The sequence below is a fragment of the Aplidium turbinatum genome, chromosome 10 (assembly GCF_918807975.1).
Source record: "Aplidium turbinatum chromosome 10, kaAplTurb1.1, whole genome shotgun sequence".
In the NCBI taxonomy this organism is placed as follows: Eukaryota; Metazoa; Chordata; class Ascidiacea; order Aplousobranchia; family Polyclinidae; genus Aplidium; species Aplidium turbinatum.
In genome coordinates, this window is record NC_137481.1 from 16100458 (window position 1) to 16172546 (window position 72089).

The following is a 72089-nucleotide window of genomic DNA, read 5'->3' on the forward strand; positions in this document are numbered from 1 at the left end:
AACAGAATTTTCCACAAGTTTTTCAGGTGCTTTTGTGTTTCCATCATAATATGCTGTAATTTTATCATCCAGATCCCGATAAAACTGATTGAGATGATACAGGCATTCGAGGACAAGTACATCACGACCATACTTTTCATTGATATACTGGGTCATTCTTGCACATATACGTTTTACCCGCCCAGTGTTGACAGCTGTTGTAATGTTGTATCAATCATTATGCTGATGACATTTTTCAATAAATCTGAATGTATGGGCTGCTTCAGTGCATTGAAGCAGTTCTCCCCCACTCTCCAGTAATACTAGTGTCTTTTCGAAATGTTTGCAGCGCTACAAAAAATTAGTTTCACAAAAATGAGAAAAGACAGCAAGCCTTTCTCTTTGAAAAATCTTTTTCCCATCCTAGCATAATTGATGAAACACTGCATTGTGCAATTTTGCCTCTTTACCTTCAAACAGAGTCTTAGTAAGTTTAATGGATCTCTTATAGAATGTTGTATGGTATCGTTTGGCATCTGGAGCTTTCAGCTGCTCTTCACAATCCTATAACCTCTGAGATAGTTTATACAATGAGAGCTTTTAGTGCTCAAAACACAAGCCTTGTTGGAAATAATATCTGGCCTTAACGATGATCTTTGATATTCCTCCTCAGAGGTGCTATCTGTCGTATCCAACATTTCACTGCTGTCAGTGCTGTAGTCTACTGTAAAAATACTCGAGTCATAATTCCAGACTGGATCAGGTCTACTTTCATAAGGAGTCAAAGGCACTCCCTCTGAAGCTTTATCACGTGGATGCTTTTTTGCACACATTACATTATGCTTTGTAGTGGCTGCATCTACACTCCCAATCACCATCCTCCGTTGTCTTCGCTAATCGAAAATAAATGATAACTCGCTTTCAGGTACACACTTGTTGAATAGATGAAGGCAGATAATCTTTCCATGCTGCTCTGGAGCACTGAGATCAAAAGCACACTTACATGAGGTGATGTTAAACAAACCGGTTACATCGTGCTTGAATTCTCCCAGTCTTTTCAGATATGCTGGTGACTGCAGTCTAGCTTTGTGTTGCGATTGTATAGTCTTCAGCTTATTTAGTTACTCTGTGATCATCTGGACCACTCTTTCGTTGTGTGTGGCAGTGAAGCTTTCACCCACAGATTTATGATGGCTGGAACAAGCTTTGCATTGGTTTCATTCCATGAAGGAATAGAATGCTTATTAGCTGTTCTTTAGACTTTGGCGAGTATCGTAAAATGCCCTGATGACATCACTATTAGTTGGCAGCACATTTTGTGACAATTCTGAAGGCAATCCAACAGTATCATGAATTTTATTGCTGTTTCGAGCACTTGCAGCCATTACAACTGTCAATATATATTATATGCCTCTTACTTTAAACAGTATATAACCTGTAAAAAGTGTAATACAGTATATACATTTGATGTTGTTCAGCAACTGTAATGAGTGCAAATAGAGCTAATATGCTAATAGCTAATAGCTAATAACCTGTAAAATGAAACTGCAGTTTTGGAAGCAAAAAACATTTCACAAAACATAGTTTTTGCTTAATCCAGCTCATTCTTCATCGAATGCGAATTAAATGATATATAATTATATATGCAACATGACATTGACATGTTTACCATGTAAAATGTAGATTTCACAAACGTTTACAAGTTTTACCATTCATGGCAAACTGAAAAATTTTCCGAGTGAGCGTGAGACCTCTAAAAGTACCCTTCAAATGGTTGTGGATTATAAAAAGAATGTCACTGAATTGAAGTTATTCTGAGTGTCGGATTCATTCATCCATATCTACCCTTCAAATAGTTATCTACTTTAAAAAGGATGTCACTGAATTGAAGTTATTCTGAGTGTCGAATTCATTCATCCGTATCTACCCTTCAAATGGTTATCTACTTTAAAAAGAATATATACAGTATCACTGAATTGAAATTATTCTGAGTGTCGGATGGTTTCATCCTTATCTACCCTTCAAATGGTTATCTACTTTAAAAACAATATATATCACTGAATTGAAGTTATTCTGAGTGTCGGAGGGTTTTATCCATATCTACCCTTCAAATGATTGTCTACTTAAAAAGAATATCACTGAATTGAAGTTATTCTGAGTGTCGGAGGGTTTCATCCGTATCTACCCTTGAAATGGTTATCTACTTTAAAAAGAATATCACTTATCACTGAATTGAAGTTATTCTGAGTGTCGGAGGGTTTCATCCGTATCTACCCTTCAAATGGTTATCTACTTTAAAAAGAATATATACAGTATCACTGAATTGAAATTATTCTGAGTGTCGGATGGTTTCATCCTTATCTACCCTTCAAATGGTTATCTACTTTAAAAACAATATATATCACTGAATTGAAGTTATTCTGAGTGTCGGAGGGTTTTATCCATATCTACCCTTCAAATGGTTGTCTACTTAAAAAGAATATCACTGAATTGAAGTTATTCTGAGTGTCGGAGGGTTTCATCCGTATCTATCCTTCAAATGGTTATCTACTTTAAAAAGAATATCACTGAATTGAAGTTATTCTGAGTGTCGGAGGGTTTCATCCGTATCTACCCTTGAAATGGTTATCTACTTTAAAAAGAATATCACTTATCACTGAATTGAAGTTATTCTGAGTGTCGGATTCATTCATCCGTATCTACTCTTCAAATAGTTATCTACTTTAAAAAGAATATCACTGAATTGAAGTTATTCTGAGTGTCGGAGGGTTTCATCCGTATCTACCCTTCAAATGGTTATCTACTTTAAAAAGAATATCACTTATCACTGAATTGAAGTTTTTCTGAGAGTCGGTTTCATTCATCCGTATCTACCCTTCAAATGGTTATCTACTTTAAAAAGAATATCACTGAATTGAAGTTATTCTGAGAGTCGGATTCATTCATCCATATCTACCCTTCAAATGGTTACTTTGAAAAGGATGTCACTGAATTGATGTTATTCTGAGTGTCGGAGTGTTTCATCCATATCTACCAGGGTTGTTGGTATTTTACCCGACCCAAAAAACCCGGGTGGGTTTTTTTGATAAAACCCACTTAAAAAAACCCAAAAAAAACCAGAGCATCATATTTGTCCAGTTTTTATTAGAAAATTAAAAAAATGAACAAAAACACTACAAGGCACTTAAAACAAACTTTACATTAGGACTTAAGGATGTGAATTTAGGGGTGTTCAATTTCGATTATTTGAATATTCGGAATTCGAAATTCAATTTATTTTCGATTTCCGAATTTCGATTTCGAATATCACAACTATTCACCACACTGCAAAATGTGATTTTATTAAAAGAAACGCTATGAAAATTTGCTAGAAAACACGAAAAAACGCCATGAAAATTTGCGAAAAAAGAACACAAAATAACGTCTACAGCTCCAGGCCCATGTTGGTGTTTAAGAACACAAGCTGATCGACATGGTCACCCGTCAGTCGGGATCTCAGCTTCGTGACGGTCAGGCCAGCTTTTGAAAACGTCGCTCCGCTGGAGCCGAGGTCGCTGGGGTCATAAACACCTTCTCGGCTAGCTTTTTCAGCAGCGGTAGCTCGCCTTCGTTTGCTTTCCACCAGAAAAGCGGATCAGCTTGCCTAAAAGCAAGCTTCTGCTTCATAAAATAGGAAATCTCGTTTGAGATTGAGCTGATTTCATTATCATCACTGTTGTTAGAGTCTTCCATCTGGACCTTGCCCATGGAGAAGAGTTCCGTCAGAGTGGTCTGGCGTCTTCGCTCATCGCCTGTGTTGGCTCAACGTCGGGGCTATCGGAATCGGAAGAACTGACACCTCCTGTTGGCTGCACGCGCGTGGAAGACAACGACGTTGCGCACGACTTTTCTCAATGCACATGTGCAGGACTGGCCGTTGGACCCGCGAGAGCGTGTGATAGTCACGTGATCGACGATGCGCATGCGTCGAAGTCTTTTTTCGCTTGCAAAATGCGACAAGACAGATTTCGCGCCACTCGCGTTACTTTCAAACGCGTTCAGCCGAAAGGACAGCTATAATTTCGAATATGCCTGATACGAAAACGAATTTCGAATATCACCTTAATCGAAATCAAATCGAAATTGAACACCCCTAGATGTGATTGTGAAGTAAATTTCCAAGAATAAACTGAAAACGCAGTGGATATTGTACACTGTACAGTACACAAAAATCAAGTAATGTCACTTTATGTACACTGCACTAAAACCCATTTATGCAAAAAGGCCTTATAGTTAAACTGGTGAAAGTACTACTCTACTGTAGTCTGTATATGATGTGAAATGCACTTTAGGAGGCTATTTACCAATTACAATTCTGGAATCTAACGCATGGCTGTTTCAGAGCATTTGCCTAAATGGCCATAGGCCACGTTATCGTTCAATTGCTCATCCATCACTATATATAATATATATATATATAAATGATAAAAAATAAATATGATAAAAATAATAATAAATAAAAATAAATATTAAATATGATGGCATAAACGCTCCTTGCCTTCAAATCTAAAGCAAATGATGCAATAATGTGATTTCTACCACGGTAGCATCAACTTGGTATAGAAATCAGTGGATGATGCAACATCCAACTTGATCTTGAAATTAATAGATGATGCAACATTCAAGCAACTACAGGCCCTAGTGCAATATTTTATTGAGTTATGCAAGCATGTACTGTGAGTGAAAGGCACTTCATTCGTAAAAAGTAGTTTTGAGGTGAAATAAGCATGAATCTACCTTTTTTTTGCATCTTTTTTAAAAAATCCAATAAAACCCAAAAAAACCCGGGTTTTTTTAAAAAAACCCGGGCGGGTTGGGCTTTTTAAAAAAAACCCGGGTTTTTCTCAACCCTGATATCTACCCTTCAAATGGTTAACTACTTTAAAAAGAATATCACTGAATTGATGTTTTTCTGAGTGTCGGATGGTTTCATCCACATCTACCCTTCAAATGGTTGTCTACTTTAAAAAGAATGTCACTGAATTGAAGTTATTCTGAGTGTCGGAGGGTTTCATCCGTATCTACCCTTGAAATGGTTATCTACTTTGAAAAGGATGTCACTGAATTGATGTTATTCTGAGTGTCGGAGGGTTTCATCCATATCTACCCTTCAAATGGTTAACTACTTTAAAAAGAATATCACTGAATTGAAGTTATTCTGAGTGTCGGATTCATTCATCCATATCTACCCTTCAAATGGCTTTCTACTATAAAAGGATGTTGCTGAATTGAAACTATTCTGAGTGTCGGATTGTTTCATCCACATTCCACATCTACCCTGCAAGATTGAAACTTCATGCTGCCTTGATCACTTCTTTATTGTTGCTTTATTGTCTACTTGGAACACGGTCGTTGAAATAATGATTCCATTCGGATTGACTTTTAAATTACCTTAAGCAAACTGTAAATGTTTTCAGAGTGGACAGTGGAAACAGGTCCACTACTTCTTTAGACTCAAAGCCTTTTTTGCAGGTGCATTGCACGTATGTGTTTGTGCACGTTTTTTGAATTGTAAAATAAAGTTTAAAATTTTGAAAGTCTTTGAAACAGATTTTGCCTGCAGCTCAACCAAGGTCACCACTCTCATGGGATGTGAATTTCAACCTTTCCTTGCATCTTGATTTTACCAATTTTTTCTGTAAGAATTTAAGGTGACACATTTTCATATTTTTCAATGCATTGTGATCTGAAGCCTTGTTTGGTTTCTTGCAAATTCTACCATTGAGAACGGATGTAATTATTGTTATGTAAGCAGCTTGTTGATATCACTTGCATAAGTTTTTTTTTTTTGGTTTCTCTTCACTGAAGTAGTTGCAAGATTTAAGAACCTTTGGTTATAATGAATGCTGATGCAGAACATCGTGATAAGAGTTTACTAATTTACTGATGCATTTTTACCAACGTTTTGCTATTTCGTTATAGACCTACGACGAATTTTGTTTCCCATGTCAAGTTTAAGATGACTAAGATGTCCTTTCTCATCTGCCGCCATTTTTGCTTAAAGCAGATAGCGCAGTTGCGATTCTATTAATTGATATTTGATTCCATGTGATTTCTCAAGCCGTACTGCTTCTATGCTGACTCAAGGTACATTGGAAGAGAGTGATTGATTTTGTGTTTTGAGCAACACTCTAAGAAGAAAAAGTTAAAGCTTAATGTGGGAATATGTGTCATTTTTTACTGCATTGGTGTAAGTTTTGTATTCAATCTTGTTACATTATTTTATTGTGTAGGATTTTTAGTGTTATTAAGCCAGTAGTATAACTTCATAATGGGTGAGGTCGAAGACGACCAGATTAGTGTCTGCTCTGCTGGTGTGTTCAGTGATGTTGCCTCCATACATAGCCTAGATTCTGCTCCTAATCCTCCACACAATGATCCTGGTGATGAAGATGAGCCAAAGTCCACATGGAACATTTCGCAGATCAAAAACAAGCAAAGACGAGCTAATGCTTACATCAAAATAAAACGAGAAAAGAAAAAGGTATTGTACTTCCATTATCAACTGTCTTTTATATCATTCCGTTTCTTCATACACCAGATCATGAGAGAGTTGTCACATGTGTGGCACACGGCCTTGTAGCGCTACTGAGCCCTGTCTCTAAGTGCGAGGGTCTCCACTGCCGATGAAAGGTGCTACCGAAATACGTGGAGATTTTTGTGGTATACATCTTTCCACGTTCAAATCTTTTTCAGCTTAATTAAGTGAAAACATGTCTCTGAAAATGAAGATTTTTTTACTTGTTAATTGAACCGAGTCATATCATGCTTGTATCGCTTGTTTCTATGACTTTCGCTCTTGCACGTAGGAGCGAATCAAATTGCGGAAACAGCGACAGAAACTACGGGAACAACTAGGATCCGATGCTCCTCCTGTTGCTCCTGCAAAGACAATCGAGAATCAACGTGAAAAGGAAGATACCATGGTTCATCCTGAGGACCAGGAAGTCCTTTTAGACGAGGAAACCGATGAGATGGCTGATTACTTTAAACAAAAACGAACTCCAAAAGTATTGATCACAACTTCTGATCGACCTAAAAAGGTTGGATAATTCTCTTGTTTTATCCTCATAGTTAGCACAATAATACTAAGCATAAATTTTGATAAGTTCACAGTTTCTAAAGATCCTTTCATGTATTTTTTGAATGTTGCACTGCACTTATGTTGGCTACCGTATATGTCGTAACATTGCATGTGTTCTTTTTTATAGAAAACTATGAGGTTTTTGCTTCAGTTCAGCGAAACTTTGCCAAATTCTGAAATATACTACAGAAGAGCACTGCCGCTGAAGAAAGTCATTCCTCAGTGCATAGCTCGTGACTTCACTGACATCATCATTGTCAACGAAGATCGCCGCATTCCAAGTACACCGTAGCATTTGTTTGTTTTGTGTAAAAAAAATTTAAAATTAGGCCGTTTTCCAAAATCATCAACAATTTTGACGCTGAATATAAATGATTGAAACTTCTTTTACACGCAGTGTTTTAATCTCATGGGAACAGTGCAGTTGTTTGTTGCTGGTTGAAATAACTAACCTGCTTCGTTACGGACAACAAATGGTTTTCCGGATACTGAAAAATTTGGATGTTTATCGGGATTATTATCTTTGCTAGAAGAAAGAACTAGGTATTGCTAAAAAAAAGTTGGTTTTTATTGCTCGTTTTACTACGTTGTGTTCCACAGACGGGTTGCTCCTTTGTCACCTTCCAGACGGGCCCACCGCTCATTTTAAGCTGTCTAACATGAAGCTGCGTAGCGAAATCAGGCGAAGTTCTGACCCAACTCAACACAAACCTGAAGTAAGTATTTCCGTATTTGAACCAGAAACCCCGCTGACAGCGATGTAGTAAAAGCAACATTTAATGTCCACTTGGGATAAGTGATAGATAAAGTTCATTTCAATAAAAACTTTACTGTCACATGATAGCTCAGGTCTTTGATTACATTCGTCATCATCATCCGTTTGCCCCTTCAGTAGATGAGACCTGACGTTTGTCCCCGCTAGCAAGGGTCCGCCAATTTTTCTAACTATTTTGTCATGCTTCCCTGTAATTACATTCTGCTTGCTTATTTCGTTTCTATAGATATTGTTGTTTTTGCAGATCATATTAAACAATTTTGGCACACGACTTGGCCATACGGTCGGCCGCATGTTAGCTGCATTGTATCCGCATCAGCCGGAGTTCAAAGGAAGACAGGTGGCCACTTATCACAATCAACGTGATTTCATTTTCTTTAGGCATCACAGGTACGATTAGCTACTTTTGGCACGTCGTCATTGTTTGTATCATTCGACTTAGAATACCAGTGGAACTGTGAAGCAGTCTGCAGTATGCACATGCGTTGATAGACTCAAGCGCCTATTCAATCCAAACTAATTTATGTTATAAATATTCAACTTCAGGTATATATTTCGTAATGCAAAACGAGTTGGGCTGCAAGAGATTGGGCCTCGCTTTACGCTCAAGTTGCGATCTTTACAAAAAGGAACTTTTGATTCAAAGTATGGCGAATACGAATGGATACACAAGGTTAGCTCATTCTTTACAATGCTTCAGCTCGTAATTCTGTGTCTCGGTCACATGATAAGCCGTAATTGTACTGGCGAAGTAGCTGTGGGAGTTTGAAATAGCAAATATAAAATAGTCAATACATTGTTACATTGTGTCATGTTACAATTAGGTTAATATACAGTAATATATTTGCATTGCATTTTTCCTTTTTTTCTATGTGTTTAAACTCCAACAAGTTATACATTGTTGTGACATTCAGCTTGTGAAACAGCTTCGAATAAAAATCACTAACACAAACACTTAACTTTGGCCGAGGCTGCATGTGTAGTTCAATACTAGAGCAGTTTTGCATGCAAAGTAGCCTAAACGCAAGCCTCAAAAAAATAATTTTTTCAGTTCAAATATTCCACACACAACCAATTTGCGTCGCATGTCTTGATTCTTTAATTATATTGAACGTTTTACTACAGCTAAACAAGTGCTTTGTTTTTCCAGCGCCACGAAATGGATACAAGTCGAAGAAAGTTTCACTTGTAAAATTGTCGGAAATCGACCGATTTTGTCCGTAACTAGAAATAAATTTCCTCCGAAAAGAACTATTTTTGAAGTGCTTGAAATGCAATCAAGGCCAAGACAGCCTGCAGTAGCCTATGTTAGATTACGCTGAGAATTCTTCTGCTTTGTGCTTTTCTTAATTTATCTAAAGACGTTTGATAGAATTTACGCAATAGCAAAAAAACGTCCTGTGCTTGGCGCTAAAAGAGGGACGAGGCTCATTTGACAAAATAATTCAAATTTAACTTTAGTCCTAATTCGAGGGTGCAACAAGATATCCTAAGACCTGTGGTACTGCATAACAGTTTTGAATTTTCCATCTATCTAATCCAGTAATACCGTATTTACTTGATTGTAAGCCGCGCTTGATTGTAAGCCGCCCTTGATTGTAAGCCGCATGTGATAGTGTTAAAAATTTAATATAAGCCGCCCTTGAATGTAAGCCGCAAATACTGCTTATACGCCAAGCTGAAACTGCAGTACTCTCCAAATTTACCGGTATGTTCATTAAGTAGCCTACCATAAATAAAACTGACAACTCAATTTTTCTTTCGAATGAATCGGCCACCCCCACTAGTGGGGAACAAACCGACGATGGATTATGATGATGATGATGTCATAAATGCATGTGACAATTTAAAATGCACGTCACAACTTCACAATTGTCGGCATCAGACAACGCAGTACGGCAAAACATCTATGGCAAACTCGACAAGGAAAAAGGCAAAAAGAAAAAATGTAAGCCGCCCTTGAATTTAAGCCGCAAACATGATGGAAAAAAAACTTTATAAGCCGCGGCTTACATTCAAGTAAATACGGTACTCAAAAGCTACTTTAATCTCTTCGAAAAATAACAAATGTCATGAACGAGTGTTGAATGCCAGTCAGCCCTGTTTGCTCCATCGTTACGCGCCCGATTAAAGATCAAGCGGCGCTGGTTTGATTCTCGGATAGTAACGCAATTCACGACTGCTCTCCTTTCATCGGCACCTAGTGGATGAAATAATTCCTCCGGCAATAACTATCGGAAATTCCACTTGGTCAAGTTCAGTGACCGGGCCTGCGTCGGTGGTTCAAAGCCTCTACATTCTACAAGTATGCGAAACTGGCAGGATTAAGCTCTGCAAGAAGCTTTTCCAGTCTGAGGATAAAAATCAAATCAATCAATGGATTTGTGCTGGTCGTGACCGTTGTCAGTGCAATGCTGTGACCGTTTCAAGGACATAAGAGAATTAACATCAAATGTAGCCTACCGTAGGTCGTTAGTTTATGAAAACATGGGTCACTGCGCCTAACTCCACATTCATTTTACTTCAACATTTTAATCGATAAAAGTACTTCACAAAGTCATTGAGAAAGTTTGGTAACAATCATCACAGCCTCGTATCGATTGTTATAATATTGCTGCTTTCGTAATTTATTGTAACTAGTAATCTGATGGTGAAGCCTATCAATTGTTAACCTTGATCGGCTAAGATGATGATAAACTGCAACTCTAGCCTACGATCTCAGTTTTGTAGCTAACTTCACAGTCAAAATTTCAGTCATGTCAACCTGCACTACCGAAAAGTCAGCACAGTGAGCAATTAGCCAACTGTAGGCAATAAAGTTAAGTTTTTGTAATATTTTTTTCCATATATTTGTTAGGATGGGGCGAGTTATTGGAGGTTACGGCTTTTTGCGTAATGTAATACTAAGGAATCGAAAAGTCTTTTCAGTTGCTTGCATCCTTCTTTTCGGTGCCTTTCTGTTTTATTCCTATTTGCATGAAGGACGCCTTGGCAAGGTCCATTCAATGCACGTAGATTATGAAGGACCAGATTTATTCGATTCATTTTCTTTCGAGTCCATTTTTCCGCACAACTATGATGTGGAATCGCTAAAGAAACTGGCAATTGGGGAGGCTGGACTTGCGCCATTGGATACTGACAGGGTTGTCGAAAATTTAATCCAATTGGAGGAGGAAGCTTTGGTACAAGCTCGTGCTGCTGCAAACGAAAGTCTTTTTGATAGAAAACCGGGTAGGTTATCGGATGTGTATTGTAGCCTAACGTTGGATCTATTAGCTTAGTACAAAATTTATGAATGAGGACTTTGATCACGTAGGCAACTCCTCAAGGACTAAAAAAAAAAACTTATCTGTGTAAAAAACTCTTCACCCAACTACAATAATCTAGCAATTAAATTGATCTATTTCTAAGCTAAGTAGGGTCGGCTACAGTAGAGGAAAGAAACGGCCTTAAGGGCGTAAGAGGCCTATATCAATGATTGGAAACCAATGATCGAAATAGTTTATTTTGTCTTTAAAAGGCAGTTGTTGAGTTAAACCAATCTTTAGGGGAAAAAATGTTACTGATTTAACAATAGGCTATAGCAGAAGTCTATTCCGCATAAGTTTTAGATCATGATATGAAGTTATGGATGGTAGAAGCCTAGGTTTAGCCCAAAAATTTTCCCATAAAAAACGTGCGTGGTGCCAAAATTGTAAAACGCTGTGATAAGCTACTTGGCAATTGCATATGCACAGTTCTTGTCAAGCGATTAACGAATCGTTCTTTTTCAGTTTATGATGCCGAAGGAAACGAAATAGGCCTTCGGTTTCTTGTTATTGGTGACTGGGGAGGTAAACCAACTGCTCCGTTTACCACAAACACACAAATGAAAGTAGGAAAAGGAATGGCCGATCTTTCATCAAAGTACGATTGCTCGTTTGTGCTTTCTTTGGGAGATAATTTCTACGACAAAGGAGTCAAAAACGTTGATGATATGAGGTTTGAGGTGAGTGACGATTTGCATGCAGAAAGCCTAGTCAACAATTAGGCCTATGGATGTTTTTATCCGGACCCAGCATTGCTTTCATAATGCATTTTTGAAAATTTCAACTGGCCTTCGTTTCCTCATGTCGAGCAGTGTAGTCGTCACAAACGGTACTTGAGAAGTTTGCGTCCGAATTAGGGGAAGGCGAGGCAAAACGGACCCTTGAGCAAAACTGACCTCTCAGTTTTATCGAAAACGGAAAATGCTAGCACCACCATTTTTTTGCTAAATTGTCACAAACGTCAAGAAAATGTTTCTGTAAAAGCACGAGGCCGATTCCGTTTTAAACAAAGCCATGCGGAAACATAATATTTTTTAGAGGATGTTGAATGTTGATGTAGGAAAGCCTAAGTTAGTGAAAGTGGGTGTTAGCTGCAAAATGAGAAGTGAAGATGAAGCTGCTTGTTTGCTGAATCAATTGTAGGGAAATACTTCTTTATTAATCATAAACAGTTGAAATCTTTTAGTGAAGCAACTTTTTTTCAAAATTGTTTTATACGAAGCATAGGGTTGGGGCAAAACGGACCTTTCAAAAACCAGAAGAAAACTGAACTATAAAGTTGATTGATTTGGTAAAAGTTCTCACCTCGTCAAAGGACCCAAGGAGGATTTCGATAGCAGACATATTTACACTGCCTTCTGCTAAGTTCACTACCAGGAAAACGAAGACTCGACTATAAGAAGTTTTAAAAAGCTTTTAGGTAAAGTCTGTTGTTGAAAGACTAACAACAGGGTCAAAACTCAGGAAATTTTGGAAGAAGGAAAAATTTTCCAAGCAGTCTAAAGCAGTTATTAGCCTATCGGTAGTTCTCCTACTAAACGTGTTGATTGCTTTGTGGAGATCTCTGCCCAGATTACATTGAAGAAGATTGGATCAGTGCAGCAAACGTAAAAACTGGTTTCACTAGAAAAATATTCTGACTACGTCAGGCTTTTGCAATACGACTTAACTGTAAAAAACAAGTTTGAACGACACTTTGCAGTACCGTAATGACTTAGGCTACTGTATTTTCGTATGTGTTTGTCTTCATATGAAAGCGGGAAAAAATCGACCCCTGAGTCCTGCTTGTAGTCTTTTTTCCCCGTGCAAAAATCGATAAGAAATTATCATTTTTGCGAAAAAGGTATTACTTTTAGCTGTAGCCTACTTTTTAGCATAAGCATAACCTGTCAGCATACCTTTAAAATGTCAATTAGCCGATCTGCCAATTAAACGATGTTTTGCTACAGTCAAGAGAAACGATTTCTTCCTTAGAGGGTCCATTTTTCCCACCTTCCCCTTCTTATCAAACCAATCCATTTTCCTCGAATTGAAGTAAGCTTATGTTAAACGAAGAGTCTCAACTCACAACAACTCAACTGACAGTTTTGACAGCTTGTTTCTCAGATAACCCACTTGCATCTGGTTTGATTTGGTTTTGAATCTTTATCCTCAGACTGACAAAGCCTTGATGGGTTATTTTAACTTATTTCTGACAGTTTCGCACTTGTAGAGGCTCTTTACGCAGTGCCATCAGTTACAGAGATTGGCAGTGAAGTTTTCCGATTGTTGAAGTCTTGTTGCCGGGGAATTATTTCCTACACTAGGTGCAGCTGAATGGAGAGCAGTCCTGAAATGCGTTGCTCAAGTGCACACCCCGAGAGCCGAACCAGCGCCGCCTGATCTTGACTCACGCGCGTAACTACTGAGCTAATGGGCGGGTAACTAATAAATAAAATAACTCCCTGCAAAAAAACACTTCAACAATCGGAAACTTCACTCTGTCAATCTCAGTAACCGCCCCTGCGTCAAGAGACTCTACAAGTATGCGAAACTACCAAGAATAACCTATCAAGGCGTTTGTTACTCCGAGGATAAAGATTTAAAACCAACCAAGTAATTAAATTGCTGTGGACAATTTACTTGCAATAATGGCCTGCCGCTAGTTGGCAGCAAGCCGACGAAACCAAAATTTAGTTCTGCGCATACATTGCATTGCGAAGCAACTGATTCAATGTGACCAACTGGCTGTGTCGAGAGTAGTCCAAAGCATCCAAAGCTTTGTAAAACGCTACATTTATTTTCTTTGCTTATGAAAATCTACCAACTGGTCTTAATGAAGGTTGGTAGCCATGTAATAGGAACAATGGTATAAACACGCATGTGCCAGGAAATAAACGTAGGTACCGTAACTTGTTAAAAGAGTCCCTGAGCAAATCATACATACTAAGCTACCCCCATTGTTGCCGAAATATTCCAGCAATAATGAGGCTTATTTTTTACATTGTTTTTACCAAGACTAGAAGATTTGCCTGAAAGTAGGAGCATCGGACCGGGAAGCAGAGGCAATTGAATGCTTCTGAAAAGAGAAATAAAATATAGGCCTACTGAACATCACTTTTGAAAATGTTTTGTTTTGAAAATATGTTTTCGTATTTTCGTCGCATTTTCGATCAGAAAAAAAAACATTTCAGTAACAGTCTGTCTGCGTGTTTGTAACTTATCATAAAATCAAAATTACGTTATTACGAATGATTAGAAATACAGTACCGGTAAACAAAATGTGATTGAAACAAATTGTTTACCTAATCAACTGACAGCCTCATTCAATTTTGAAGTACTAACTGTCATCTTTTCAGGACACATTTGAAGATGTTTTTACTCAAAAGTCGTTACAGCGACCTTGGTATGTTATTGCTGGCGATGTAGATTACAGGGGAAATGTATCCGCTCAAATACAGTATTCGAAGAAGTCCAGGTAGGCTATAATTATTAGGCTGCGCCAAGTTGTAGGCTAGAACTAAATCATAAAAAAACTGGGCGTTTGCTAAATCATGGCCTGCAGCCCTACACCGTTAAAATTGTATCAAGGTTTTTTTTTGTGTTTTTAAAGCGCTAATTTGGAGGCCCGGGCTCTCATTGGTGCTGGCACAATTTTTTATTTTGTTGATTTTGATTGCTGCTCACCTGTGTAGCTTAAAGTTCATTTTTGTTGTTCAAGTTTCGTAATAAAATATAAGATCATTCAATCAAAGGACTACCTCTCAAAATATTTTTAACGTTAAAATGTTTGCATTCTTGAAAAGATTATTGAAAAGAATGTTTGCATAATCATTTTACGTACCGGTAGGCTGTCTTAGCATATGTCCTACTTTAAAAAATGCGCCCAAATTAAACATACTGCAAGGTTTTAATTTTTAAAGTAGGCTATGCCTTGAATTGCACCCTGTCAGTCTACTAGTCTACATGTATCGCATAATTTTTAATTAAAATTTCACATTGCGTAACTTTTCTATAAATTAGTCAATATATATTTGCCTAGGCCATGCCAAATGTTTGGAAGATTTGATTTATCACGCTTTGCTCTCAGCGTCTGTTGACAACTTGCCATTTAGGCCTAAGGCCTATATAGTGTGTTTTCGAGTTCAATCAAGTAGGCCTTACTGGACTTTGAACCCAGCAAGATTTTGTTCAAATAATAATGTTAATTGGATTTCAGGTTATTCAAACACTTATTCAATTGATTTGCTTTTCGGCAATTTGACTTTGACATTGCTTCTGGTGCGTTGATTGCACGTAGGTTATGTAGCCTAATAGGCCTTCAATTAAAGTGTTTACCAGACATTAATCTTTTTAGTTGCTTAACGAAGATGCAACTGCTCTGAAGACTTTCTGCATTCCACACGTCGTCTTTGTCTCTTTTCATTTACACATTCTCTTTTCGCCTATTGTAGTTCCATCACCTTTTTATTGTCTAAAAGTTTTGTATTTCTCATTTAAAAAAAATAAAGTAAGGATGACAGTTTATTAAAAGTTCACTTGACTGTGAATAGCAGTGGGCCTACAGTAATCCAGCAAAAAACAGTGTAGGCTATAGTCTTGGAAACATACAAAACTAAATTGGGCTGGCATGTTTATCGAAGTCACTTCAATGTTAGAAAAACAAATACTTGCACAGTTGATTGACGTATGATATAGAGATGACTGCTGAAAATATTACCATCAAATATTTTAAGATTTGCCCTGTTTCTGTCTGGAACATCATATTCAGGATTTTAGAAAGATCTATCATCTAGTATTCGAACTCATTTATCACAGCCTATCGTTCCTATTTATCAAAAATTACCGACTATGCGGTTATTGCTTTTGATAAAAATCATACTATAAAAAAAACTTTTCATGTGGTAAATGTTTGTTTTCACATTACATTTTAGCCGTTGGAAGTACAAAAGTAACTATTACAAAATGTCTGCCGATTTGTCGACATTTAAAAACGTTTCTGTTGACTTCCTGCTTATCGACACCGTACAGCTATGTGGTAGACTGCCAGCTAGCGGATTAATGCAGCCAATGGGTCCTGACAACGTTACTGCAGCTGAAGAACAATGGTCCTGGCTTAACAATAAACTCAAAAGTTCAAAGTGCGTATGAAGACAGTTCCTGTTTTATGTGTTTTATATTTTATTGTTTATTTATTTTAGTTAAAGTATCATAGTTGAAAAATGTAGGATATGACAGAATGATCCAAATTGTAAAAAAAAATCTACCGGACGTTACCAATTCGTTGACTGTGCATTATTTGCGCCTACATACGTTCATTATACTTGCTTTTGTTTTAATTAGCCTACAAAAGCCAGAATAGGCTATTGGGAAAAATTAATTTCTACAAAAACTGTAGGCTACAGTTTTCAAATTTAATTGCTGATTATTATACATTCTTCCTCCACATAACATTGCCCCCCCATTATATTATTATTTGTGTCCCTCCTACCTTCTGACTGAGAGTCCATTGTTTTGTTTTCGGAGTTGCAGCAAATTAATCTTATTGGTTTTGTTACTTTCAGTGCCGAATATCTGATAGTTGCTGGTCACTATCCAGTTTATTCCGGTGGCAGGCATGGTTCAACAAAATGTTTGGTCGATCGACTTCAGCCAATGTTGAAAGAATATCATGTCTCGATCTACTTCAGCGGTCACGATCACAGCATGCAAGTACGACTAACTTTTTTGAAGTTTTGACATTTAAAATTGAAAAAAGCGTAGCAGCAACACTTTTTTAGTAACAATGGAGGGGTTTTACTTGATTTAAGGGCTTGGGTTATTTCTTCAATTAAACATTTTTTCATTTAAATGCAGTGGATTATTTCAATCTCGCTTTTTTCTTCTTCAAATTGAGTAGAAGAGAGAAAACTAGATATCTTGAACTGTATCGCAAAATAAACAGTCTAACAATCACAAATATATCGCTGGCTTTTCAAAAAAAGTGTGTAAATGTGGAGTGATTGTAAATTTACATGTAAGCATTCGCTAATGCCATGCTGCCTAACAGCAAAGCACTTCCTTTCCCATAATTTCGAGTCTTGTTTAAAAAATAGTGTACGCATAAACCTACCAGAATTTTATAGCAGAATTTTCAATACTTTTTTGTTGACTGGCGGCATATAAAAACAGTTCAGTTATTGTTAAAGCTAAGCCGTTAACGTTTTATAAAACGCTTTATGCTGTACGATTCACAAACAAATAAACATCACTCTACACACAGCACAGATGCCAAATGAACACAGAACAAAACATAACAACACGGGTTTTAAAAAAAAAAGACTGATTTGTGAAGGCGCCCTGTTGAGTTCATTTATTGTTTAGTTGGTATGGCAAAGGCCATTTTGTAATAAATGTGTACGTAATATACCTCAATCTATATGACGGTGAGCAAATAGTCGTAAAAGATAAACGAGGTCGTCAAGTTAAATTGACAACCGCTTTTAGTAGGCTACGTATTATTGATTTGAACACGAAAATAAATAGATAGAATATAAAACACAATTATTTATTTTAATTTTTTTGGTAAAACAAGCCATGGTTGAACTAGCCGTTTCAAACCCGATCTGTTTTCAAAACAAAAATGTGCTTGAGTTTCTATTCATATTATTTAAAAATCCTTTCAAAACATGAAAAGTCCGAAGTAGATTATCATTATTTTTCACAGCACATAAAAGCAAACGGTGAAGGCGGAGTTCATTACTTTGTCTCTGGCGCCGCTAGTGACATTGACGATCGCCCAGATCACCTCGACGGCATCTACAAGTCAACTCGGTACTTTTGGACCAATCATCTTGATAAAACTACCGGTGCTTTTACGTATTGCGATGTTCGAAAGGATCAGATTTCAGTGGCTTTTGTGCACAACGACCAAACGATATTGTACATGGGAAAAGTTCTCCCAAGAAGTCATCCTTCGAATAAAGTTCCTCAGGCAGACATCACAGCGGACACTGTCAAGATACCAGTCATAAAAAAGCACAAGCCACCCATCCCGGTACGGCAAAGGCATCCTATGCCAGTTCCAAAGAAACTCAAACCCAAGTCAAGGCAACAGCTCTTATACGAGGATCGCAGAAGACAACAACAAAGGCAGTTGCAGCAACAAAATGCCATACGGAATGCTAATCGAGCTATGCGCCGGTACAGAGGACCTTAAAGTATAGAATATAGATTATGTTGTGTCACTTGTCATTAATTACACAGGCTACAACAGACAAAATAACTTGATTTTGCCATTACTTTGATTTTTTTGTATTTCCTGATCAGAAATTCCTGTATCTTTGAACTGTTTATAATCATACACTTCGTTACTAATTATAGTACATTGGGCTACCCTTGTGAAGGCTTGCACAATCCATTCATCCAGCTAGCAAAATCTGTTCTTTGTTGACACGTTACATTCATTCTATGTTTTCAGACGTTAAATCAATGTAAAAAGATTTTGCTAGTTGAGATAATAAATTTTGGTAGCCCACAAAAATTCCATCTGAGTGCACTTTTGAAAGGAGAAATATGGTGTTGAAAATGATTTTGTCATAGCCAGCCCAGTATGTAGTCGCGTGGACAAAAGCTATTCTTTAAATATGAATTGTGTAAACAGCGATAACAATGCATAAAACTCAAATAAACTAGCAATGTTTTAAAACCAACTGCTTCCATCAAAGATTAGACAAATTAACTGGTAAACCAAGCATTTTCAGCTAGCTAAATTATAAATATTTTAGGAAGTATTTTTGCCTTTACACATTTTCTGTCTTTTAACCCCAAAAAGTGGATTTGTGATGTCTGATTGCTATCAAGACTACAGTATCTATATATCTTTCAATGTATTTTATTCGGAGTTTCTTTACACCTTAGATTCTCTGTTCTTCAGGAAAGGTTAACCCAAAGGTAAAGAAAGTTGCTTTACTTTGGCAGGGCTTAGTTGCTTTGGTTACTACTTCCACGGTTCACCGTCGTAGTGTGATCTATGAAATTTAAGGCATTGTAAATGACGATTGCGCGATGCATGGAAGTTTGTGGCATTGAGTCATGACTACTGTTTCAAAATAACTATTTTTCCCATTGATCAATCAACGCTAATTGAAATTATCTCATCTGTCGTTTTCAACAACGTTATATTGCTTACGCAATTTTCAGGTATTGGCACGATAGAGAGATCAATAAAAAAACAACCAGTGGCTTTCGACAATCATAATGAAGTTGACAAATGCTTTACGGAAACGTTAGACTTTTAAATTGACGAATGAAGTGACGTTAACGGTGTATTGCAACTAATTGTGACACCAGCCTTTTAAAGTTTAAAACGACCAACCAAGCACTTTTGCGCCATCGTTCGTTTGACCATAAAAAACAATGCGGTACAAAGTCGAATTGCTTCGAGGTCTCTGAAGTTTAACTGCTCAGCTGGAAAGACAAACATGGTCACATGATACGTCATAAAGATAAACAATCAAGTCCAAAGAGACACATTAGCAAATTCAATTTCTTCGCATGGCAATCGGTCGGAATTTTAACCCTGTTTTAACCTTTGAAAACGGTTCAAAGATGTTGAAATTTATAAAATTTGTTAATATTTAAACTTTGACGTCACTTCACAGATGTTTGCATTCTTGTTTTATTAGTTTATCAAATGAGTTTTTCATTACATTATAGCTTAATGCTAACACAACCTGACACCGTTTTTCAGGGCCGTCCTCACAACATTAACGGCTATGTTCCATGCAATGTATTCACTAAGTTCCCATCTTCAAAGTATCTATAACAGTTTTATAATTGCTATTTCGAAAAACTTTGATTTCTGCGAAAGTTGAACAGCTTCTTTTTTGTGAGGAGTTGTTTTTTTCTGAGGACCACGTTTTATCGGAGTTAGATGTCCGGCCATTCCTCGAGCAGCCACTTGATGGTAGTGTCGTCCAGTGGGCTATTGATAGACCAACTGCCCTCGGTGGAGTAAAAGTCGGGAAGCTGTAGAGTATTTGGTCTGCGGTTTGTTCTTTCATGAGAGTGTAGTAACTGTTCAACGCCTATACGTAAGTGCAATGAGAGTTGAGACTCGTCTGAACTTTCTTCTTTTCTGTGTCCTTCCGTGTCATGTGACACGCGGGGGAACAGAAACAGCGCCAAGGCATCAAATTTAAATGAGTAGCCTAAGCTGCGTTCGTTCGCGTTTAAAATCTATGCTTTGGTAGGATATTACGCAACAGTTTCACAAATTTCGATTTCCATTGGAATTTTTACTTTTTTTTGCAACTATCACTGCACATAGCCTACTCTCACTAAAAGTGGCGTGTGCATCGTGTAGGTTCCGTATCCACAACGTTCTAAACCAGCAACCTTACTTTTTCGTTTGCTTTTTAAACTTTACAAAAAACAATCATCCGAATCATGTTTTTGTTTGGAATGTGAGATACGATCTCAAGCCTAACGACATAGGCTACACTTAATACTGAAAAGCTTGGGTGTTCATCAAAACAATTATCGTTTCTAGCACTATTCTTCTGATGAAATTGAAAGTAAAAGCAACAACAAATAGATTGATTTATTGCTTCACTGACGTTTTGGGTTTTAAATATCAAACCTGTCCCAAACATTGAGATAAACACGATTTATTGACGATTAAGGCTTAGCCTCGTAGACAAGTCCTTTGAAAATAATTCCGATGAGACTCAAAAGATTAAGAGGAAAAGGTTTAGCACTCTTGCTCTAGAAACATAATCTTTGCTGTCTTCCTCTTTTGCTCTGGTGTGTGCATGCCAACAATACTACATATCGTTTCAATACGAGAGGAGGATTCCACTCTTCGAAAAATGATCGTCTCAAACAAAAAGTTGTTTGTGTCCAAAGTCATATTTTTTGTGTGATCAGGGAGTAAAAACATTAGTTTGTAGATGGAAAAAGCTGAAGTGATAAACATGGTCATTTTTAGCATTCTAGTTATTAACGCATCAGCAGACAAAGATTCAGACAAACATCAAAGCACCATCCAAATGCAAAAAACGATTAATTTGCTGTCTGGGAACCGGCATCGGTAACTGAGCGAGGAGGAAACTCCTTTTTAGCTTAATTTGTTATGCTATGTCTACGGTCTATTCACTCTATTGCTTTACCACACTGGAGCAAAGGTGCTAATTAGAACTATTTTTGTCGAAACGTTACTAGAGCAAAGCCATCTTGGATTTGACTGTCGTGCACACGCTTTTATTTCCTTTCTATAGAATTATGATTTTTGTTTTCAATTAAAAAAAAATAAAGCTTAGACCAATATACAAACATACCCTGAAGAAGATGGTAGCCTACGCATAGCAGTTTAGCTAACTCCCTCCAGCCATGGACTTCTAAATAGTAGAACCTGGACTGGACACGCAGTGGACAACATTAGGCCAAACAGTTGGTACAACAGTTGGCCAACAGTGGGCCAACAGCCAAGTAACTAACCCTGTTGGCCCACTGTTGGCCAACTGTTGTACCAACTGTTTGGCCTCATGTTGTCCACTGCGTGTCCAGTCCAGGTTCTACTATTTAGAAGTCCATGCTCCAGCCATACCAGAGATCGTTACAACCATAAACCAAAACGCCTGGTCTAAATAAATTAACGTAGAGTTGTGAAAGGGCAATTTGTCTATTTTATGAAAACAACAAATTGGCGCAATGTGAATTGTTAAGTTAAAACATTTATATGTAGATCATAATTTGAGATCGGAAAGAATAAATTTTTTTCGAATGATAAATGTGGAAGGAAAATCCCAGCTCATTTATGCCTGAACCACAAATTGATGCTTCTTGTAAACATACTTAGGCCTAAGCTGTGCGTTTTTGTGTAGCGCTTTAGCTGCAAAAATAGCAACTTCAGGACAGCCCTACAGAAGCCTAGCCGAGTATGCCATGTTTCCTAGTTTAGAAAACTGCATCTTTAAACACAGATTCAACGTCGCAGACTTTAAATCAATGCAATAAAGACTAGTTGTGCTAGCTGTGCTGATTATATGTGATATTACTGATCAACAGTAACATCGATTTTTCAAACTGGCAGTCGCCTTCACAATACTGCTCAAAATGTTTTTATCAAAGAGCCATAAAAATTTGCAACTACTTTGGCATAAGTTCTTTGAGGAAAAACTGAGAGCCCACACAATGATCCAGATTGAAACAACAAATAATTTTTTTAATCAGTGTACAATGCAAAATATGCTTTTAATACGATTCCAACAAAATAAATATTTTTTCTACTAAAATTGTGTAAACATCAGGTTAACCTATTTGTGAAGCGATTAAAAGCAATACAAATTTATCTAACTTACACAACTTATCATTGCGCCTCTGGGCGCATTGCAAGTAAAATATTATCCTTTGTTTACACTTTACAACTTTCAACCCAGATGACCCGATGAGATACTTCGACAGGTGACACGGCTGAATGAAAATTGAAACAGTGGTGAAATTGAGTAAAAAAAAATTTGAGAAAGACGTTGTGTGTTTTTTTGTTGTATAACGTTTTGTTGATGTCAAACCAGACAGCCCTTAAAATTGATAAATCGTTTATTTCCACATCGACGGAACGTTTGCGATTCAAAAATAGACGTCGTTATCATTTAACGCGGTTTGATCTGTTTGACCAACGGGGAAAATGTCCACAGAAGGAAAACAGAAAAAAATCGCTTGTGTCCGTGCTCAGCTGGCCGGCTCCACTTAGACTTTGGACCCTTGGCCAATCTGATGAATAACGAAGTCACGAGTTGGCATAAGTTCTTTGTTTCCTTTTAAAATGTCTCGGGCCCAAACTCAGGTTAGGGTTGTTGACAAGTTAACGTGATTTACCAGTCTAAATGTTGTGCATCGATTTAACGTTTCATTTCGTTGCGCATACCCAACAGGCAGACTTTTTGCCACAACAGAATTGCTGCAAGATTTCGAAACCTTGCGCAAACTCGGAAATTCCTGAATATTGTTTGTCATTTTGCCTCCTGTCAGGGATGACTCTGTGAACTATTTGTCATTTTGGCACATTTCTTTGGTTGAAACAACGACTACTTGATATTGAAAAATAAATACAGTGACTCGTAAACAATAAGAAAATTGAATTTAGCCTACTTATTTCTCCATTACCGCTCAACCGCTCAAATTTTGGCAAAAACGCGAAGCAGTTTTATTTTAATTCATATCGTGGCATTCTGCCATTGTACGGCCAGACACAAAGCCGCTGATCATCATAAAAGTTTTGAACATTTTATGCTGCAAAGGCTTTTCAACTTATGACCTTGTTTTGGTTTATGGCTTTTGCTTCCCCGAACGGCGAGTTTCTTACATTTGGTAAATACATGCTAAAAAGTTCACAACAAAAAGTTCGCTTGTGATTAGAGGGGCGTTCTTCCCGGCTATCAGCACAAGGCTGAGCACTCGCTAGTACAGCGAGTAGCTGCGATTCGCTAACCATAACGGTGTAGCTTCCACGCAAGCCATTCAGACTTTCCAATCAACGATATGTTTCTCGGCAGCCGATTTGTAAGTTCGCTTGATAATACTGTTTAGACTGGTTTAGAGAACAAGAACAATTTTATTGTTGCCCATTTCTTGTGTTGAATGTTGTTATGCTGTTCAGTTTAATTTACCAAACCCAGAAAAACAATTCGTTGGTGTCACCCAGCAACGATTAACACAAATTGATGAACATGACATGTTGTGCATTGTGCGCACATTGTGCGCTAACCGTTTGCGCTACATGATCCACAAGGTTTGTTTAGCCTTTTACAAAAGTTCATGTTTACTGGAAGACTGAGTAACGAAAACTTTTGCTCAAAAGACATGGATTTGATGTTTCTCGGCAGCCGATTTGTGAGTGCTCAGCCTTGTGCTGATAGCCGGGAAGAACGCCCCTTTCTTCACCATGGATTTGACGTTACTGTGTCTTGACGAGGCAGTCAATAACACAGTTGAATGTGGACATAAAGTTTGGGTAACTTGCTTGCCTTCTTGTTCATTTCATGCAAACCTTCGACCACTACGCGAAAGCTTGAAAACAAAAACAAATTTCGTTTTATTCATTGAACACAGACAAAACATTGAAAACAACCTGCAGTTTAGGTAGATGTATGACAACAAGCTGAGGTTCAAATCTAAAGGTTTAAATCCAAAGTTTGGCAACCGAGTCTCCGGTAACACAATTACAACAAACTGAAGAAAAAAACGTAGAACAAGGGTTTAGAAAATTTTGTGAAACACAAAACATCAAATTTTATTTTTTTTTTATTATGGCTTCGATTTTGTCGTCTTAGCCGCACTTTCAAAAGTATTTCATCTTAATTTGGAGACAAGTGTCAAGCCTTGAACCAATTTGGTAGAATTTGTTGTCTAAATTAAATACGCTTTAGTAGTTTAGTGCTTCAATGCAAATCATCACTTCTGCCGAAAAATTACAAAAATGCTGAGCCACATTTTATTAGTTTTACTTTTGCCTGCTGTATCTATTGCTGAAGGATTTTAAATTGTAACTACGTACGATACTTGATTAAGTATTGGTGGCCATGCTAAGATTGCGGCAGCAAACATGACATTACTGTTGTTAAATTAACTCTTTTAACAAAACGTGGAGACAGATTTACACCAACTGTTAGTGATTAGTTAGTTGTTCACCATGCATAATTACAACCACATGGTTGTTGCGAAAATCGCTGCTTAAGTATTAATGTAGTTTTCCACTAAGCAACTAGGTTCATATTGTAGGCCTCTACTACTAGTACTACATATAAAATGATGTAAACCTCCACCAACAAATGGGCGTGGTAACATGGAATTTGACATGTAGCTAATGTAGCTTGCCATATCATCTTTGCCGTTCTTTACGTGTTTTCTGAATCGTCTTAGGTTGATGGTACTTTCACCATTGCAAATGTCTATTACTTAATTTGCTTTCATACCACATGAAATGGATATCACATTTAAATCTTCATCGTTTACTATCACCTTAATTATTGTTATGCCCGGTTACACAATTTTCTCCCATTAGAAATACTTTGTAGGCAATGAAACGTTGATTTAAAGTTTGAACCAAAACTGCTTCAAAACTGTAAGAGTAGGTTGGCAGCATCATAAAGTAAACTGCTAGATTATATTTTGATTGCTTACAAGTAGAAGCAGCTTTTCATGTCCGAGTTTGTTCGATTTCTTTATAATATTTACGAGAAACCTTTGAAAGGAACATGGTTTATGTGAAAGGCATTATTAATTTACGTGGCAGTTGCATGCTAATAATGCCATCACTTGACAATAATTACGAGGCAAGTATCAAAACGCGAAAAGCGACATGACTGTCATCTCTCTTCGAAAGTTAGCCCGGCATTTTGTCGTTTTAAGTTCCTAGAAAAACGTTCTTCAATCGATGATATAATTTCTTGAATAAGGCTTATTTAATGCCAAACCACAAATTAGTCTTTTTACGTTGGTTTAATGTCTGAAGATGTTGAATTTATGCAAAAAGGATTGATTTGCTGGTTTTAAAGCGCTTGCTGTTTAATTCACGTATTTTGGCATTGATGAGCGTAATCCTCCCGTTATACCGTAGCTTATCGAGGCAACTGTGTTTACATTTTCCGATATGATATATAATTGAGCCAAACTCAAATAAGAATAAACAATAGACATGCTTGTGGGAGTCAAAGGTACTTTCCGAGTCTCGTGATAAACGTAAGACTAATTTTGAAGAAGTGTCGAGTTGGTTGTTTTCACTAAGTTATAAGTTGCCAGCTGAATAGATGCACACACTGCCCTACAACCAAGGGCAAGGCAAATTGAAGTCACCACCAAGCTGGCAAAAGATGTCATCGTTAGTGGGTGAATGGCTGGGTTTGTCTCAGCCTAATTCTTGACCTGAGATCGAGTGTGGTTAAGCAGTGGACGTTGGCAACAAATCTTTCCACCAACGTTAATCCAGCCAGTAGCAACAACCGTTCGATTCCACACAGTCATGTTCCTGCATTTCAATCACACAACGCAAAACGAATTGTAGGCTATACAAGCACTGAAAGTAGATAACTCAACAGATATTTAACATTTGTTAAAATTATTGCAACCGCAGAGCTTGCGATCAGAAGTAATGTAACGGTTGGAACCTTTTCTTAGGTCCCGCTTTCACCCTCTGAGAAGAACGAAGTTATGCGATAAAACTACACATATATTAATTATGATCATATATCTAAATTCGATCATCTCTTCGTAACCCTGCTACCGAAGTACATGTATGTTAGTCTACTAATCAAGCGGGACGTTCAAACAACACGTAGACGAGATGTCGTGACATAAAAAGGGAAAGATCTGGAGAAACCAAAATGAATATCATCGGTTATACTCATGATATGAATACACTTTAGGAAATAGCCTATTGTGTGGAATTAAGCCCTTTGAAAAAATGCTGTCTATAAATTTTAAGTGTAGTCTAATGGAATTAATCAATAAATAAAGTAATTACTGGTTGTGTTAAACCATAGATTAACCACAGTACAGTATACCTTGGATTATGATTCAATTCAGTGGCTGCTCGATGCCTGTCCAAACATCTAGCCCGAGTCGCCTCCACTGCCCAAGGGTGGTAAAAGGCAGAGTCCCTCGACCCTTGACGTGGTGAAAAACAAAAGGTTCACACGAAGAAGACCACTTTTTCTTCGTAAAATCCGCTCTTTGCTTCACTGTCCCTCATTGGTCCCTCTATAACACATCTCTGTACCTGCCATGCAAAATATAAATGTTAGCTCTCATTAATTTGTCGATTTCTTTAAGACTGAAATCTAAACTTGAACCAAATTACCTTCAAGTTAAATGGTGAAGAACCCTTACAAGATTCGAATTATTGTTTCCAAGTATCAAAACTAACCAAGATTATTTAATTATTATTTTCAGCATGTGTCTTTTCATCGTTCAACTGACGTTCTTCTCGCATGGCATTGCAATGAGAAAACCTTTCACATAATTTATTCCTGGGTTTGACACTCAGGAGAAAATCGAGCAAACATTAGTTATGTAACTTTTATCAACTTTTGTGAATGTTGAAACAATGTAAATTATTATCAACAACGTTTGGTTATCACTTCAATGTTGCGTCATGTTAATTATTGTTATTGCCTATTGCCCTATGAGCAAACAAACAAATCAAGTCGCTAGCAGTGTTGCAAATAAACCCTTTCTCTTTTTCGCCATCTTTGCTGAGTCGGCGCGCCTTCAGGCTTGATATATATAAGCGGGTGAGTTGTGCCAGAGCTTTGGAACAGCGAAAAGTGAACCCGACAACATGGAGATACAAGCATTCTTTTTGAGTCTTCTAATATTGTCGATCGTTTCCAGCACAGAACCAAGTAAGTCAATTACATTTTGTGAACACTTCAGCAGCTTAAAACTTACACAAAAAATCATCATTGGATTAGTTTTAGTGACAAGGAACCATGCCTCCAGCCTTTTGTTTTGTTGTTAAACCGTAAATTACGCATGTTTGCTGTCTTTTGCTGACTGACACAAATAGAGTGGCAATTAGCCTAACATCGCAAAAGTCAAAAATGATAAGTTATATTTTAACTGATCGCTTATCCTAAAGAAGTATTTATATATGGATCAATTGTAGGCTAAGTAATCTACTTTTCAAAGTCGTGAGTCATGCATTATGCCACCAAAAAGGAATTATATTCAGAAAGTTACAATTTTTCTTTAATTTGTGGCTTGCTACTTTTTATTTCAAAATCTAGTGTAACATTAAAATTGTACAAAACTGCTGTTGTTGTGTAAATTCTTAAGTGCTATGTTTTAATAAAAGAAAATGGGGTGTGCAACTGTGCATTTTGCAGTGCAATTATTTTGCTTGTTATGCAAATTTGTCATCCAACTTTTAAGCAACTTGGCAATCCAGCTTCTTTAGCGGAGAACAAAGAATGTGTGGAGTCAGCAGTAACTCTCCTTGCGGTTTTAAAGGCTTGCACGCAACAAAAGTATAGGGTTGTGTCAAACCTCAAAAGACATTTTTGTCTTGCGCTGATAATATGATACTTATGTTCGAAATCTGTATCCCTCTCATGACGAATTGTTATTTTTATGTTTATTTGAGTTTGGAAAGTTGCTCAATCGCATAAAAGTTTGGCTTGAGCTATTTGCATTGCGACCAGTCGGTTTGAAAATTCTGATTGTTTCCGCTTCTTGTAAATCAATGAGTTGTCCCATTGATTTTGCATTCACCGCAGTTTCCTTCGATTGCATTCACACTTGTGAGCACTGAAAAGTTCTTTGTTTTGCAGTTAATGTTGCAAAACGATTTGGCTGCTGCGTTCAGCCTGGCCTTCGGGCGAAATGTGTTTTCGCAGCTGATTTAAAGTATGACGACATTAAGTTAGTAACCAATACACAACAATTGGTTATGAAGAATTGTCCATTTTCATGCACTTGTTTGGGGTAAAAGGAGAAGCATACATTTTGCCAACAGAAAATTTACTTACAAACCCAACCAGCAAATTGGTCCTTTTTTACATCTGAAGACGTTGAATCAATGTAAGAAAGGACTGATTTGCTGGCTGGAAACTCTCATGAGAACAAAATTTGTTGCAGTGAAGCTTGAACGTCGATTTAATTCTGTTTCTACCTTTGACTGCAACGTTGAAACAAAGTGCGAAAATCAAAAACATTGATTGTTTCCGAAAACGTTTTTCTGGCTCAGTCACGTTTATGATGACAGTTAGATTTAATTATTTTTGCGAACATCTTGTTCTTGTGTGGAAACTGTGAGAAATGTTTGTGCTTATTCTTGTGTTGGTTGTTTAATATCGCAGGCCTGTAAGTCAACAACAATTTTTTTGTTTTCGGTTATTTGGAATCACGGTCATTCTATCAAAAAGAACAAAATATATTTCGTAGGCTTTGATTATAGGATTTGAATATCATCGAAACGACACATCAACAAAAAATAATTTCTTGATTTCTATTCGAAACAAACTTTAAAATTTAGGGATTCTTGAAACATCTATGAGACGAAAAACAACCAATTAATACTTTTTGAATTTTTTTTATCAAAATACAGCTTCTAATTGATATTTTTCGGCTATGGTAATTTTTTGTGGTCTAAGTGGATTTGTTCAGCTACCAATTTTCTTTCTTCGTGGTCAGCGTTTTTGCATTTCTTTTTGTCAAAGTGTTGTCTTTCGTCACTACAATGCACAGTAGGAGATTAGAAATCTTGTCCACCAACTAGGGCTGTTTTAATGTCATTTTGCTCAAGAAATGCGATATATAGATCTTTTTGTTAATTTAACATTCAACGGCGTCACAGTAATTTGTTAAAACATCTTGTGTGTGTCGCTTGCTTCAGCAGCTCTTTCAGCTCATCGCTGATGTCTTATTTTGAGCACGTGATTTCTTTGTTATCGATTTTCAGCTGATGCAAGTCAAGCGTGACGGCTATCTCCCTGCGGCAGTGATTTGTTTTTGCAGCCCAGGCAAGCGTTTTTTTAAAAGAATCCAGTTATTGCCGAAGAACTTTATTCTCTAGTTCTGAACGACCTAGTTTTCCTGGAAATCATGCTTTCGTGGTTCTTGCTAAATGCTTTTATATTGTTTCTGCTAGTTATGTTATTATTTTCACGTTTTAGTCGCTTCTCCAGCAATTTTAGTGGACTCACAGACTGACAGCTGCTTCAGTTGACTCTGATAAATCCAGGATACCTATGGTTTCCTGCCACGAATTAGCATCAGTTTATTATGTGGGCCACAAAATTAATGAATGGTTGTTCGTTTTTTAACCCATCGTTCTTGTCTGCATTAAATTCAAAAAGGGTGTTAGTTTCACCTGTTTTACTGACCACTTTATGGTTTGGCAACTTATACGTGTGGTCTCATGCTCTCTTACGTGGAGCAATCTCAGCGACAAATGCATTGAAATTGTAAATGAGGCCACTGCCGCGGGGAGGACTGCGAGAACATACGTGGTTAATAACAATGTGATGTTTTACAAGAGAAAGCCGAAAACAATCTTTTTTCCTTTTTACGTCTTGCCCAGAAGGTCGAACACAATGGCTGTAAACGTTTGTAGATTTTGTGGTGCAGAATATCAACCACACTGTTAACGTCTCATTCCAACTACAATGTCTATCTTTGATATAATTAGATGTAGATTGCACACCGAGTTATTAGTATGATACTCAATCTCTAATTTTCCGAAAGTTGTTTGGCTGACCGATAATTTCTGACAAGACAAAATCAATTTTTTATTTGTTTTTTTACATCTTTGACGTTACAAAAGCATTAACCTGCGTAGTTTCTCTGCTTTGTAGACAAAGCGATATTGCTTGCAGATGGACTTTGACCGCTCCATGTCCAATAAAAAGGAGAGAGAAGGAGCAGACACTTGCGACGTTCTGCACTTCCTCAATGACATTAATTCTTTGCTGGCAATTTTGCAAAATCTTGCAATCCGATATGTAAATGAAGAATGAAAATTTGTTAAACTTTTCAATAAAACATTATGCTGCTGCGTTGCTCAATAAAAAATCAGTTTCAGTCGGAAGATTAAAAAACCTGAGTGTTAAATTTCACAAAGAGGGATTAAAATACAGCGCAATAATATGTGGCTGTAAACAATTTTTTTATCATTTGTATCTTGCGTTCCATGGCTGGAGCCAATGCGTGGCAACACGATTTTTGGCTTTCTGCACTGCTATTGCAAAGGCAAATTTTGAATACTTTATTAGAAGATTTGAATACTTTATTAAATCTTGTGCATCACACACTGAATTACATCGTTTTTCTTGTTTTTTTCAGGATCTTTGGAGACGTCGTACAAATGTGCAACAACGTGCACAGGTAAGTCTTATCTGTATTCACAGATAAATTTGGCCTGGATCATATTTCTTTTCTGTGCTGTTAAGCGTGAAAGTACAGCTGGTCAGTGGTCACTGTAGCCTTCAAGCATTTTCCTGCTTGCAGTGATCGCCTGCGGGAGTTACGTCATAACAAGACGTTCGGCAGAAATTCTGCACAGCAATTCTAGCTCAATTTATTGGTAATATTAAGAGTTGCTCTTGAGACTTATGGTGAAATAAAATGTAATAGTAATTATATCTGCTCATTATAGATTTAGCTTCTTTGTGGCTTTTCATTTGATAGATCAACACTAATTTAAGTTGATTCATAACAAAACTCATCCTGTGTTTACTAACAGAGCCCGAGAACCTAGTGTTCCGACAGGGCTACACATACCAATACAGCTATGCCGCTACCGTGGTTAGCTCTTTCCAAGACGGACCAGCCGCCGACCATAGCTCGGAAATTAGCATTCAAGCAAATGCGATGATAGATGTACTATCACCATGCGAGATGGTCTTGCGGGTACGTTGTCGCTTTACGCTGTTGTTATTTAAAAGAAATACTGTTATTAGTTTGTGCAGTTATTTCAAACCTAAAATTTGGAAAAATACAGTGCATTCTAAAGGCAAAAATGAGTAATCATTTATTACCCAGCTTTAAAGCATAATGTTACCCGTAACTTTGCTAGTGAATAACATGTACACTAGCTTTTTCAATATTTTTTTGTTTTTTGTTTGAAGTTTCTAAAATTTTACAATTTTACACGAAATGTGCCAGTTTTGTTTAAACTTTCTGAAGAGGGCGTATTCGCGCCTTTTTACATTAAATTAACGTGTGCTCACGTTATCTATAAAAGAGGGCAGATTATCCTGGTTGTGGTGCGAAAACTTGGAAACTTTTATTTCAGGTAACGGACGCCACAATTCAAAACAGCAATTACGTTTCGCGTGACGACGCTCAACAATGGGCGGAGAACATCCAGCGTCACCCGTTGCATTTCAACTTCCAAGATGGCCAAATACCTGACGTATGCGCCTCAAATGACGATCCCACTTGGGTTCTGAACATTAAAAAGGGTATTCTTTCGGCTCTACAAGTGTCTACTTTCGAAACTGTAGAAGCTATACAGGAGGTGAGTTGTTCGAAAGGTCTCTGCTCAAGACATGATCTTATTTTGTGGTTTGAAAAGCATTTGTTTTGTGTTATTGGTGGCATAGATCGTGTTGGACTTCGGTGAATTCTCGTGAGACTGTTATCTACAGAGTTGTTTGTTATACGCCATTAAACCTCAAACAACCAAACGTCTTACCAGCAAGATACCAGTCGTTGTGGTACTGCACTGAATTAGCACAAATTGGAGTGATGTGTTGCTTTATTAACATCTGTGTCATAATAAGTAAAACGTTTTGCTGTCAATAAAAGCAATAACAAAGCCTAATTGGACACCGACATATTGTGCTTCGGTTTTGTTTCGCCTTAAATCATTCATTAAAACAATTTTTATAAAGTTGTTTTCTAGTGGAAAGTGTTGAAACTTGTTTTGTGGTCAAAATTGTCAACAAATTTATCAATGACTGCAACAGACCGACGTCAGTGGCGCATGTGAGTCATCCTACACAGTTGAAGGCAACAACGGAAATCTGGAAATAGTCAAAGAAAAGAATTACAACAAATGCGAGGACAGGGACAAATATCTTCTCTTCTCCCATTTCACTCCTTACAACAGTGAATCGGTAAGTTGAAAACTTGCAAAGGTGACAGTTTTGGCGTCAAAGGGCATGGCTAAGCAAATTGTCGTCATTGCAAAAGAGTATTTAACATAAAACCCAAACCAAAACTATTAAATAGTTGCAAAATTGTAGTACCGCTTTTTTAAGTTTTTAGAAACTTTTTCATCTTTTTGTAGAATTTTAATAACTATTTTTTCAAACTAGGAAAAATTTTATTTTATTTTTAAATTATTAAAAAATTACTTCCTTGCAAAATTTGGAGCGATGCTCTCACACTACTAGCGATAAAAAGAAGTAACTTTAAATTTATCACTCTCATCTACAGCCTCGCCAGAGTTTCATTCGCAGCAGTCAGACTTGCACTCAAAGAGTTCAAAGACATCAAGTTCAATCCAGCATCTGCGAGGAAAACCATGTCTTCCGACCTTTTAGTACCGCTGAGAGTGGGGCTCAAACCACCATTCGTCAGTCCTTGCAGTACAACGGACGACAGCGTTACTATACCCAAGACACTTGTGAGTGCTATCAAGATTCAATATACAGTATGAACAACACAAAATGTGTTTTTCGCTATAGATTGTGTTTATGGTTTACGGATTATTACTTGTGTTTATGCATTGCAACCGCCCGACCATATTTATCACCTCAGAAATGTGACGGACTGCGTTTGTAGACCGTTGTTAATAAACCGTATGTTGGTAGTTAGTACACCCCTTCACTTTCGTTGTTAATAAAACGGTAATTTTTGAACAGCACTTTTCATCAGTTTATTTGTTTTTAAATGTGCGGAATTAAACAATAAAGAGTTTCTTTACTGTTTTTACACGAGTTTTAGTTTGATAAAACCTTTTCAATTTGTTGAGTTACCATAAAAACCTTGCCAGATGTGTAAACACGTTATTGGCTTTCAGTGGAAATTGCGAATGTCAGACGGACCAATTTGATCTTTGAAAGCGAAAACAGTGCTCTCGTTTCCACGGATATTTCAGAGCTTCAGACTTTATACTCCGACCTTTGTACTACCATGTCTGGAGAAAACTACAAACAAGTGCGTGGGTAAAAATTGCGTAACTGTTGTGATGGTGTAATTCTATGGTTTTGTCATTTTAACAAACAAGTCGTGTTGTGGAAGCTTTTTACAGTACGTGATTCGTTTTATGACTTTTGCGATGCTGTCCAATTTGTATCGGCCATAACAATTCAAAAACATATAAATGAGACTTTTTTTTCTGTTGATAAGGCGATGATCAACTTAGCAAATTTACTCGTTTCAACTCGTTTCGGTGACAGCAAATAAAACATCTTTGTTGTTAGGTTGGAAAAGATTTCATCAAAATGGTCTTCTTGTTGCGCCGCCTTGACTCGTCTGCTATTGAGCAAGCTTACAGTTCCGTAACCGGAGCCTGTCCAAGATGGGAAGCCGCTTTGAAGTAAATTTTCCTTTATTGATTTGAAAACTCTTGTTGTTTTAGCATTCATCTCATTTGATAATCTGTAGAAAACTTAAGTCAAGTTCATATAACTAAAAAAACTGCTCTTTTTACATTGATTCAACGTATGCTCGTATGCATCGTCGGCTGCATAGCCGAGTGGTGAGAGCGCTGGAACGGCAATCGAAAGGGCGCCGGTTTGACACGGGTCAGAAGCATGCGGCTGTGTCTCTGGAAAGACACTTAAAGGCATGCCTGAAGGTGGACATTAAGATTGGCTGCCTTCCCGTCCACTTAATCTAAACCAAATACGACAAAAAAAATTATGCACGTAAAACAACATAAAAGGTTAATTTTGACAGATTGGTATTTTAACAATTATTGTAACATCAACACGGTTTTTGGTGTCGGATGCATAGCTGAATGATCGGGGCCTTTTCTGAGCTCGAAAGGGCAAAGGTCGGACACCTCTCAAGCGCGAGCCCAAACGTCTTTGACAAAGCACTTAATGACACGTTTGCAGGTGAACAAAACGATTAATTTATTTTCCCACCATCAGGCGTAACCACAAATACGACAAAAAGCAGTTCTTAGTCTCAATAAAAGTTGTTTCTACTTTAAAGGGGGATGTTTCAAGATGCTTTGCAGTGGTGCGGTAGTGAGGGATGCGTTGTGTTTGCAACGCGCCTCATTGTATCAGGTACAGAACACCTCCCGAACAGCGTCGCAAGAAGATGGATGACTGGCATGAGCTTAATCACAAAACCAACCGTGCCCATGCTCCGTGGAATGATGGTGAGTCTCCATGTTATTCACTTCTTTCCGCAATTGAATTAAATCACATGCATTTACAGAAGGAGACTATTCATCAGGCATTTCGTTATAGCCAAAAGCAACATCACGGTAATTGCGTTCAATAATACGCAAGTCATTTTGCAAGCATTTGTAGTTGGTTTCAGACTACCACACGGCAATTTATAATTTAGCAGGTTGTGCCTTTATACGGCTGCGTCGACACTCTCTGCTTTGCAAAGCCCTGAGAAAAACGCATAGATACGGTATCTGTGATTTACATAGCGTTACATAAAAATACACATTAATATTACCGTGATGTTGCTTTTGGCTAATGATTGAAATTGTATGAATAACCGTTTTAGTAGTGGTTGTGACGGTTAGAAAGTTGTTTGTATCAATTTTCACTTCTTTGCTTTTTAGGATGTTGTTCAATCTGGCCGCCTTATTGAGCAATCTTACCTCACTGCCGGTACAATGCTCCACCGGCTCTGTACCAAGTCTTCTGCCAACTGCTTGACTGAACCTGTGGTGAGAAGAGCCCTTGAAGTCTTCGAAGGAAAACTCGGTGTCAACTGCAGAACGAACAACCCAGACCAGAAACAGAATGTATGTGAAGTTAGGATGCATGTTGCAGGGACGTAGCCACGGGGGATTAAGGGGAAATTGCATCTCACCAAACTTTTATCTTGCCTTTCCCTAAATATATATGTTTTAATACCATTGTAACTCATGTTGAATGACGTTTGTTTCCCCCTCAACAGTTGCTTTTGCACCCCCTAAAAGTTTCTTTCTGGCTACGTCACTGGCATGTTGCACAATTTTATAAAATGTTTTTAAAATGATAGTGATTGAATATTAAACTAATGTCAATAAAACGGAATCTATTTCCGAAAGTTTATCTTGATCACGTAAACTCTTTCCTTAAGACCTAAAGAACGACATTCTAGAAACAACGCGGTTTCATTTTTTTACAAAAATGCATCATCAGTAGAAAATATGTTATAGCTTTTTTTATCAATAGATACTGCTGTCTCTTCGAGCCTTGGGAAATGCTGGACGAACAACTGCGATCAATACTCTGACAGCTTGCAGCCAAGAAGAGACCAACGACATGGAAACGAGGATTGCAGCAGTGCAGTCATTCCGACGAATGCCTTGCAACACCGACGTATGCCCCGTTCTTTTCTTTTTTTGTGGAAGTAAATTATATTATTTATGTTAATGATGTTATCGAAGACAAATGTTAGAAGTTTAGGCCTATACAATAAAAACATTAAGTTTTTATAGTATACAGCTTTTCCTGTCTTGTACCAGAGACAGGGTGGAGCATTTTAGCAATATATTTTACATATTTACAATTAGTTTTAACAGTCAAGCGTTTTCGGCTTAACTTAAGCCCTCATCAGGAATCTAAAAATATTTATAAAAATGCAATAAATTTCAACTTCTTGAAGGTAACTATAACTAACTGACTATACGTTGTATTTGTTGTATTGTTATTGTATTGTTGCGTCATGCCTGTCTTTGGTACAAGAAAGCAAACTTTTCCTATCTGGGCTCCAAACTTCTTATTTGCTTGTTGGGGATACATATTACTTTTTGTTGAACGCAAATCCCAACATAATTATAGACTTTTGTCTGCATACGTTAGATTTTTAACGAGAAACATTTCTTAAGCTTTATTGAAGTACCTTGAAAGATCCTTCTTAAACACGAGCTTAGCGTTTGTACTGAAATGCATCCAAATCTTTTAGTGGTAAACCATTCGTTTTAACATCACCATAAAGTGGGTTTAACTTGGATTTATAGAGATCAGCTCTCAGCCGTATTGTTTTCGACATTCAACAAGATTCTGAGATTCGGATTGCGTCTTACCTATCCGTGATGAAATGCCCGACTCCTAGCCTCATTCAACAAATTGTTATCTTACTTGATGATGAGCCCATCCAACAAGGTAAAATCAATAGTGACTGCACAGCTCCTCAATTATTAAATGATAAAACACGGCGTCGTTAATTTGTCTAATAAATCTTTTTGACTAAAATTCAAGAACAAGAAACTTTATACTAATCATTGCTTTTCTTACCTTTTATAAGTATTCGACGGATTGATTAAAATTGATTCATTTTTTACACTTTATTATTTTAATATTCGCCGTTATGTAAAAAAAAACAATCTGTCTGAGTAAAAAACAACGCAGAAGTTTAAAATAAAATGCACGTGATGACTAAATTTTACAAAACGTGGTAGCCTAATTGTTACTTACAGTATATTGTTAATTATACTACCTGTTTCAAACTTATCTCGTTTTGTTTTAGTTTCCAGCTTCATTTGGAGTCACGTTAACGAACTGCTCGAGTCCAACGACCCACTGAAAGGTTACATCAAGCCGATGCTCTTGGAAACAGAATTTGCAAAGAAACACGACCTTGACCCGAGAAAATATTCAAGATTCTACGAGGCTTCTCTTTTCTCAGGTAACCTGTGTACGGTGAATGCAGAAGAATAACTTAGAGTGATATTTTTTGTATTAATTCCTGCAAGTTTGTCGACAAGTATACCCTACCCTACTAACATGGAGTATGCTTGACTTTGGCAAAAGTTTTACTTGAAAAATCGCTTATAAATCAAATGATATTGTTCAATTTTGAAACAGCGGCGGATTCAGCTAGTAGCCTCAGGGGGAGGAGTGATATCAACAAAACACAATGATGTGGAAGCCTACATTAATTTAACCTTGCAAATATACCGTGAATAGTCATTTTTCTGTGTTTTAGGGGGTAATCCCCCCTCTTGGATCAGCCACTGTTTTGAAAAATCTATATGTTGTTTCTTAAGTTTGTACGTCATACATTGATTAAACAGAGGCTCTTAACGCGGGAGCAACAGTGGAGAGCAGCGTGGTATGGTCGCCAAAGTCGTTTGTGCCTCGTAGCGCTGAACTTGACTTATCGGTCGATGTTTTTGGACAAGCTGTTAATTTGCTGGAGGTAAGCTGCAACAAAATGACATCTTTAGTGTTTGTTAAAGCTTTTAGCTAACACATAGGAACGCCAGTGTTTTACATTGATTGCAGAAGTTATAAAATCTAACCTTTTGATCAGCCACTAAACGCTTAGAGCAATCAACATAAAAACAATTAATATTTAACCAGGTATGGAAGTGTGAGAAAGAGTCATGGGATTTTCTATAAACCAAACATGTCAAAAGATTTGTTTTTCTTATTAGAAATTCCATACAAAGTCATTATCGAGTTAAATATTTATTGACGCCAAACAGTTTCTTGCAAACGCTTGCCAGCAAGAATGGTTTACTGCCGCTTTGCAGCATTGCGAAAGTAGGTTAATCGAGACAGCATTGAAACAAGAAAGATTCTGGAATGTGTTTACAATAAATCGGCGGATTTCTAAGTGATTAAGTATGATATCCTTAGTCATTTAAAGTGGAATGAATTTTCTTACCGTTGATTAGAACATTGCTGAAAGTCCCTTTTAAAGCGAAATGCTTTATCGGTGAAGTGCTGCCAAAACGTAAATAATTGTTTTCTTATTCATCGCATCTTAAACTTTTCCCTTCAGATTGGAGGCCGTGTTGAGGGAGTCGAAAAGTTGGTTCAAACCGCTCTCGCTTCTGACAACTTTTTCAAAAGCAATCCCCTCAGCGAGTTGTTTATGTCGTCTGATGACGATGAGGATGATGAAGACCAAACGGAAGGTGATGAAGAATCACGAAGAAATTCCAGGGAGACAGACAACGCTCGATTGATGGAGCTTCGAAATGAAGTAAATTACTTTTTTTTCTTATTAAGTTTCCATTTTAAGTCTATGGTTTATTATGAATTGACACATAAGTAAGTTTGGAACAATAATAAAGACTCCACTATGCTGTAGTGTAGATAGAACGTGTTAACTAAATTAAAGCAATACACATTTAACCACCGTTTTTTATGTTATTTTAATTATATATATGTTTCATCACATTACATTGTTTTGTTTACGATATTTTGCATTTCAGTACAAAGCCAACTTGAATTCTGAAACAACACCAAATGCTAACTGGTACCTCCGAGTCTTCGGCAATGAAATGTATTATCAGAATACCAGAAGTATGCAGGAAAAGATGGCAGGAGTGGACATAAACTCTATCTTCACTCAACTAGCTATGGTAAGATAATCCTCACACTGACTTTCACGAACTAGTTTTCACAAATTTTCAGGCTACCTGTTGCACTGTTAGCTTGCTAGTGTTACAATTGGACAAGTTATTGCAAGTATTTTTCGGTGAGTTGAAGTTGAGCTCTCCTGTGGCATGATAATTTGCAATGGTGCAACTTCAGTTTGAACAATGTAACCCGTACTATTGCTATTATGTTTGCAGGGTGGTGACTACAACTATCACGACGACACCATGCTCATGAACAGTGCTCATGTTCTTCCCACCGGGGCTGGTCTTCCACTTACAATCGCTTTCAATGGTTCTGCCAGCATCGACGTGAACGCCAACGGCAACTTAGACATTGCTGGTTTATTTACGTACCCCAGAAATCTTGGAGTTATAGGCTCCCTCAATCCAAGGTAAAGTCGAAGTCCTAAGAATAACCTTATCGAGTTCAGCAATCAATACTACCAACACTACAAAACGTGCTTACTACCAAGCAAACACCTAGCAAAACGAACCGCAGTATATCAAATATAGTTGCTGGTCATCTAAAAACCTTTACAGCCTGTTTCTTCTTGAATGAGATCATCAAAAAGTTCTTATTCAAACAGAATCTGGAATAGGCCTATAGGCTACACTACTGGAATATAGAATTCTACTTGAATAAGAACCTTTTGATGATCCCAATTAGGATGAAACAGGCTGTTAAGTTTTTTAGGTGACAAGCAACTATATTTGACCTTATCAAGTTATGTAGATTTGGAAAATCTTTTATTGCTTGTATACCCTTTGGAGATTAATTATTTCTCTTTCCTTTTAGAGCGGTTGTTTTAGTTACTGGGTCAATGAGTGTTGACGCCACTGTAACAAAGACTGGTATTGCGACGGAATCATCAGCCGTTACCTCATGGACTATCGGGGGTCGAGTATCCATCACCAACAGCCAGTCTGTTGAAGTCAAGATTGATGCTCCCTACCAACGTAACACCTTCTTTAGCTTCAAGTAAGCAAAAATTGATATTCTACATGCAAGCTTAGAAATTCAAGATTAAAAGTGTTTTTTTAATTTCACGTTTTATTTTCACAACAGGCTTAACGCGTTAATTGGAGCTTTTCCTTTTGATCGTATTCTGTCTTTTTATTAGTTAGTGTATTGCTTTGTATGGCCAAGTTTAAATTTTAGGAGAAATTTAGTGTCACGTGGTCTTTCGGACAGTTTTTAACACAAACGTCATACATATCTCCCACATTAATTTACAATCGCTTTTCTAAATAGCCACAAGCTTATGAAGCTCAATGGTGAAGAAGAAATTGACATCGGCACGGAACAAGAAAGCAACAACATCGACTGCTCTGAAGGATACATAGGTCAACGACTATGCGTTGCAAGCCCGCCGGTAAGTCTGCTTGCCTTTTTTTGTTGTAGCTAGCATAGGGCCCACAGGCTATGAGTGTGGTGGTAACTGACAGGGAGAACGAGATGCGATATCCCTGAAAATTTATATGAAGAAACCGACTAAAACCAAGAATATATTTCAAAAACGTGGTTTATGGACATAAACTGTAACCTACAACAATGGACCCATTTTGGCTGCCTTCCGGTTTATTAAAATTTAAGCCACTTTCACTGTACCGTTTTATTCGCCTATTTATTTTTTATTTACCGCAATTTTAAGTATTAGAACCTCACTTAGCATCTTATCATGATCTTATCAAAATAGTATTCTATGTGCTGTTGTTACCGTAACAAAGAAAAACTGTATACTGTATAGATGGAAATTAATGAGTGCGGGAAATAGGTGTGGAGTTATTCACATTTGTTGATGTCCTAACTTTACAATTTTGTTTTCAAGAACGCAGCTGTGTTTCCCATGTCTGGACCAGTTACCATGTCGGCTTACACGGAGAAAACAGACAATCTTTTGGATCACTACCTTCTTGAAGGAACCTTCAGCACGCAATACAATGTAAGATAGTTCATATATTGTCAATTCTGAGACAAAGTCACTCTAAGTCGAGCAACATAAAGCAAATTGATATACGCAGGGCGCCATCTATCCATCAGAACTCCAAACCACTTTAAGACTCGACACTCCAGGCTCGATTGTCAATCGCGAGACTAACATCCGGGCTTCTTATAACATCCAAGAAATGCGATTTGGTGTCACAATGCAAAGTCCAGAAACCAACATCTTACTCCGAGGTTAGCTAATTGTTTCATCGGATAAAAATTGCAAATTTGTAAATGATTTGTTCTAATCGCTTTCATAATATTTGTTTACTAACGAACTCTTTAAGGATATCAATTGTGCTTTAGTGCTGTAACTTTCTAGAAGAGTAGGTTTATTTTTGTTACAGCCAGTAGAGGTGTAATGTTACTTCAGCTTTATTATTATTAAAATTGATTTTCTTACCAGCAAGGTAAAGGTCAAAAGTAAATTGCGATTTATAATACTTTCAGGTTTAATTGAGGATGAGCCATTGCGTAAGCACGTCGAACTTACGTACGTAAAGAATGGAGAGCAAAGCAGAATTCAGGTGAGAGGTTTTCGATTCAGGTCAACCTCCATTTAGTCAATGTCTTAGCACCTTTATGAATTTTTAAATATCATCTTTAACTATTTAGTATTAGGCTGTATTTGATTCTAATTCCCTATATCAAACGAGACAATGAATATTCGTTGTTGTGCAATGATAAGTTGCATTAAATATCTTATGACGCCCCGGTGAATGGGTCCACACCGTCGTACCGTATGATAAATTTTGACAAAAATCGTCAGAGCAAAAAAATAGCATCATTGTAAGATGCGAAGTTAGGCCTACAGCACTGGCTCTAAATAGAAACAAATTTCAAACTATGCTGTAATATGTCAGTGGCCTAATAAAGAACAACGCAAAATATACAATTTATTTACAGGCAAGAATGCACAAAGTCTATGACGGAGGAGAAATACGATGGTCAGCATCTACTTTGTTCCAAACACCGTCAAAGAATGTCTCTGCTACTGCCACTGCTGCACTCAATCCTTCATCACACATATCCGGTCGGCTCGAAATAGAAAACCTTCTGGAAGATTCCGTGGTAGTTACTGGTGAGTTGAAGCTAGAAAATAACTTACTGCTGCTCACTTCTTCTTGTGCGATATTACCTCCAAAACTTGATTTGCTTGCTTTGACACACAATTGTTGACAACACCAATGCTTTGGCAATAATAATTATTTTTTATGTGACAAAAACAAGCGATGTTATCTAACCAGTTACATGAAACTCAAAGCGCAGGAACTAAACTCGCGGTGCAGTAAACGTTTGTTAAAACTACATTCTGTAGTTATATTATTGTGCTAAACTTCAACCGAGAAGGTTTCTTCAGTTAAATTTTAAAGCGAAAGATAAAACTAGCCCAGTTGTCAAAACATTGAGCCATTGAGCTATGAGTTAATTTTTATTTGCACTTTTAGCTCTATTGTTGTTAGTTGAACAAAGGCACCATTTGCATAATTTCCATGTGGCTTTTATTTTTGCTCAAGAAACAACTTTTAAATAAACAAAAATGGTGGTAACTAAACGACACAAGGTTCAAGTTCGAGCAACTATAAACCAGGATTAGTTTTACATAAAACTTCTCGGCAATGAAATAACAAAACATTTGCTATTTTGCTTGTATTAGGCTCTTTGGAAGATACCAGTGCCACCAATAGCAACCGACTACGCTACAGAGGCAACGGTCAACTCACAGTTCCTGGATACATTGACACTGGCGTGTTATTCAATATGGATATTAAGCCGCAAGTCGATGTGTTTACTTTTGGACTGGAATACGAATTCCGTGGAATGCGAGCGCAAACGTAAATTAATCACTTTGTTTTTCTAATTGGTGTGAAAGCATGCACCATTCTGGTGTTTTAATGGATTTGCCATTACTTTCGTCATTAACGAAATCTCTATGTCACTTTTAGATTTATGACATTAACAAGATGACCTATAATTTCAAAAAATGAGTAAGTTGAATAATTTGTACCACATAACAATTTTGCATTGCAACTTTAAAGTGACGTAAAGCAAGCCATTTGATATTTCAGCATCCGCCTTCTCCACAAACGTCAAGATCGCTCTTCGCCCACGAGAACCTATTGGAAGGGTGAACAGAAATTGACCATGACCCAATATCCCAAATTCAACCATCACATGCTCTTTTCCTATATAAATGGTCCAGGTCAGGTAGAATCCTTCATCAAGGTTGGGCTAGGCAGGCATTCAGGACACGAAGACAACACCAACTTTCTTTTGGTCAACCAAACATTAACGTACAACATCGATGAAACGACAGAAGTGGAAGCCAACGTAAATATCGAAATTCCTCCCTTCAAAATATCTCAAATCGCCAACTTAAACCACCGTTACAGTTCATCATTAGTTGATTCAAATCTAATGATAGGGTCATACGGAATACATTTCTTTGTCCAAGACAGCACACCGGCAAATGGCCTTATAAACAAAGAGCTCCGGGTGGAAATCCCAACTCCATGGGGAAATCTCAGGGCGCATGACACCATTGAAGAAACAAGACGTAACGTATATGCTCTCCGTGGGGAGTTTGGAGTTGGTACCTCCCGAGGTCTGACAATGAATGGAGAATGTGACATTGAGAACTTAGCAGATAGAAAGAGCATCACCATTAACGTACAGGATGATCTTGGCACAAACCTTCTCACTGCCCGAAGTATGTTTCAATTCCTAACACCTTCTGGTTATTCGTGGGAGAACAGCATGGAATCGACATACAACAATCCAATCAATTTAAATCTAAGACATGAGGGAAGTCAACAAGGTGGGTTTGAAAGCAGCTTTTTAATTGAACATCAGCCAGACAGATACTTGAAAGCATCGCTTGACTTTGAGAACAGGTATGAGAACACCAAACGACTGGCAAGACTTGACTTTAAAGATAGCTCCGGAACACGCCGATACATTGAACTCAATGCAAGTAAACGCCAAGGCACAATCAATGAAGAAAGTTTCAACAATGTCACTTTGTCGTTTATAAACGATATTCCAGACGTTGCGGTTAGTAATGTAATTGCAAGTGCTGAAATCAGAACCGCGCTTTCAATGAATGCAGTAAGTGCTTTTTGCGTTTACAATGACAATGAAATGGTCGGGGTCACAGCTTCGTACCGATATGAAGTTCAAGACGATTCGTCTGGCTTGACAAATCTGGTGTTAAACCTTCGACAAGGAATACGTGACACGCTTTCCAACTCTGTCACTACAACTCTGACTTCGCATAACACTCTTTCTGATGGGGACAGGTTGACGGTATCTCACGCACAAGGTAACGTAGAAAAGCTGTCAGCAACAATTCGTCTTAGTCAAGATATGGCAAGGTATGAAGGCCAGGTCACTCAAAGGTTTGACACAGAAACTTACCCAGAAAACGTTCGGTTTACAACAATCAAGACATCCAATGGCCTTGATGTAACAATGACTTACACCCAATTCTCCCCCAAAACAATCACGTTTAGTATTTCAAAACCCAGTGAGTCTTCATTAGAGCTGTCTTGGTCACACAATGATGCTAATCTTTTAGCGCTTGTGCCAAGATCCATTGAGGCTACTTTGCAATGGGGCAATCGTGCATCTGATAATGGCAAGGGAATCTGGCTAGTGTCGACAATGGGTCGAAACTCACCATTCAATGCTGAGCTGATGTACTTTAACGATGATGAATTCTCAGTCAGCGCAAAATTGCAGCACCAAGTACGAGAATTTTTGACAGCTGAGGTATGGGTTCCACAGATAAACGGAGAAGGTTCAATCGGAGGTTCATTAAGTGCTTTTGATATGAGGTGGTCGATGCAGGTTGATTCGAACACTAAAGCGGAATTTTTGTTGAACTGGCAATCAGATGAAGCAAATCTTTCATTTTTTCACCGCTGTGAATATCTACGCAGAGTAAGCATACCCCAGGAGATTGGCACTAGCTTGAGTTGGTATAAAGCTGAACAACCCATCTTTGGATTTACTATACGCTATGAAGGCACCGTCACAACTGGCTCTTTGTCAGAAACACCTAAAGTTATATCTATTCGATATTTTTCCAACTGCTCTGCGATTGCAGGTCATTTCGATATCGAAATTCAACGATCAGCTACTCAATCTACGGTAAATCTTTCTATTACACAAAACCGACATGTTCGAAGAGCTTCTGCAGGTTACAATTTTGATTGGAGTCAGGGTCTAATCAGCACACATATGAGTCAAAACCTATACGAGAATGAAGCAATGCCAAATATTCCATCTGAAGTAAGAATGACTATTTCCGCTCCAAATGCATATGAATTTTCATTTTCTAGTCATTACAATGATTATTTCATTCGATATGAGGGAATTGTGACGTGGGAAGAAGAGTCAAATACATATGTATCGCTTGACTCATATTCTGATAATGTATGGGAAATCACACCAGACTTTACATCTCGCATGGAAATTGAGGTAGACCTTTTTTCATCAATATCTATCTTGGATCAATACACCATAAACGAACAGCCGCAAAGAATGATAAAGGTTTCCTTATCGTATGCCAAGGAACCAAACAGTGAAACAAGAACAATCTCTGCACTAATGCGTCATGATGAACCTCAACTGACTCAGTGGGGAGTTCCAGAAAATGTCTTGAGCGATTTTTCCATCACTCCACAGCAATATGGATTCCAAAGTTCTCTTGAAACAACCATCAACAACAAGGTTCAACGTATCAGCACAATGACCAGGATGCACACCGCTCAATATTCCCTGCGTTTTGAGATGGATCATAGCATTGCTAAGTTGGAAGAACTTGGTGTATTCCGTCATTTTGTTGTTGAAGTATCCGCATCACCCAGTGTAGATGATCAAAGGAAAAGCATTACCGGTAATGGTCTTGTGGAAGCGAATGACGATAATTATCGAGTTGATGTGTCTGGTTCGATGATAAGTCACCCTGAAGAATCTCAAGTTGAAATTAACACAGCATTAAATCATAACATAATGGCGTTGTACTGGCTTGGCTTACCAATGAGAACACGAGCAAATACCAACATTGGATACAGCGTTCTGGGAGGCAGTCTTTCTGGCGAATCTTCTACTTCCAGCACCATCTTCCGCACGTTGATTAATGAAGACACAGGAGAACAGTATGAGGTTGAAAATCACATAAATCTTTCCATCGATATGCAGATATTTAGCTATAATGTAATTTTTGCCGGATCACACGATTTTCAGATATCGTTCTTACCCAACAAAGTACGTTATGAAATTGCAGCATCTGGATCTATTGGATCTTCTCACGTTTTCCACAAGTCTTTGGTCATGTCCCTAGCTCTCGATGATAAAACAGAAGTTGCTTCAGCAACTATCAATTCCAACCCAACAGACAACTCTTTCACTCTTGCTTTCTCACACAATGCAACAAGAATATACAAATTTGGTATTCCAGGAAATATGGCTATTACTTTCCGAAAACGAAGTATGTTAGACTTTGATTTAGGAGTTGTTTATGACACTTCCAAGAAGAGCATTGGCTTCAAATTTGACTATCACGGAGAGCGAAATCACCTTCAGATTCTTTGCAACCACAATTTCGATTTAGTTGTGGAGACCCTTGGCATTCCTAAAAGAATTGGAGCAGAAATTGGAGTTCCATATTCGGACCATGATGCTGAGCTTGAAATCCGTTATATATGGGGTGAGATGATTAAAATAGGACATGCAACCGTGGGGTGGAACTTGGGTGAAGCGCCATCAGTCACATACAATCACCATCACAATATTACTACAGATGATGTCTTCCCCCGAAGCCTTAGAATGACATTTACAAGCTCATACGACAATCAATTTAATATAAGAATCATAAACGGGCGAAAACGAATGACAATCCGATACGACTCCGATAAATACGGACGAACCCTTTATGCTGGATCGGTTACAATTACTCAAAACATAGATACAAACCGGCTTCCTCGGTACTCTCGATACGATGTAAGCCTGACTGATAGTAATGTATTGGATCTTTCAGTAACTTTTAATAGAGAAGTAAAACTTCACACCACAGTCACTGGCACTCTAAGCCGCGAAGGTAGGTCTGGCTCTGTTAGAGTAGAAAACACACAGCAATTCATCGAAGACGAAAAATTTCCTATCAGCATGAATTTGTACGCAAATGGAAGCATTAGCTCAGGAATTGCATCCTACGTCAGATTGGCACGCGAAGGAAAACCAACTTTCACACTTGGTTTTAAAACTGGAATAGACATTGAGGGCCAATCTGGATATGTCGAGTTAATCCATTCTCAAAAAAGTTGGAAAAAATATATCCCTAAGAAAATGAGAGCAGACGCTGTTTACGCTGCTGATGCCGAAGGAAACCAACGCTCACTGACAATCAACGTTAGGCAGGGCAAGCAAAGAAATGAAATCACTTTGGGAAGTGGATGCAGTGTGACTGATAATGCAGTTTACGGAAGGTTGAGTTACACTCACAATTTTGATGAATACAGAGAACAAGTGCCATTGTCAGGAAATCTTAACCTGCTTTTTGAAAAGACAGTCCAATCATTACTTGCTCAAGCAAACATGAGCTTGGATGAATTGTTTCTCACTCATTCCATGAAAGCCATGTACCTCAAAGAAAGCAATGCGTTATCGACAAGCTTTGAACTTCTTCAAGATAATGTTTATCTCGGCTCTTACAATGTACACACAATTTATGGATCAGTTTCCTCTGAATGGGAAGATGACATTTTGGCCAGGATAAAAACTCAGTATGGGGACAAAACTACCGACCTACAATTCGCTACTGATAAAACCACCGGAGCAGAGCTAACATTTTCACATACCTGGTCGCTTTCGCCACACAATGTTCATATCGTGTTGTCAAAATCTGATGATGATGCCACGCTTTCTGTGGCTATTGACGGAATTAAGAGACAGATCCATTTCTCTGGAAACTTGAACGAAAATCAAGGAGAACTTCACTTTACCCATCAGTTTGAGGAATCGTTGATACCAAATGACATCATTCTTCGTGGAAGTTATCGTCTAACACCTGACTACTATTTGGCTGTCGATGCAATAGTTGATGGACAAAAACGCAGCATGTCAGTTGGATACTCAAAACTTGAAGATGGCTTTCATGTTACCTCTACGTTGCTTGATGATGTAACTCGCTCTGCAACAGTTCGACAAAATATGCTTTTAGGCGGTTTCTCTGTAGATATTGATCATGATATTCCAGAATTGCTTTCTTACATTCCAGGAAGTTTTGGCCTCGCAGCAAGCATTAATTCTTCTCCGAGACCAAATGTCACACTTTCCATCCGCCAAGAACAAGAAACTAAGTCGTTGACCTCGCAAGTAGACTTTAATTCTCTTCAGTTCAAGCTAAAACATGACTTTGATTTTCTCCCATTTCCACGATCTACCAGTGTAGGAATTTCTGGATCAACCAATCCGTTTCAAGGTTCTATTACCCTAAAAATTGATCAAACTGAACGTACTATTAGTGGAACAGCTGATCCAGAAAATATGTTGTTAAGTGTATTACACAGCATACCTGAATTGCCACTTCCCAACAGCATGGAAGTTTCGGTCAGTGGCTCTTCTTCTCCACTAAGCTGTGGAATTTTGGTTAAAATTGACGGACTTGATCGAACAGCACGTGCATCTTTTGACAGAGCTAACATGCGTGGTCGCTTGCAGCATACCATTCCAGAATTAGATAGGTTATTTTCAGCAAGAGACATTGTCTTTCAATCTAAAGGCAGTCTGGAACCTATAAGTGGAGAGTTATTTGTGTCTGTTGATGGCTTAGAGCGCCGTGTAAGTGGTATCTTAAACAAACGAGGAAGGTTTGCTTCGTTCCACCAAAATGTGCTGCAAAGTAAGCTCGTACCAAGGAACGTTACTTTATCGGTCAAGGGAAGTATGCATCCTCTCAGCGGCTCTATACACTTGACTGTTGACGACATCGAAAGAAGCATAGGTACTGAATTAAACATAAACCAGCCATTTGCATCCTTGACACACAACATTCCTGAAGCTGAACCGTATATTCCAAAGCACATGTCTGTGTCAGCATCTTTCACCGACTCATCTGGAAGTGCGAGTGTTGAGTTTACCAGAAATGAAAGAAACCAACATGTCACCTTAGGTGTTACTGCAAACAGTAATCACATTCGTGCTCAGTTGTCCCACACTCTTGACACCACATGCCCTATTCCTGCTGAAATCGTTGTTGACATCTCTGGTAGCGTTGAGCATAAAAATGCTACAGTGTACGTAAGTGCAGACCAGTCATTTGTAAGTGTTGGTGCAGAAATCGTTCTTGGCAATGATAAGTGGTACGGAGGGTCAATGGAAATCCAACACAATGTAGAAGCTATGAACTTTATGCCTCCAAATCTTGCAGTATTGGCAAAAGCACGAAATATTGGTAAAGCATACGAAACCATTTTGAATATCAATGGATTGGAAAACCATGACTACAATGGAGCAGCTAGCTTATTACCTACAGTAAAAGCAAAACGTGCAGTTCTGGAGGTTTCTTATGATCACACCTACAATGGTCATTCTCGCAGTATGTCTGGATCAATTCTAGGTTCCAAAAAGAAGGGAATATATAAACTAATGTTAGATGGAACTCAAGCTGCTCCAACACAAAGAGAAGCTCACTTCATGTCAAGCGTTCAGCCTGATTTTCGTGAACAGTATCAAGTAACCTTCGCTCTTGGTGCTTCGCATAACATTCCTGAACTTGTTGCATATGGTATTCCGAGATCAATACAAAATGGTCAAGCGGAAGTGACAGTTTTCCCTGATCGAAATATACTGAGGGGTGAAGCCAACGTCTTGGTAGACAATCAACGCATGACATATTCGTTTGAATGGAGAGGACACCTATCATCTGAACTTTATAGTTCTGCCTTTGACGTGACCCTTCAGGATGGCACTCGAAACGAAGCTTATTTTGGAGAAGTTTCAATAGGTTTGCGAGAGAATGTTTTAAGAATGTCGCGGATTTTTACAATCACTGACAGAAACAACGACGAATTGTTACGTAATGAGAACTTTGTGGCAACCATTTCCCTTGATCCTCGTAATCCCACAGTCCGGTTACACGCAAACCTCAAAGAACTAAACGATCTTGGATTTCCAATAGAATCAGAGATTTCGTTTATTCGAAGTGAAAATGATGCGTTAAAGACTTATGAAATAGTGAGTTCTTTTGACGATTTGCCAATACATTTCAAGTTCAGTCATAAGTTGCAATTCCATCCCTTCAGACTGTATCTTTTGGCTGCTGCTAATCAATCACTCCCAATACTGGTGAAGTATGGTGTTCCCACTCATCTTTTGTCAGAAGTAACTACCACTGCAGACTTTTCCTCTGGTGCAAATACAAACTCAAGAATTGTTCTAGAATACAACAGTAACAGGGTAACATATACTGGATCAACAGCAGGAACAAAACAAAATGGATGTGCTGATTATGTCTTTGAACACAATATCCCTGCGTGGAAAAAAGCGATAGGATATAACAAGGTGGAAGAAAAACACGCTTATACTCTTAATGACAACATATTTCAACTCAACGGCACTGTAGTAACTGATGATAAAAAAGAAATTGAAAATTACAAATTGACATTCAACACCCAGACATACGAAGTAGCGTATGCCGATCATTATAACAATCAAGGTTACAAAGTGGATTACACCTACAACATGTCAAAGCTTCTAAAAACGACGACAATCAGCATTCAACAAAATGGAAATACTCTATTCTTGTGGCACTATCATTATACCAACAACAACCTTGTTACGCATTTCGTCAATCATTTGTATGGGACTCAATTTGACATCTCATACAATGCATCAGTCACTTCTGCAGGCTACCATGCACGATTCAATTCAGAAATCAGCAATGAAGAAGGAAATAGCACAGCTACCTGGATTTCAGAACCATACAGCGAAGCTAGTCTTTCTGGACAAATGATTGCATTTAACTATGTAATGGGAAGTAAAACCTTGAGCAGCGGTTTAATTGTTGCTCGCAATGCTCCAGGCACAGAAGGCAAGTTTGAGTTTTCCTCAACAAATAAAAATACAATATCTGGCTTACCAAAGAAGATACAGGTTACTGCCAATTACGACACGGAAAGCGTACATGCGGTAGTAGTGTATGGTCGCAAACGCGTGTCTTTCGACTTCACGTTTGGAAAAGCGTCCGACAGCATTTTGTCAGAAATGTCTTTCGTATACAAGCGTATTGACTTTCTTCAAGATATGAATGTACCAGAGGAAATTACTTCGTCATTTAGCTATACTCCATCTGCAGCTAGTGGCAATGTCATTGCTAACAAACGCGACATTGTCATATTTGAAGCTGGTCCAACCACTTTTGACATGAAAATCCGAAATTTGGCTCAAGAAATTCTGCTTTCAATTACTGGCACATACTCTACCACACCTATCAAGTCGGTTGATACAAGAATCATATGTCAACCTTTTGGTGTTGATCTGCACTTTGTGAGTACCTTGAAAATGTTTGAATCTGGCACTGGAAACTCGACATTGGTAATGTCTCTTGTTGATAACAACAATCCACAGCGAATCGATTTTAATGGTTTTGTAAGCCCTATCTCCACTGATATAGATTTCTTGGTTGGAGTAAATATTCAATCTTCCAGTCCGGTACTTCCTTTTAACATTCTTATGAAATACAACTCTACGTGGGACAAAAATGAGGAGACGTACATTGGCGACTTTGGTTCCTGGTTTGACGATGCTGAATTTTCACTTGGTGGTGCATACGGTCCCAATAAATCCTCTTTTACTTTGGTTCAACCTTGGCTTACATCATGCCCAGTTGTGACAGTCACGTGCTCAAGAGCTACCGACTCAGAGGGCTACATGACACGAGACATGACCCTGCAGTGGAATACAAATCAAGACAGCTTAGGTGTCAGCCTTAAGTCTAAAAATGTCGGAATAAACATTTATAATTCTATTCATATCACACAACCATCCGCGATTTTTGGTGTTTACGATTATATGGGCAACGTCTTCTTGCAGTACACGCCAAACGATGCTTTGAATTTTGGAATTAACTCTAACACAAACTTGATTGAACGTGGTTTAAACGTCTCTTATACTGGAGTTTTACCTCAGGCTTTTGGATCTCACTACCTCACAGTAGATATTAAACAAACCACCTCTTCTTTCTTTCCATCGCAATTCACCACTATTGGCGACATGTCGATTGGCTCCACAGGTACGTACAGAAGTGACTGGCGTATGACATCTCAAGAAAAAGAAGTTGTTGTTTTGAGGAAAAATTTGATTGCTAGAGAAAATGGAGCTTCTTTTGATTTGCTATGGAAACAAGCATTGATACCAAACATTCCATACAGTTATTTGTCTCTCGAAGGGTTATTCCAAAATACCGAAATGGAAAAAAGCGGAAGAAGCAGCTTGCAAATTGATAGCCATCCCGTGATGAGTGGTCAGTTTGGAATAAGATCTGCTGGAGACAGTGACCGGGTCAATAAATCTATCAGCGTGGATGTCGTTTCTGGTCCTCTGTCTCATTGGTTGAAGTTCCGAACCGCTTCAATGTCCACATGGTTCAAGTCTGAATCTGATGACAGGCAATCGGCGCCAGCATTTAGCAGCACACTTATTATTGACCAAAAAGCGTATCAAGTTGCAAGCACAAGCCAATATATCTTTTCCAAAAAATCAACAAGGTTGGATGGAAGTGTTAGCATCAGTCATCCATTGGATTTAGTTCTTTTTGGAATGTCATTACCCAGACAAAGCGAATACAGCTTAGCTATTTTGATGAGAAGCAAGGGCTCGAGGTTTACCATCGCCTACAATAACGATCGAATGGCACATCCATTTAAAGTAACCAGTCATTATCGTGTTAACAACCGAGACGTGCCTTTTGAAATGACCACAAACGTGAAATTTGGCCCCGAAGAAGCCAATGACGACATCACCACAAGATTAAACATCGCAACAAATGACAATGGATTGGATAAAGTTATGACATTTAGTATGCAATATCCTGAACGTGACATCAACGGAGAATTAGTTGTTGGAGGTGTTAATTCTGCCTCTAACTTGGGCTTTGATGCTGTGGTCAAAGATTATTCTGTTGAGGAAGTTAAGACCTGGGCAATTCGACTCTTTTTCCAGAAACAAACAAACATTATTGAGCTGCATCTTGACTCGCCCCGCATGAGTCCAATTGACTTAAGAGGAGATCTTACTCAAGTTATAATGCAGGCACGCCGATTGGTGCAACGGATGCTATCTGAAGCAACCAGCACACAAGTAAGAATGGTGAAAGGATACGAACCAACTGCTCGAGGTTTTGACATGTACATCGGTTATGAACTCGTTGGAGATGCAACATATACATTGCATATGATACTTGAGGCCGGAAACACCGAATCGAATATCATTGTACAAACTGAGAAAAATTTCCAACGTGATGCAGAGGTTGCACGTGCCACCGTAAGACTTGCGGATGAACAGCTTATCCAGCTTAAACTCAAAGCCAATCCAGCCATCGTCAAATTTTTACAGAAAGCTATAGCCGAATATGACAAAGAAATATCTCGCAAAGTGAATTGGTTAGCCGACAACCTTATCGACTTCTTGCAGTCACTAAAGACCGTTGTGACCGGAAGCGAGTCTGCCGGAGTGAACCAAAAAGTGGATATTGCAATTGTCAAAGTCAATGCCTTGCGTGACATGACACTTAGACTTTTATCAACTTACACACTCTCTACCAGCGACAATCTCGATCAAGCAGGATCAGCATTGGAAAACCTAGTACGTGATACCATCACATCGTTGTTAAATCAAATCGACAACTTGAAAGCGATGCTTCTTCGACCTTTCACCGACCTTCGTGATGAATATTACGGAGCTGCCCTGCGTAGAGTCAATCGCGATGTGGAACGGAGACTACAACCTTTAGTTGTTCAACTCAGCAAATTCAACGCCGGCGAACTGTTTATCGAACTGGTTGAAGACGCCATACAAAACATGGCTAAATTCATGATTGAAAATGGAGAAGCATCGTTGATCGCTGCTCGAAAGCCACTGTCGGAACTTTTGGTCGTCACTGAAACTGAGCTGATATTCAACATCCCTCTTCAATTCAAGGTATTGCAAATAAGCTTCCAAATAAGCTTTCGTTGTTTATTTAGTTACAGACAGTAGCGGATCCAAGGCTGATACTAAATCACTTGCATCTCAAAACGAGAAAACAATGCAAAACAAAATAAAGTGTCAAAACTTTATGACGGTCTGCCCTCAGACCCCGAATTAAAATTGCGCTTTTTAACCTCAACTTTTGCATTGTTTATTCTTATAATTTTGTGGTTTGTCAGAACTTTAGTGCCCTCCATCGGCTATATATTTTTATAGATCCGCTTCTAGTACAGTAGTATTCAATCACTCTGACTGTTTTAACTACATAAACTATGTTGTTAGGCTTTAGTTTAGCAGCCTATATTAGGCTACCCATAGCCTACTGCAGCTTACACGAACAATCTAAATGTAAAAACACTAATCAGTAATCATATACGGTCATATTAAATCTTTTTGCCCTTCACATGTTAACTCAAATGCATATTGCAGGTTGATCATTTCACTCCGATGCCAACATTCAGTGACGTGAAGAAATGGGTTGCTCAAAGTGCATTGGCCATCAAGATAGACGATGCTGTCAACGTTGTGTATTCTTTCACTAACCACTACTACAGAGCGCAAGCCGTGGTTTATATGCCACGAGACGAACTCTTACCTCCGTTCAAGGTACAATAGATTTAATATGCTTGTAACTTCACAAGCATCATCAGTTCATGTTTTTGAATGTCATTTAAGTTAATGTGTGTAGATACACTATTGCTGCACAACAGCTTTTATAACTACAATTTTATGATATTTTTAGGGTCATTCGTTCGTATCCGGCTTCCGTCACTTCAGTACCTTTGACAAAAAGCACTTTGGCTTCAGCAGTGGATGTGCTACTAGTCACATTCTGGCCTCGGATCTCCGCGATGGAAATTTCACGGTTTCGGTGTCTTACGCCGATCCATCTAATAGGCGTTCACTTAATTCCATTGAAGTGATAGTGGGCAACCGACATGTTGTGATTTCTAGCGACTACAAAGTGAGAAGCAATGGCCGAAACAAACAACTTCCATTGGACTTGAACCTGGTAGGCCAATAGTTACTGAAAATCTCTTTATACTTTAGTGAAGGATAATTGAATTACATGTGGTCTAATCTATTTCATGGTCTTTCAACTTTTTGAAAACTTTTTGTTGGGTTTGACTCAGGGTTTGACTTTACACATTTGTAGAATTACTACGGTACATCGTTTGTAGTTGTATTTTAATGCCTGTCTTGTGTTTAGCTTTCAGTCATGCTTGAAGGAAATGTGATTCATGTTCGCCGACCAGAGGGTGATCTTGACGTGGCTTGCGATTTCACCAAGGAACTTTGTACTGTCGATGTTTCACCTTATTACTTTGGTGCTACAGCTGGTCTTTCTGGTGTTTACAACAACGAACCTATGGATGACTTTAAGACTCCATCCCATGAAATCGTCGACACTTCTGCTGGTCTTGCATCTTCCTGGGAGGTAAGGTGTTAGCCACACTATTTCGTGCTTCTTAGCATTTTCATACCTTATGATTTGTAGCAGGATATTTCTTCGTTTAAAAACTGTTAATGAGATTGTGTAATTTTTAATGTTTCTGTGAATATTTTGTTTCAGGTTTCTGGATCTCTTTGTTCCGCCGGCAATACCTATCAACCATGTAGTAGCAACAGGGTTTCAGAAGCTTGTTCTGCTATTTTCAAAGATTCAAACTCGCCAATGCGATCATGCTTCCCACTTGTGGATCCTGAAGAGTTTATGAACATTTGCCGAGACGATATGTGCGATAGTGATGAAACGGTTCGTTGGTTGTTCTGTGTGGTACACAAATGGTTAAAGCAACCTCCAACGTATTAATTTGATATCGTTTCTATTTAGACCAAAAAATGTGCTGCTGTGCATGCTTACGCCTACCGATGCAACCTATTGGGAGCTGCTGTGTCAATACCCGAGGAATGCGTGATCTGTTCGGACACGAATGGAAATGCATTTGATGCTACGCAACCTCATAGTTCTCGCATTTCTGGCCTTGATGTAGTGTTTGTCATTGAACAAGGAAGCTGCAAGAGGTAAATGGCGGATAAATTTAGTATCACTAAGAAAGTCTTCCACAACTGTGCATTGAATTAATTTAGTAGGCAATGTTACTTTAAGCTATATATCCCTTGTCATAAATGACAAATGCCACAAATGACATTCTTTATAACAATCGGAAAGCTTTTCTTATGATTTTCCTATTTAGTCTTACTTGCTTTGTTTTTTTGCAATGCTTGATGTATATTAAATTTTGTTGTTATGCTTTTTCAGCGGAAGCTTTTCAAACTCGTTGCGCAAATTTTCCAAGAAACTGATCAGCCAGCTCAACAACGCAAAATTGAAAAAGAACAGGTTCCACGTTGTTGGGTATGGAGGCCCCGGAGCACATGCTATGCCTCACACGTTCACTGTCAAGGGACAGATGTTTGCTGAAAGAAAGGTGAACATCATCATTTTTGTCATATATGCTATTTAACGTTTAACATAGGGTAGGCTACTAAGAATGTACAAACTACATAAATATTACAAACAACTTCACAATTTTTTCCTTCAAGAGATAATCGACCTTGTATCAAGATAGAATAAATGTCAAAACAGCCAGTCAAGTATAATGTTGGTTTGATCTGTTATGTCCAAGCTGAAGCATAAATTTTAGCTTTACCGAAAGTTCATTTTAATCTTAAGTTTGTGAAAACGATATCATCAAAAAGCGGTCTTAATCTAAAATTTTGTTTAGTGTTGAAAAAATTTCTCAGTTTCGAAATTCTATTTACCCCAGAAAGCGAAACTTGTGAGTGATTGAAAACATACTTTAGTTTTTAAAATGCTTTAAACTTGTTTCTTTACCATCTGACAACAAACGTTTTGTTTGTGTGAACAGAACGAGCTCATGAAAGCATTGAAACGATTGCCACTGAGTACTGAACAAATCCACGCTGATGCAATTGGAGCTTTATCATATGCAGCTCAACTGCCATTCCGAGCTGGAGCCAAACCAATAATTGTACATCTACCTTGCGATCAATGTCGCACTGAATCAAAGGTAGTTTCAAACAGAAAATATGGATAACCTACTAATAATGTATATTGCCTATTGTGGTAAAAGTATGCGGCTAAGATTGCAAAATTTTTTTTCATAATTTTTTATTTTTTATTTCAGACCCTGTATGGCAACGTTGAACTTCAACTGCGCCAGCAAGGAATTCTTTTCCATCACGTACCAACGCAGCATATCTCATCCAAAACTAGCTCTAGACTGGTAGGCCATTTCGTATTGTATGCTATTGTTATATACAGCTATCTATACATATAAACTGACTAAGCTTATTGAACTACTCCTTGACCTTGCCATCTGAAGTTACTTTACGAAAACTAAATATTTTTTCCCTGATTGACCAAAGCATGCAATCATTTTGCTCCTGGCCTAAGTTTATCTTTCTGTTCTTCTTAAGAAAGCATAAAAGATTTAAATTAAATTTAGATATACGGATACGATAGTACCAATGCCTTCTCCCATGCCAATGCGGTCGGAAGCAGCTCATCCATAAGACAAAATAAGGATGACTTGTGTGTTCCACTTGCAACTGCCACAGGAGGATCTGTATGGGATGCCAGGCTTATGGTACGTACATTACACGTTTTAGTTTCACAGTTCTGTTATAAACGATAACCTGCGTGACGGTATTATAATTCAGTTTGAAAAAGGGAAGTAAAGCTATGTGGTAAATTGATAACATTGTCTCCAAACCTAAAACTGGATAATTTTTGGCAGTTTACGTTTGTAGCCTACGTTCAGTGTAATTCAGCAGGCCATAGCCCTTAGAAGGGCCTTAGGCATTTCTCTCTAGAGCAGCTTGCTGCTCATAATCATGAGAGAAATCAAGAGCTATCGTCAAAGGGGAGCCACTCGCAATCGATAGTATGCCTTTAAGTGTCTTGACAAAGATAAATCTACATGCCCTTAATAAGCGATGTCGAACCGGCAGCTTTTCGAACGCCGAACCAATGGCTCTTCACCAATCAGCTATGCAGCCTACGTCAGTAAACAAAATTAAACATTTGCAAAAATTCAAACTTCTTTTTTTGTACACGCCTTAAAAAATTTCACTTACTATATTTAATTACTTTTAAAATTTCGATGCTTCTGTTTAGGGCCAGAACGACTTCGCTTTGAAGCTGAGTCGACATATTGCAGCTGGAACCGCCGCTAAAACATGGCAGACGTGCACTTGCACCATGAACAGTGCTGGAGCTGCCACATCCATCTGTAACCCGACATCCTAAGAAGGGCTTGTTGTACGAAGACTGATGGAACAAACTATGTGTTCTGCTAATAATAGAGACAAGTTCTGTCATAGCTTTTTGTGTAAATCATACAATGCTTTTTTGTTTACCAATTGTAGTTGTAATTTCTTTTTTGAGTGTGATATTGTTCGTTTATAGCCTAATGTTGTGTTCGTACTTTCTGTAGTCTACTACCAAAGTGTCAAGATATCCCTGTACCAAATCCTTGAAAAATGACTTCCTTTGCAGTTTGTATTCACGTGACAAAGACTACATCTCACGATATTAACTTTTTTGTGTTTTGGAAAGTGAGTTTCAACTTTTCATTGCTTACCAAAAATGTGTTATTCTTCAGGCCGAGTCATTAAAAACGTTTCTATTCTAAATGTAAGTTTGATGTCTGCGCCTCAAATCTTACTTTACGAAGGTGTCTTAAAAGGATTTGAAGTACACCTAGCCTAATACTAGATGTAATGTGCCTGAAAGTTTTAGCTACCCAATTCTACGCGTTGTTCTATTGTTTCGTAGTATTCAATTTCTGTCTTTGTTTTTGCTGTTGAATTGAAATAAAATTACATCGCCCAATTAAACTCCGTGTATGAGTAAGGAATAAGTTGTAAAACCATCACAGTTACTTCTGCAAAACTACGAAAAACTACAAAAATTAATATTGGCTTATCCAAAAGGACGTAATTTGATTCGGTTGAAGGAAACCTACCTTTTATCAATCTTTCTCAAGAGATTGGCGACCTCCAGGCCGATACCGGTTCGCGCAAAATGAGAATACATGTCATTTTTTCTTCTTCTGTTCCTTCTTTTCTGTATTCGTCAGCTGCTGGTTGGTTAAATAATGCCTATCTTAAACTGGTCCACTGCACAACACGGGTTTGTCACAACGTAAATGTCTTGATTAATAATAATAATGTTATGGTTTTATTTATTGTCGCTCTACAACAGCTAAGGTCTTTTAGCGACAGAGCTCATTTTTAATTTATATCAGGTTTACGATGTTATCACATTATTACCCGACTAATTCTCACTGCGCTATGCAGGATAGAACACAATCGGTACCGTTTTTAAAGTCTTCGGTTTGACCCGACCTGGAATCGATCTCAGATCTACCAGAGCCGAAGGCGAAACCACTCGGCAACCGAGCTGGTAAATGTCTTGATTGTTTGCGGAAGTCTTCATCCTCGGACAGGAAAGCTTCTGGAGAGCTTAAATGATTAATGAATTGAAGAGCTTAAGGCATTAGTGTGGCGCCGGGGCACTCTCTCAGACAACACGTGCGCTGGAATCCACTTGATTTGTACAAATACCGCGGGCTTTTAGTGCAATCCTGCGTCTCGCTTAGAAATTTAAACAATTGTAAGCAATGGATTTTTGGAAGAATGCCTAATCGCATTCTAACTAGTGGTTCATGGACACGTAGATTTGCCGTTATGTTACATTGTGTGGTTGTGTACAGCGTTTGCAATGCTCACAGTAGCGCTTTCCCAATCAAGACTAGGATCTTTCTTAAGCAACTATAACCATGATTCCTGACTCACTTTTGTTACTTAGTATTCAGTTTTACTCAGAAGAAATCTTAATTTCTGAAGTCAAGCAAACCATGTAGGACGGCAGCGCATTTTACTGAGTTCTAGTGGTGGAATTGTTATTTGTTCTTTTTTTCTCTTAGTGTTCTTGTTGAATTATGTAGTTCAGTGCTACTCAATTAAAATAAGTCAATATACAAATCAATAGTGAAAATCTCGTGTCCCGGTCACTCCTCGCCATTCAATCATGCCCAGGAGTGTCGCCGTCCCACTGACAGCTGTGTGTGGGCGGGCATGCTAATCAGCAGCTTCCGCTACACATGAATATTTGGTACACCACATCGTCTTTCGACCGTATATAGAGTATTGAATGCATGGCCTTCACAAATCCAAAAACAGACCCTTTCGAAATTTTGAAATCTCAGGCAAACACTTGACATCGTGATTTCTCGACAAGTAAGAATTGTAGGCTATTTTGTTTTTGTGGCTTGCAAGCCCGCAACCAGGGGGGGGCATTGGGGGCATTTGCCCACCCCGAAATTTTTTGAAAATTTTTTAAGTGTTTTATGCAGTATGAAATGTAGGCTCTACTATACGTCGTACACGTACAGCCATACTGTAGGGTACCCGGGCATTTTGTCGAAAGGACATTTTGCCGAAAGACATTTTGCCGAATAGACATTTTTTCGAAACTCATTTTGCCGAAAGACTAATTGCCGAAAGGACTAAATGCCGATTAGACAAACTGGCAAAATTATAGAATTCGGTAATTAGTCCTGTCGGCAAAATGTCCTTTCGGCAAAATGTCTTTCGGCAAAATGTCCGTGCACGTACTGTAGAGTGTAGACTATCCAAACCGAAAGTTGGCTACGCTGGTTGGAAGCTATGCTAACAATTTTGTTCGATAAATTAGGCTGGCATCCTCATTATCTGTTTCGTTAGCGTATACATAATGTCAGCATCCATCATCACCATAAAAAGCGTTTGAAAACAACTGAATAATTCGAGATCAAAAGCAGCTATAGCGTGGTGAATAAGCTACTCAGTTGGGCTTAGGCATTTGTAAATCTGATTTTAAATGAATTCTTGAAAGTGAAAGGCCAGCAAGTGCGATTGATGCGGTGTCAGCAATAGAATCCCAAAAAGAATTTTATCCAAACATTTACAAACTCTTGATAATTTTGGCTACACTTCCAGTCACAATTGCTTCTGCAGAAAGAACATTTAGCTGTCTACGACGCTTGAAAAGTTACCTTAGAAGCACTATGGGGCAGGACAGGCTTTCTGGACTAGCTCTCATGCAAATCCATCGTACTCAAATTCCAAGCGCGGAATTGGTGTTAAACAAACTCGCCAAATCAAGTACAAAGTTAGACATTATGCTCTAAATTAAAATGTCATTTTGCATTTGCAAAGTCAACTTCTTTGGGCCTACAAACATAAAAACTTGTTGAGCCAACAAAATGTTTCAGGATTGTAATTTGTAATTACCGTGTTGAGTTTATTCATATGTATCTGTATGTTTATGTTGATGTAAATATATGTTATTGATTAATTTATGACTCCAGTCGTGCCAATGCAGTTCGTAGCCTACAGATGTTGTATTTTATTTGTAACCGACTGAACACATTATACTGCACGGCTGTGATATCGTAATTTTCTTCCTTGGGTAGTCATAGCTAAATGAGAAAAGGTTACAAAGGCTAGTTTCCTTTAATGCTGTACTAAACAAAAACGTGATTGACATAAGTTATGACCACTGAACCGTAGCATGGTAGTGCCACACACTCTATCAATGGGCGTGGAAATTAACATAAAAATGTCACAATGCATCATTTTAATGTTTGTTCTTTGATAAAAATTAAATGCCCCCCCCCGAAAATGTTTGCTGGTTGCGGGCCTGGTGGCTTGTATGCTGTTTCTCCAGAACTATACAAGATACACACATCCTATTGGTTCTTTATTTCGATTAAAGCTTATCAGGAAAGCATTTAACGATAAAGTTCGTTCATGGCCTCGACCAATCGCCGCCCGAATATTTTAAAATCGTAGCCGACTTCATCCCAAAAGTCACAGTATTGGTCCAACGGTTCCTGTTCTGTGGATGGGTAAGGAGTATCAAGTTTTAAGCTGATCCAATCTGAAGGTCCAGTCACTTGACTTCCAACAGCGGGAGCAGTATATTCTGGCCAAGTATCGAAGCTGCCTAAAGATGCCTGGAAATCGTCCGATAAACCTTTGTTCACATTTCCGCTATGAACAAAGTTACCTGAAAGCAGAACAAAGTTTAGTTGCCATAGTTTGTATATGGTTTTAATTTCTTCGCAAACAATATAAAATATCTCAAAATTCTGAAAAAAATTTAAAAGTAATCCTTCTAAATTTTCTTTTGAATACGTGTGCATATTGTGTTTTTCAGCATCGTAATGGTATGAAGTTACAGCAAATGAGGATGTGCTTTCAGATCAGTAGGAAGAAGTTGAGTTTCCCCTACAACTGTTTGTTCTCGTCTTGAAAATACGTCACCTGAAGTAAAATTGCAGTAGCTGTACGTTTGGTCCTACACACATCACTTCCAGTGAAAAACAAACATTCTCATGGCCTCACGTCATCCTCACTATATTACAAATCGACGACTATAGTCGGCTATACTGTATGTGGTCGCTTCTACCTTTTTCTAGACCTCAGCTATGTTTGTCATATATTGTTTTTTCGTTGTAATGGTCAGAAATAAAAACAAACTGAACTGAACTGATATTATTCTATCTTTAATGTCTGAATGTTTGTGTTTTACATACGAGTATGTACATAGCCGTACGAGCCAGGGGGGCAGCTGCCCCCCCTGTTGTTTCAAAACGTCGCGAATTCGGGCAAAATCTTGCAATTATTAGGGCAAAAATTGCTATATGAAAAGCTTTAAAATCGTATGAATTAAAAAAAATTACAAATTAATATCTTTTACCTACCAAACTAAGTACGGTAGGCTACAGCCTCTTATTTGCACAAGAAATTTGCCGCAAAATTTTCATTTGGCACACCCGTATTGATTGATTGATTGATTGATTGAATCTTTATCCTCGGACTGGGAAAGCTTCTTGCAGAGCTTAATCCTGGCAGTTTCGCATACTTGTAGAGGCTTTGAATCACTGACGCAGGCCCGGTCACCGAGATTGACAGAGTGAAGTTTCCGATTGTTGAAGTCTTGTTGCCGGGGAACTATTCCATCCATTAGATGCCGCTGAATGGAGAGCAGTCCTTAACGAACTGCATCATGCCAATTTGGGAAGCCACCAAAATATGTCTCTAATACTTTTATGAATCTGCCCAAATCAAAACACAAAATTTGCTGTATAGCTAATTTTATTAATTTTCACAAATGCATCGTGTTGATTTGGGCAGTTGAAAACATGACATTATCTGATTAGTCTTTTTATGCAACTGCCCAAATTAACATGAGGCAGTTTCCCTAAAATGAACAAATTCATTAATTTTTTCCATTTACTTAACTGTATCGTTTAAATTTGGGCAACAAAAAAATACGAAATTATCTGATCATGGTCTATTTATAAAACTGCCCAAATTGGCATGATGCAGTTGCCTCGGCATCAAAATTTACCAAGTCTTTAATTTTTTTCATAGGCCTAATATCCATAAATACATCATCTTGATTTGGGCAACTACAAAATATGAATTTATATAAATCTGGAGAATACTTTTATAAAACAATTCGGATGGAGAGGTTACAGTACTTTTTCAACCATAAACGGACATAGCTAAGCAACACCACAACATTTAACGAAAAAATGTTATACTGCAGCTACCTGTTAAATGTAATGTTAATAAAATTAGTTTGCGTTCTTCTGGTGACTATATACTAGGTTACCTCGTGATGTTAAAGATGATAACTAGCTTTTGTATTTCCGACGTTTCGTCAGTCAGCACGACTGACTTTATCAAGGTGGCTAAAACAGGTTAACACAACCTGTTCAGCAACGATGGCACAAACCATGAGTATGTGTTGTGCCATCGTTGCTGAACAGGTTGTGTTAACCTGTTTTAACCACCTTGATAAAGTCAGTCGTGCTGACTGACGAAACGTCGGAAATACAAAAGCTAGTTATCATCTTTAACATCACGAGGTAACCTAGTATATAGTCACCAGAAGAACGCAAACTAATTTTATTACCAAATGCCTGGTGAACAGTCTCTCTCTGTTTTTACTGTAATGTTAATGTTGTGGTGTTGCGTAGCTTTGTTTGGTTACTTTTTATAAAACTACCCAAGTTAAAATGATGCAGTTGCACCCCAAAATAAAAAATAAATATTTAGTTTGTATATGCAACTGTGTCATGTTAATTTCACCAACATTTAAAATGCTACTGCTGAAGTATATAATACTCCTAAATGTTACTTCTACCTACCATGCCAAAGTGCAGACGCATCGAGCAATGCACAAGCAAGGTATATTCAAAGATGAATTCAGTTGTTCTATCTTGATTACTTGGGTAAGAAATTCTAGCTAGCTGGTGATCTTGTTATGTTAGTTTTTCACTGTTATCATGCATCGCATACATTATATTTGGGCAATTTCTATAAAAGCGTGCAGATTTGGGCAAATTTACGTTCTGCCCCCCCAAAATGTTTGGTCTCGTACGGCTATGAGTATGTACTATCCGGAGCGCTACATCATCGTTACACTGTGGAACAAAGAATGCACACATATCGTTTGCTAATAAATTTGTTGCAGTCTTTCAGTATCGTGTGCAGGAGTGCCTAGAGCCCTAAAGGGTATTTTTAGACCCGGGATTGAGAAGATTTTAGGAACCCAGTCTCTTCCCGGAGAGTCCGGGAACTGGAAGGAGATAGCCTACCTTGAATTTTTGGAGTTCTATTGTGATATAATGTGTTTGCATTCATTCTTGAATCTTTTTTTAAAAGACAAGTGTTTGTATAAGGTGAAAAGCTACTTCTCATCTTTGTGAATGTACTTGTAACAACCTCGAACGTAATATTATATCTTAGGTGTCTTGGGCCTCTTATTGGCACCGGGCTTAAATTTCCCTTTCAAAATTATCACAAGTTAAATTGGCTTGCATTGATGTTTGAGTGCTTGAAAAGTACTCAAACATCTTACCAAAGTACATCTTAAGTACAAAGTGCATCTTACCAAAGTAGCTACTCCAAGCATTCACGTACGACTGTTCGTCACTGGAATATGTTTGACCGACAGCTGGACCAGTTCTCCAGAAATAGGACAGCTCAGACGAATGGTAACTGTACCCGCAGAGGTTCTGTGATATAAATCAAAATGTATTTAGAGCTATTTGAATTGCTACGTAATTAAGCACTACCGTACCGGTACTTGAAATTGTTGTAACAAAACTGGAACTTAAAAAATAGACTTCCATTGCTTTCAGGAAAGCTAGAGAAAACAATATTACCTTCAGAGGTCCAAGTAATGTCGGACAATCCGGCCCTGTCAAAGGATGGTAGTTAGTGAAGTAATAAACATTAGTTGCATCTGACTTAGTTTGGGCGGCGCTTCTCGCTACTGCTCGTGATGAACAAGTAAATGCATAGTGCGTCATCATGTCGCCGTAGGGGTCTCTGCAATACATTGAATGGGAGTTTAAACACTTGCAATTGATTAGCCGTCGCCGTGTGTAAAAATCAATCAGACGATAACTGGAATATAATTAGAAACAACAACATCTAATAACAACAATCTTTCGGACTAATTGCAAGAAGAAACTCATTAGAAAATGTGATTTTGACTGGAATGATACAAAGCAAACAAATGATGAAGGACAATAAAAAATGAAATATTTTAACTATATTTAAGCAAATTACAGGGCTAAAAAGCATGACGGAATTAACATGATGGCGTCCTCATTAGAACCGTTATAAAATAACATTCATCCCAGCAGACAGCAAAATTTGTCATTTTTACACTGATTCAACGTCTGCAGACGTATATCATCTATCGTAAGCGCGGAATTAAGCACTCGGTAATGGTGGGGCGGTTTCCTGGACAGAGGCACCGGGGGCGTCCAGTCGTCCACGTTTGAAAATTTTTACTAATCTATTAAAATGGACAAACCAGAATTTTGTATGTTTGATAAGAACAATGGACGATCGGTCGTTGTGGAAAATTACGGTAGCTACGCCTTATTCAGGTATAGTCGATGGTGATGATGAAATTTTCTTAAAAACTCATCAAGTTGCATAAAGTTACCTGAAATCGGAAAGTGTAGGATCCGGTGCGTAAAGGTTTAAAACGCTGGTGGAAATTCCTGGCCACATCTTGTTGCACATTCTCGCAAACACCTACGATATAAAAGCACGCAGTATTTGCCAAAACCAAACTTTATATGGAAATAAAGCACAAAATAAATCAAAGAATTTACTCTGTGCTTATGAACTACCGATACGTACGTCATAAGACAATGGAAAAGGAATCATTCCTGACACGAGGTAGAGTTCTTGAGAGTTTGTTCCAATGATAAAACTCTTGTCTGTGCTCCACTGACCAGCCTAAGCAAATTTGAATACATGCAGTCACGTTAACACGTTGTACCACAGAGCAGAAGAAAAAAGGATGCAAAAGTTAGTTGCGTTTTGGACTATATGAACAAAAGATTTGTTGCTTTCAAGTGGCATCTCCATGTAGTGAGAATAAACACAGCCAATTGGAGATGGTAAGATGATAGGCCCTCTGCCTTCGAGAGCTCAATTGACGACACGATAAGCCGAAGCAGTGACTTAGCAGTGTTTTCCTCTCTGACACGATAGGTTAGGTTCAACGTCCCATCAGTTAGAGCAGTTAAAGTCAGTAACAAAGAATAGAAAATGCATCACTGATGCATAGCCAGGAACAGAAAACAACTTCACTACTTTGCTTTTATTAACTACTCAAATGGTCATAACAAATTAAAAAGAAAGTTCTTACTGCGAAAGCATCAGCTTGTTGCTGCGTAAACTCTACTCCGTCAATAACTGGCGCAAATGGTTCTAAAAATCCATAAAAATCTCCGCCAATCATGTTGCCGACCATGACTTTGACAAAAGAACTCACTATTTCATCCGAAGGCTTTTGGCTGTAAAATGTTTTGTAATATTTAGATATGGTTAGCAAAAAGATCGTTTTAATACACCAAAATCATCACATATTAAATTGAGTAGCCTAAGCCTATGCAATGCATAAATATTATAAGTGGTAGTTAGGTTTCCCTTCAGCCAAAAAGCAGAAAAGTAAAAAAAATGTATATTGCCTATTGAGCAGTTGAGTGACGAAACTCGTCATCAGCAGTAGGCCTACACATACACAATGCTGATTTTTAATCAACAGCATAAGACAAAGCAGATTACAGTATAAACATAAATATAGCCGAGTCACAAACAAAATATACATGCTATTGAAATTTTTTTTTTGTCCTGAAAATTTGTGTTTATGTTGGTGCCGAATTCGTGCGTTTAATATTTCATACTCTGCAAGTTTAGGCCAGCAATGAAAAGTAATTTGAATTGTAGTTTATTGACTACCATTAAGTTCAATTACGTCAAGCAGCTGAAACTTCCAGTGAAACATCCTGCTCTCTTTGCTAAAGTTGTCCCTTCCGCTTGTGCTTCTTCAATAGTTTTAAAGGTGAAGGCAACGGGATTGCTCTCCATGACACCTTGATTAAACAGAGGTGCACTTACAGAAGACATCAAATGCAACCCCACAGACTGCGCCCCAGCACTTTCGCCCCAAAGGGTAACCTGTTGAAGAAAACCTTTACATTAAACTGTGGCTAATACATTAAAAAGCAATCGTACAGTAATTATGTTGTTCAATTGTTCATATATATATGTCATGAAATGTAACATCACCAAACAGATTAGGAAATGTTAATCTGACTTCATCAATTTAGTGAATGAAACCATATCAAAACATCTACTCTATTGTATAGTTGTTTTTTTTTATACGATTGTCATGTGTTAAACCAACACTAAGAAGTTTCTTACCCTAGCAGGGTTTCCACCAAACTGAGCAATATTGTCCTGAACCCATTGCATGACGAGTTGTTGATCGCGGAATCCCATGTTTCCTGGCGCGGAAGATGATCCTGAACCCATCGTTAAAAACCCAAAAGGCACTGAAAAACATTGATGAAAATGTGACTTGGAGTAATTAATATTGCAGAAAACAAAACCGACACAAACAATTGCAATTCTTCAGAGACTGTAAAGTGGTAAAAAGCTGTGCACAAATAGTCATGCACAGAACTATACTGGCAAGTAGCAAAAGCAGCATGGACTGTTTGCAGTAGTCCAAGTGAATTGTTTCATGTCTTTCGATGAGTGATCAACCATTTAGCCACTTAGCCAGGTAAGAGCTCAACGTTTGAGGTTAGAAACGACAAGACGAAGGGGCACTGCAATATACTGTAAAACAAAGAACAAAGCAAGATAAAAGTTGAAAATTCAAAAACAGCAAGTGGTTTTGTTTGTCTTCTTCTGTAGATGTTTTGAATTAAAATTTTTTTTTTAAGTGTGTAGCCAAAGTGAGGAGAACGAAAGTTAGATGGTCGGAGAATCTAGATGGTTACATTTAGCTCAGTTGCCGTTACCGTAAATATTCAACTGAAGAAGAAACAGTTTACGGAGACCTTTTATTTGTTCAACGTTTTACCAATTGCGTCTACAGCACATTTCTAAGAGCTTACTGTATCGATAGTTCATTGTAACGATGACTGCATCGATTGCTTCTGTCATGTATCTTCCATCATATATAGAAGAAAGACCAGCTCCGAACCAAAAAGCACCACCATGGAACCAGATCACCACTGGTCGATCGGCTTTAGGGGGATTAGTAGCATCAGACAGATCAACAGCATTAGGAACGTAAACATTGAGATACAAGCAATCTTCCGATTCCTAAATTGTTTGAAGAACTTCTCATTCAAACTTGTAGTTAACTTTTTGAAAAGATGGTGCAAATATTTTATTTTTTATTGAATCATTCCATGCTCATTAAGCTACAAGTAGCTCGTTAAACTACAAACTATCAATAGCTGTAATTTCAACATTTTAGCTTAGTTTATAAATTGGTTGATGGAGTAGGCTATTTCATCGGAGTGATAAGTTTGCTTGAATTTTTTGGCAGTTTTGACAACTTGTAGAGGCTTTTGGTCACTCATGCAAGTCCAGTCATCAAGGCTTCTAGAGTGTAGTTACGGTATATCGGCCTATGGTATGCAGTTGAAGCTTTGCTGTCTGCAAACTAATTTATCTACTGGGTGTCGCAACAAGATGCTTTAATGATCTCTGGAGTAGACTGATATCGCTTTACCGCGAAGACATCTAACATAATTTTGTAGACGGTATGATTTCAAGCAATTGTTCTTTCCCACTTATTTTAAAACAATAGCCTACGTTACATAAACAATCGCACATTTCAATTTGCTATTTTCTACTCTTTTGGCTATTTGCACACCAGCAAAATGTCTATATGAAAAGCGCTATTTTTCTCTAGTTTTGTAATAAATTTCTTGAATTGAACAAATGATGGAATATAAAATTAACTTACAAATTCTGCGCACTGTCCAATGCTACACATCAACCTAATTCCAATGCACCCAACGCCTGTATTGTTGCTTACGTCCATATCCCCATGATAACCGATCGGAACAGGATTTTGGAATCTCAAATCACCAATGGGTGGTTTTGCGTATGGCACACTGCAAAGTAAAGTGGGTAAGCTTATAGCGTGACAACGAAAAAGCTTTTTTGACAACTCAAAACATTTGATTATTGCAAGTCCGAGCAAAAAATGTCTGTTTCAAAACACAAAGCAAGGCTAGTGACATGGGCTCCTTCCTACAGTATTATTGTTTTTTTCTTTCTTACAAATAAAGTTAAACTATGTCGTCCTCTCCAAAAAATTGTTGATAGGTAATGAAGCAACTTTTGTCGTAACATAGGTGACAAAAAGGCTACCGGTAGCCTACTGCACAAACAAAAATTTGATGAGGTTAACATATCAGGCAACTCGGAAATTGCTTGATTAAGAGTTTTAAACTTGAAGTTTAATTGAGCATAGATCAATTGTTTCAATTTTGCGGATACATGGTTTCAACTGCATTAAGTCTCAACACTCATATCACCAGATTCCTACTGCAACTGAATTCCCAGGTGAGGGTGATTCAGCATCAAGTTTAAATGTTTTTTATATTAAAGTTTATTGCTTTTGCTTTAGGTAACAAAGATGATTAATGACCATGACCTTAAAAAGGCTTGTGCTTCTTGGAGCTCTGTTCCAAACAATTGTCCATTGTTGAGCTTCACTGTAGGAACTGACAATCCACACCAAACAAAATGGCATAAAACATAAACTATTAACAACGACTTCATACTTAGCTAAATAGATGATGGAAGAGCAAAAACGGAAGACCTGAAGGAAAAAGCAATGGTTAGTTTTTGAATTTCTATCTTCAGACTGACAAAGCCTCCATGGTAGTTTCGCATACTTGTAGAGGCTTTTGACCCAGAGCCGATTATCGAGATTGACAGAGTAAAGTTTCCAATTGTGTTGAAGTGTTGTTGCCAGGGAATTATTCCATCCATTAGGTGTATAGCTGAATGGAGAACAGTCCTTAGAATGCGTTGCTCAAGCGCACACCCCGAGAGCCGAACCAGCGCCGAATGTTCTTGAGTCAAGCGGTATGGACTGAGCTAACGGACAGACACTGACAAGAAGGCTGAATTATTTGTTTTCAACTTTTCACAACTTCGAGATCCGTGATCTTGCAAGGACTTTCAAAATGAAGAGTTTATGAAATTGCATTAGGCTGGGCTACTCATGTGATAATAATCAACTTTAAATAGGCCTAAACAATTGATCTTGGCATAACCTAGTTATTTGTTCTAAACCATTGATTTAAAGCAGCAATTGAATGTGGGAATCTTTATCCTCGGAATGAGAAAGCTTTTTTGTAATTTTAACCCTGGCAGTTCGCATAGGCTACTTGTAAAGGTGTGACCCACTGACGTGTCGCTGAATGAAGAGTTCTCCACGAAGTGCATTGCTCAAGCGCACACCATGAGAGAGTCGAACCAGTGTCACTGGATCTTGCCGTTTTTCGTTCATATAATCGAGCACATCATCCAACTGAGCTATTGGGGCGTGGAGAATTAGAACACAATCGACTTTTTTCGAGTTTGATCTTGAGGTGAAAGATTTCCATCCTTCGGGTTTAAAGTTCCATTAAAACACCGAAGTCTTCAAGTGCTCAGCCTCATTAAAAATGCGATAATGATACAGGCTAGCTTACACTGGGATAGAATTTCTCAGAAACGTTGAAAATTGCCAGTCTTCAGCTGCGTTTGCACAAACAATATAGCTTAAAGTCTTAAACCATCATATTTTTATACTTCAAAATACGTAGAACCTTGGTAGGTAAATCATTTTTTCGCTTTGCTGCTTTTAGCGTAGATTAGGCTATAGCCTGTCTAGTGTTTTTCAACAAGGTTGTGTTTAGAAACATCGAGACCCCAAGTATCATAACTTTTTTTCATGTTTTACTTCCTTTCTCAACCCTTGCCTCTCCAGCATCATGATTGGTAGAACTGCAGTAAAAAATGATCTAACGCTTTTCGGTTGCATGAGCATATAAAGCACATTTTGCAAAACAAAATGGTTAAAACTACATTGAAATTAACCTATATACTTTTTTATTGCATGTGGTCAGGGCTTCTGATGTTCACGTATCAACCAATCACATCACAAGTCTCCAAAGAAAGCCATCTGGATATTATCTCACGTTGACGATGTAAATATTAACCATGTAAATTTTGGACTATTTTAAGTTACAGCTTCATTTATTGTT

At 38.0% G+C, this 72089-nt stretch overlaps 3 protein-coding genes across 3 annotated transcripts; all 3 read left to right on the plus strand.

The window, feature by feature from the left end:
• Positions 1 to 4342: 4342 nt before the first annotated feature.
• LOC145778150 (ribosome production factor 1-like) lies at positions 4343 to 9128 on the plus strand. Its single transcript, XM_082589576.1, has 7 exons — positions 4343 to 6502; positions 6828 to 7061; positions 7230 to 7383; positions 7703 to 7818; positions 8122 to 8267; positions 8424 to 8550; positions 9028 to 9128. The coding sequence occupies exons 1-7, from the start codon at positions 6290 to 6292 to the stop codon at positions 9067 to 9069; spliced, it is 1032 nt and encodes a 343-aa protein (XP_082445702.1). The 5' UTR covers positions 4343 to 6289; the 3' UTR covers positions 9070 to 9128.
• A 1607-nt stretch (positions 9129 to 10735) lies between these two features.
• LOC145778715 (tartrate-resistant acid phosphatase type 5-like) lies at positions 10736 to 19144 on the plus strand. Its single transcript, XM_082590272.1, has 6 exons — positions 10736 to 11108; positions 11651 to 11865; positions 14524 to 14642; positions 16099 to 16305; positions 16729 to 16876; positions 17871 to 19144. Exons 1-6 carry the CDS (start codon positions 10736 to 10738, stop codon positions 18360 to 18362), a joined length of 1554 nt encoding a protein of 517 aa, XP_082446398.1. The 3' UTR covers positions 18363 to 19144.
• An 8329-nt stretch (positions 19145 to 27473) lies between these two features.
• On the plus strand, positions 27474 to 59271 carry LOC145778059 (uncharacterized). The gene is made up of 35 exons (XM_082589462.1): positions 27474 to 27546; positions 30986 to 31027; positions 31386 to 31552; positions 31938 to 32162; positions 32614 to 32763; positions 33086 to 33275; positions 33672 to 33808; positions 34075 to 34190; positions 34814 to 34985; positions 35406 to 35591; positions 36007 to 36153; positions 36795 to 36939; positions 37304 to 37462; positions 37851 to 37975; positions 38564 to 38767; positions 39000 to 39149; positions 39363 to 39559; positions 39964 to 40146; positions 40420 to 40540; positions 40997 to 41110; positions 41190 to 41346; positions 41605 to 41681; positions 42061 to 42235; positions 42812 to 42989; positions 43224 to 54357; positions 54835 to 55011; positions 55148 to 55417; positions 55616 to 55843; positions 55979 to 56161; positions 56240 to 56430; positions 56669 to 56837; positions 57279 to 57440; positions 57558 to 57656; positions 57879 to 58019; positions 58550 to 59271. Exons 1-35 carry the CDS (start codon positions 27483 to 27485, stop codon positions 58679 to 58681), a joined length of 16467 nt encoding a protein of 5488 aa, XP_082445588.1. The 5' UTR covers positions 27474 to 27482; the 3' UTR covers positions 58682 to 59271.
• The last annotated feature ends 12818 nt before the right edge of the window (positions 59272 to 72089 follow it).

Bases quoted from the DNA above. Each gene is read 5' to 3' on its own strand.
- LOC145778150 (XM_082589576.1), top strand. From the start codon at position 6,290: ATGGGTGAGGTCGAAGACGACCAGATTAGTGTCTGCTCTGCTGGTGTG. The intron at 7,062-7,229 runs GTTGGATAATTC...TCTTTTTTATAG, and splicing joins CTTCTGATCGACCTAAAAAG to AAAACTATGAGGTTTTTGCT. The intron at 7,384-7,702 runs GTACACCGTAGC...TGTGTTCCACAG, and splicing joins CGAAGATCGCCGCATTCCAA to ACGGGTTGCTCCTTTGTCAC.
- LOC145778715 (XM_082590272.1), top strand. From the start codon at position 10,736: ATGGGGCGAGTTATTGGAGGTTACGGCTTTTTGCGTAATGTAATACTA. The intron at 11,109-11,650 runs GTAGGTTATCGG...GTTCTTTTTCAG, and splicing joins TCTTTTTGATAGAAAACCGG to TTTATGATGCCGAAGGAAAC. The intron at 14,643-16,098 runs GTAGGCTATAAT...ATTACATTTTAG, and splicing joins CAGTATTCGAAGAAGTCCAG to CCGTTGGAAGTACAAAAGTA.
- LOC145778059 (XM_082589462.1), top strand. From the start codon at position 27,483: ATGGAGATACAAGCATTCTTTTTGAGTCTTCTAATATTGTCGATCGTT. The intron at 34,986-35,405 runs GTGAGTCTCCAT...TTTGCTTTTTAG, and splicing joins CCATGCTCCGTGGAATGATG to GATGTTGTTCAATCTGGCCG. The intron at 57,657-57,878 runs GTAGGCCATTTC...AATTAAATTTAG, and splicing joins CCAAAACTAGCTCTAGACTG to ATATACGGATACGATAGTAC.